At 38.7% G+C, this 72,089-nt stretch overlaps 2 protein-coding genes across 6 annotated transcripts; both read left to right on the top strand.

Moving 5' to 3' along the window:
- Positions 1 to 20,838: 20,838 nt before the first annotated feature.
- nppc (natriuretic peptide C) lies at positions 20,839 to 23,156 on the top strand. The gene is made up of 3 exons (XM_058400430.1): positions 20,839 to 21,037; positions 21,687 to 21,967; positions 22,730 to 23,156. Coding segments are annotated over exons 1-3 (375 nt in total). The 5' UTR covers positions 20,839 to 20,944; the 3' UTR covers positions 22,731 to 23,156.
- An 11,014-nt stretch (positions 23,157 to 34,170) lies between these two features.
- Positions 34,171 to 68,120, top strand: LOC131360752 (arf-GAP with coiled-coil, ANK repeat and PH domain-containing protein 2-like). 5 transcript variants are annotated; one of them, XM_058401446.1, is made up of 25 exons: positions 34,171 to 34,554; positions 39,421 to 39,478; positions 42,295 to 42,414; positions 43,363 to 43,416; positions 44,116 to 44,174; positions 44,281 to 44,464; positions 45,595 to 45,639; positions 45,756 to 45,851; positions 50,110 to 50,184; positions 53,227 to 53,238; positions 57,002 to 57,114; positions 57,990 to 58,041; positions 58,213 to 58,313; positions 58,400 to 58,505; positions 58,909 to 59,111; positions 59,354 to 59,423; positions 60,047 to 60,141; positions 60,268 to 60,467; positions 60,889 to 60,984; positions 61,195 to 61,272; positions 61,466 to 61,677; positions 62,289 to 62,398; positions 63,928 to 64,038; positions 64,141 to 64,205; positions 67,290 to 68,120. In XM_058401446.1, the coding sequence occupies exons 1-25, from the start codon at positions 34,502 to 34,504 to the stop codon at positions 67,367 to 67,369; spliced, it is 2,448 nt and encodes an 815-aa protein (XP_058257429.1). In that variant the 5' UTR covers positions 34,171 to 34,501; the 3' UTR covers positions 67,370 to 68,120. The 5 variants fall into 5 exon arrangements, with proteins under 5 accessions (XP_058257429.1, XP_058257430.1, XP_058257431.1 ...); XM_058401447.1 differs by lacking the exon at positions 53,227 to 53,238; XM_058401448.1 differs by lacking the exon at positions 60,889 to 60,984.
- Positions 68,121 to 72,089: the final 3,969 nt, after the last annotated feature.

Below are 72,089 nucleotides of genomic sequence, written 5' to 3'. Positions count from 1 at the left end.
CTGCAAATCACAGCAAAAAAAGCAGCTTTCTGTAAGGAGATGTTTATTTAACAATAATGGAAAAAGTCTATAGTGTCAGTGCTTTGTAACAGTCTGAGCTAAGATTTTTACATTTTCTATCTTCAGGACAAAGAGGTTTGCACATTAACAATCATTTTGCTTTTTCATGCACACTAAAAGAGTATTTTCGATCACTAAAAGTGCGTTTGTTTTCAGAACTCTAACAGCTGAGATTTGGTGCTGTAGTACGCATAAAGGAAAAAGCAGCATTTTGAAATGATATAATTTCCCCTGGTGATCAATATGTTTTATATCAGAAATTACTGACTGTTTTGTTGTCAAGCAATTTTAAAACAACCAGCTTTATAACAACAACAATACACAAAGAGGAGTTTAGTCTAAGCTGTCTCTTCCCTGTAGAGATGATCAAATCCTCAGATGACTTTATGAACAGATCCCACAAGATGAACACTGGTGATGAGCCAATTCCTTTGAAACATACAGATCATTCTGCGAAAAAAAGGGAAAAAACCACAACACAGGTTTTCCATAGCTTCCCTGACCAAACCTGTCCTGTGGCCTAATCTGCTTCTAAACATAAACCACAGGATGACACGAATGATTTAGCAATTAAAGCAGCAAGAACATACAAGGAAGGAGAAGCCTGAAGGCACCCTGACGAGGCAAACACTCAAAGGAACAAAACAGAAGCTGAGAAGTAAAAAAGAAAGCAGGAGTGGATGCCAGGAATCTGCGAAACAGTGAGGCTTTGTCCCTGAAGAGCAGCAGAGGTGTTTAGTGAAGCTGCATGAAAATGAGATCCATAACAGCGAGAAGATCTGGAGAGAATCTCCAACAGAGAACGCGGCCTTTAAACAGCTGCTGGTAATGGAGTGTACACACATATGAGCAGTTATACTGTTAGAGTCCTGTCTTTAAACTCATACTGATTTGTAAAGTGTCCCAGTGCACAAGAATAGCATCACTGTATGAGAATGTGTGTGTGAGACAGTGTGATATTTATTGTCTATATTAGAGATATAAAGAAGTCTTTGGACAAGGCTCATTTCTGCTCCCAGAATTCTAGTGCTGCTGGAGACTTTCTGACACAATCAGTAATAATATTGTAATAATATTAATATTAATAACTCAGTCGTGTGTGTGCAATTGCAAACTCTTTGTCCTACATGGATTGAAACCTTTTGATGGTGAATATTTCGTTTTAATTCCTATAATTCAGTCACTGAAAACGTAACACACCAAGTGCAGAAGTCATACAAATTAGTATTCTAATCACTTTACAAAAAAAGACTGAAGGTGTGTCCCAAATCACATTCTTGCTCTATTCGATGCCATTTTATAGTATAAATAGTGTGAATAGTGTGTTTTTTTTACTAAAAATCCGAACAAGAAGGAATACACTTAAAGCACCTGCATGATGCACTTATTCAACTGAAAAAATGTTGGACACTTCACACACTCAACGCTCACAGCTTTGCTTATGTAGTCGAATTGGAGCGATGCTTCTATGTCTACAACACTCTGGTGGACAAAACATCTTACAAAGGGTTGAAGTTGTTTGGATTAGCGTTACAATGACCATCCCTGGAGCCAGGCATGGATGTGGTGCTCACCACCTACAAGACGATGGGTGAAGGCCAGGTGCATTGGCAGCATGCATGTTATAGACAGTTATATATATATATATATATATATATATATATATATATATATACAGAGAAACTCTTTTATTTATCCCCTAAAAAAAACAGCAGATGATGCAATCATGTGAATCAGGAATGACTGATAGTGGACATCATCAAACATTAGTAATGATTCTCTCACCTTTTTGCTTGTTACGGTAAATTAATTTTTTTTTGTGCATTCGCACTTTTCAACTGAATCTCAACTAAGAAACTGTCAGGGACAAAATTTCTATATGGTTGAAAAGAAGACAAATTATTGAAAGATGTGTTATTAATATGTAATTACACTATTAGTACATCAGTAGGCTGGATAACTAAGTGTTAATAACATTTCTTTCTACATAACAAAAATTTGGGTTTCGTCACCTATTACCGTGAATTTAATTATGCTTTGAGAATATATATATATATATATATATATATATATATATATATATATATATATATATATTCCTGAATGTGTGTTCTGTATATAATGACTGCCAGACTGACACTGCTTTAGGTCAGAGTGGTAATATGAGCAGGAAAATAATCTGTGTGATGATTGATTTTTGGTCTAATTACAAGCTCATCATTTCAGAGTTAAACTGTAATCACTTTTAACAACTTGCTCATAAACATTCGACTGATTTGACCCGAGAGATTAGTTAAAAAGAAACGATTTAAAGATCTCTGCTCTGTAAACAGAAGCGCTTAAATAAATTACAGAAATGATTGACATTAGTATTAAAATACAGCTGCCAAAAACAGAATTCCAAGTTTGTGTGTGTGTGTGTGTGTGTGCACCTTTTACACAATGTCCTTGTTTGTGTTGGCTCTTTAACTACGCTTTAATAAGGACGTACAGTGCCCGAGGGCCAAAAAGATGTGCATCTTCTCCTCAAATGGCTTCTTATTCCTACAGTGTGTGAGGTATAAATACAATACGTACGATTAACGTTTCCTCTTCTTCACTCCTGATGGATTTTGACTTGGTATATGATAATTAGAAAGCACATTTTGATGGCGTTGTTTCCTAAGCAACAAATAAAAACAGCGTTTTCGGCCATGATGAGCTTCCCTATTGAGAAAGTGTAGTGGTAAAATGATATTGCAGAGCTATGAGTAGCAAATGAGGCCTAGGTTTGAAAAAACAATCTGAACCCCAGCCCTAGTAACCATGGTTCAACGCTAAGCGATCTTGACTGATGCGTTCAGAAGCCAGTGTGTTCTCAAGAGAGCCAAAGACGAGGTCGCTAAAAAGACGCACAGTGCAAGGCTAATTTTTCCTGTGAGCTAAGAGACCCTATTTTTAGTCCCGCTGTGGTTGAACTGCTTTGGGTTCGTCAGTGCCAACTGGTCCGGGGTTTGACCCTGATTCTGGTTTCAGTGGTCAAAAAAATCAACTGCAGCTTCCCCGGAGTGCAGCCAGCCACTAATGTGATGACAAATGATGGCAATAATTTGGAAAAGTTTGTAGAAGTCCGTCTCTACGTCCTGTAAAATGGACGGCTCGAGGGTTTATAGCCGCCCGCTCACCCGGTCACCCAAAGGTTCCTCTTCCGTTCTTGCAGTATTTACTGTGTTGGCAAAACATATGGGATGGCAACCCATTTTTTCCTCATCGCTCGCTTTCTAAAAATGTGGCAACGGGACCTTGAGATGTTAAAGCTATTGTCAAGAGTACTATGTGACTCATGGAACATATGAACCCCCAAAAAATGACAGAAAGGACCAGACACATGAAGTCATCCAAGATACAGGCCATTAATGAGGAAGACATGTTTTCTTTTTTTTTTTTTAAATGAAGTGAATTTGAAACGAACCTGAATGGGAATATTGAATAACCCAAAAATTAGGGGGTTTATTTTTTTGACATTTATAACTGAAAAATTCTGTTTACTGTACATCATCATGATGCTTAAACAACCACATAGAGTAAAATTTTCCTTATTTTATTCTTTTTTCAACTGGAATGGTTGAAGGAGATTACAAACTGCACATATACTTTTAATAGATTGGATAAAGCGAGAAACAATATACCTAAACTGTTAGAACACTGGATTCTGATTGGTCAGAAGGTGTTGATAAATTTTTAACAGCGGCTGACTGTTGTGTAGCTGCAAATCACAGGTTTATATTAATGCACATGTTGTAAATTATTGCTCTGTAGTTTTATTGCTCAGCTTATTCACGGGGACTTATTCACGTAAACAGATTTTAAAATATCATTCCTAATTTTTCTATACGGAGACTTTTATTTAACAATAGTGGAAGGACGTAAAGCTGTACATTTAGGTTTTCCAACATATTCAGTATAGAGGAGTTAATGCTTTGTGATGTACGCTTTGTAGTTTGTTTCATCAATGCTCCATAGCATTAAATGCAACTACAAACAGATAAAAAGTATCACATGACGTTCATCAAGAGGAATAAATTACTTTTGTTATAAGAGAATAATCAACTTGAGGCAGTAACAGTAACACCGCCCTTACATATTACACCATTAATGCCTAATAGGTCAGTGTAATGGATGAAATAATGATGGAATACGTGCACACACCCAGAGCATAATGGCTCTGAAACACACTTTTTATAGGCATCAAGAGACACAGATTTGACTCCTCTGTCTGATCAGGAACAACCAGTTGTGAGAAACAGAGAGAGGACGAGTGGTAAAGTTCTCCTCATGGAAAAGAAGATCTCATGGCAACAGCAACGGAGCTGTTTTACGACCACAGCATCCGTGTGAAACTTTAATAACTTTAATAACTGATCTGACGTGAAAAGCACACCTGCAAGAGTTCTGTTATTATTTCCAAAATGCAGTGAGTCAAGGCCCGTCGTTAATCACAATTCATTTATCCTGATTTCCATCAGGTTTCCTCAAGAACAGAACCAAGATCTCGAGGAAACCTGATGGAAATTTGTTCATCATCGCTGCAAAGTGCTTTTCCGTGAAAACGCCTCAACACTCTCATGCAGTGGAGAAGAGATGGCGGAGGTGAACCGCGGCCCATTAAACTGGCCAAACTGAAATTATGGTTAACCTCCAGATGCTTCGGTCCTTCCTCCTGTAAAAACTGAGGTTAAAGAGATTAAATACAGACACATATTTCACAGCCTGATATAAACTGTTCAAAAAATTAGAAATGTTCACACCACAGTGGTCATTTTCCATAAAGTTTATATTCATGCACTTCTTCTAATAAATTATTATTTCCTTTCACATGAATGGATTTTTAAAAGATCATTGGATATGTTAAAGCTTTCGGTTAAGAGACTTTTATGTAACATTTATAAAATGAGTCTCCAGGGCCATGCAATTCTGTTTTATTAACTTAGAGAGAGAAAACAGGCTGGTGAGTGGAACCATTAATGGATACGTTTAGCTATTTAATTTTGTCTAGCTCACAAATTTCTTCATGGTGATGATGACTTTGATCTCAATGTTGTGATAAAAAAAAAAACAGTTGTAAGGATCAAGATGTAAGGTTCAATATCTCTCTCCTATACATGCTATACAAACAGAGTTTCTATAAATTTTCCATTCAGTCAAATTTATTTGTATAGAGCTTTTAAGAAGCTTTACAGAAGTATAGAAACATATAATAACAATTATAAAGTTTAAGGTCAATTTGCTATATATCCCTAACATTTATCCCTATAAAATATGTATTTACATTGAAAATATTAAATGTCTACACACCCATTTCAAAACCTTTAATGAGATATACAAACAAAAATCAAGTGAAAAACAAATAGTCACATTTTTAGTTGAAAAAATAAAGGATAAATAAAAAAGTTACAACAACCTGGATGGATAAGTGCGCACATCTGTTAACTAATATTGTTAAAGTATGTTTTGCTTGTAACACAACACTCAGTCTGTTTAGGAAATATTCTACCAACTTTGCACATGTAGAGTTAGAAATTTTATTCCACTCTTCCTTGCACAGTCCTCTTCAAGTCATTCAACAAGTTTTGGATTCAGGTCTAGGCTCTGACTCTGCCATTTGTAAATGTTGATCTTCATTTTCTGTAGCCATTCCTGTGTTGACTTGGATTTGTGTTTTGAAGGTTAAAATTTCTAATAGAGGCCTGCAAGTTTTCTGCCAAAATAAATAGGTATTTTAACTGTCCATGATTCCTTCTGTCTTGACTAGAGCCCCAGTCTAACCGGAAGAGAATCAGCCCCATAGAATGAAGCTGCCATCACCATGCTTCACCTTAATTTTAGAATTACATTCTACTTGGGTCTCATCAGACCATAACTCATTTTGCTACATGGTAGGTGGCCTCCCAACTCTGTAGCCCAGATCTGTGAAGATTTTTTTCACTTGCAGGGAGTGACCAGCTCTTACCAGACTTTCCTTCAGCTTTTTTTAAATGTTCCTGTGGTCACTTGGCAGTCTCCCTGCAGTTTTCTTGTCCTTTCATCAATTTTGAAGGGGGGTTCCCCACTACTGTGGTTCCCCATTTTCCACTCCAGTCAGGTCTGGTTACTTGGGACTTTTTATAACCAGGTTGCACATGCATTTCTTTTTGCTTCCAAACAATTAAATCAATCAATCAATCAATCAATCAATCAATCAATCAATCAATAATGCTTAGGCAGATGTCGTAGGAAAATAATTAAACCTTAGGGTGATCACAGTAACTCCACTTCATCACACCACTCCATCACAGAAATAACAAGGTTCTCATAACTTATAGCACTTACAAATCTTCTTGATGGAAATTTGTTTGTAGAGACGTTGGGTTTGAAACTCAGCCCGTTAAACCCGGGACTGTGGTTAACCTCCGTCTGCTGTAAAACCTGGGGTTAAAGCAACAAACCAAAGACTCATTATGAAGATCTTACACATACATACACACACACACAAAACCTGCAGTGAACAAGTCTATACACACATTAAGGCTATCCAAATAACTCTGAATATCTCAATTTTCGGAAAACATTCTGAAGTTTGAACTTATGAAACATTCAGCAATATTTATTTGCTTCATTGCCGTTTCCAATGGTTCCTAATGGGATTTAATGGCCTGTAATGATAGTTTAAATGTAAGGTTTTGTTCCTAATTGTTTCTGATGGATAGATGGATGGTAATCATCTACCTTGTATTAAAGCCCTGTTGTGTTCTGGTGTTACTTAATAGTAACAAGAAAATCCCTAATGGAAACCTTCAAGAATTTCATGGAAGCCATTATGCTGTCCTACACTACAATGAGATTTTTTAATAAATTTTAAATCTGTTTAGATGAAAGAAAAATATTTGCTGTTATTCATGTTTTATATGAACATATCACATCATTGAAATAAAATATGTGTATGGCATTCATATAACATCAGTTTTAATGTGTTTAAAGCTGGCATTAAGAAGAAAAAAAAATTAAATGAATTAAAAAAACCTGTCCAGTTCGTATCTGTTTCTTATTGTGCTTACAGACAGAGTTTTGCGTGTACAGAACCACAGCGTGCGCACGAACCTATGCTGAACATCAAAACCATTACGGAGGAAAAAAACACACAGACGATTCGGGTTTGTGAATGTTTTATAAATGTCGAGGACTTCAGGCCAACGTGGATGCTCAGGTACGACGTGTTTGCAGTGCGGTTTTCTCAAACGTATACAAACTCAGAGAGCGTCTATGGTCTGCTGCAGCCTGTTTATTGCCACTTAAATCAAACTAAATGAAAACCTGCGACTCTCCGAGCCCCAGGGCATCACCCACATCACTGATGTCACTGAGAAGGTTACGCCAGCTCTCACACAGCCACGCTCCCCCACAAACACCAGTTCACAACGAGTTATGACAATGACCCGCTGAAGCTATGTTAGCTGTTCTGCTTGCTGTGTGAGGTGCGATCAACTGTGTGTATTACCCATAATGCACCAAGAGGGGTGAGCGCTGATCTAAAATTATTAGCTGATTAGCTAACAGGCTATTGCATTCTTTTTTCTAGTTTCAGTCATTAGTTATTAGAATTAGCTCCAATCTGAGGTCAAGTCAGACTGCCTGATTTGTTATTTAGCCTGTGTGTATCAGCCTGACACCTGTACAAGAAAAACAATCCTCTTTTTTAGACCTGTTTTACTGAATCATGGCTCATTTTTACAGGTTATAATGTCTTTCTCTTAAAACACCACTGTTATTTTGTTGTCTTTGTGATTCATTTCCTACTGAGGTGATCAACCAGGTAATTACTGTATTTAGCATGGAGAAGATATTTGTGAGGTCCTGACCTTCTCTATGCATGACTAGAAATTGTTTGTGGCTGCAAATTGTAATGACCAGGGACTCTTTGCGCAAAATATTATAGGGACCGAAGTGCGCAGGATACTAGATGGCAGAACTCAGGACTAAGAATCAGATCTTGGTAGTATCTGGATCAAGCAATGATCAGAAGTTGTAATGCAGATGCAATGATTGACAATGTTTTCCTTTCCTTTATCCTGTTTTGTGTTGATTATAAACACTCAATATAACAAATGATCGGGGCTCTTCCTCTTTCATGTTGCATGGAGAATGTTGGGACCTGTTGTGCAACAGCACAAATAAACTGTGTACGTTTTTTGCTCTTGCCCGGGTGCTATCTTTCGTCAAATTTCCAAAACATTAGCAAATAAACACATTAGATAGATAGATAGATAGATAGATAGATAGATAGATAGATAGATAGATAGATAGATAGATAGATAGAGAAAGAAAGACATAACCTTTTATTCCTCTTATACACTGCAGTTTGCAAATAACTGATTTTTTATTTTTTTAATTTTGTTAATGAATGAAATTCTATCCATTTATCCACTAACATTTACGTCTAAAATTGTGGAACATCTGCAAAACAAGCTCCTGTTCTCAATTATCACAGCTCTAAACAGACAACACATAAAAACATCGCCTGTCCTGTTGACAAGAAACTGCAAAGGGCGTCATCATATTTCCTTCTTGCCAGAAAAGGATCTATTTAAACTTATTGGATAAGCAAACAATGTCAGCATGGTAAAATGTGTGAAATATGCTTAATCCTCTGTTACCATTATGACACTAATACAAATAAAAATGTAATATTTAAATTGTTTATATTTAAATATAAATATTGAAACATTGTCATGGAGGAGCTTTAATGAGTTTAAGTGTTCAGCCAAATCAGAGCCATTGATAAAATGTGAGCTCCTCAGTTTTGCATGATGTACGACGATGTATCCTTTGTACATGTAAAACCCATAGTAACTGGCAATAAAGCTGATTCTGATTCTGTATGACGATCCGTTTATCCTCTTAATTATTTTATTCTGTCTGAACTAAACTGTGTATTTTGTTTTAAGCTGTGTTTCTCAAACTCAGGCTGTAATATTTGTTGTCCTGTGAGAGCTTTGTGAGAGTTTTGAACCTCCTTTATGTTGTTGTTCCATTAAACGTTATGATCTGTGTAAGTGGAGTTGTAAAAGTGTTACTATTTGAGTGATATCAGATCCGATACTGAAAAAAACGTCAAACGATACGTTTCAGCAGATACTGTGTGTGGTTCACTTTGTTCATTAACCGATTAAAATGACAGGTTCAAATTAATGTGCAAAATTAATTCAGTTTCTTTGTATAGCACTTTTAACAATAGACATTGTCTCAGAGCAGATTTACAGAAGTATAGAAACAAAGAAAAAATGATAAAGTTTAAAGTTAAATGACTATTAATCCCTAACATTTATGTCTAATGAGCAAAGCTTAGGTGACAGTGGCAAGGAAAAACTCCCTGAGATAATATGAGGAAGAAACCTTGAGAGGCACCTCATCCTCATTTTGGTGACACTGGACAGTAAATAGCAGCCAAGAGCTCTTGAGGAACTAACAGGTCAGTGGAGTTCATTATAGACTCAGGACTAGTTCCTTCCTGCCGAAAGCTGACTGACGCACCGGCAGTTCAAAGATAACACATCATTCACAGGGACAGGTACAGTGGACATCCATAACTGATTTACAAAATTGTGTTTCTGTAACATTTATGGAAGGACTCTTCAGTAACAGTCAGAGGGAAAGCTGTACCATTCCCGACATCTTACGGACAGAGGGGTTTACACTTTTTGTAGTTCCGCTATAAAGAAATAAAAATGACTGACTACATTATGACTACAGTATGCATAATGTAAGAAATAAAAAATAAAGGAATGTTCAAAAAAGCCATACTTTCCATTAAATTTAAAAAGATCCATTTAATTAAAAAGATTTGATGTCAAGTAAGTTTATAAAATTAAAGGCATTTACATAATTGAATGCGTCCTGGACATCAAGCAGCTTATGCAGAAGAATGAGGACAAAGCAAAGAGCATTGTCTGTTGGCGAAGTGAAAAATATGTATGAAAAAAAGCAAAGAAAAGATGTGAGAAAAATGACTGCATTCTCTCTCTAGTAATAATTCCCCTTAAGTGAACAAACTCATCACAGGAATTAAAGTTCCACTTCAAAGCGAGTGTGTGGTGCTGTGGATTGCAGACTCGTCATTAAATATGACATCATTCCATGTGAGTGACTTCATGTCCACCATTATTGCACACACACACACACACACACACACACATCAAAAACATTTTATTACAAATGCAGTCGATCAGCTGAGACATGTTTAGACGTGTCTAAAGTTTATGAGGCACTGGAGCTAATGTTGCTAACAAGTAATGAAAGCTTATAGCCACCAGTTTAGCATAGTGAAACATCCTTGCAGTCTGAATTAATGAAACGTGGCATTCCACAAGGATCCGTTTCAGGCCCACTATAATTCTCAATTTTATATCCAGATGCTCAGAAGTGTAGTTTGTAATTCTGAAACATGACGGCAGCTTTCATTTCTGTAGCGATGATACACACTTACGCTAGCTAACAAGTAAAGGAAGCTTCAAGTAAACTGAAAAAGTCAGTGTAATTTACTGTGTTACATAGCAGCAGCAAAAAATGGGAAAAATATTAAAACTTGATTAACTATGATAAATTTGATTACATATTCTCTTTTCTTTATTTATAGTGTGATTGATCAGGCTCACTTAATTCTCTTGAGCCCCGATGCATTTATGCTAACACTCATGGACAGCACAGCACAACTCATCATATATTTATATATCTCTTCTGTGTCCCACAAAGTTCCCCTGCCACTCATGGTACACATGTGTTGTGGAAACTAATGATCAAATAATCAGCTAAAACACATGCGCAGGTTACTTAACTTTCTGAACAAGTGCAGACCGGAGTACGAGTTTAGTTCCCATTCATGGGAATCACAGCACAATTCCAGTGCAACCGAACTCACACCACCTCCTACAGGTAGCCTCATGTTCAGTACGTTCATGCTTTTCATAGTCCATACAGCATGTGCTCTGTTTCAGAATAAACTGCCCACTTGAAAACCCCCTTGGGTTATCGGTCCACTCTCACCCTAGCATCAAATAGGCTTGGACTTTCTCCTTCTCTTACCTCCTTACCAGTCCAGCTGCATGGACATGATCCGTTTCATCCTGATTCATTTGTTTGCATCCTGGCTCTGTTTTGTAGAGGACTGGAGATGTTTTGTAATTACCTCTATTGTCATTTCTGATCTGATCATTCAGTCTCATATCTTTGTTTATATATAAATATACATTTAATTCTGACAATTTTGTCATTTTTATTCTATATTGTTATAGTTCTGTAAAGCTGCTTTGAGACAATGCCCAATACAAATAAAACTGAATTAAAGTGAATTATTTATTGAATTGAATTAAAAGAGCTGAATTGCATTATGTTTGTAAGAATATAATTAAAAGAGTTGAATTGCATTATGTTTGTAAGAATATAAATACACTATAATAAAATATATAGATATTTGTAATACATCTATATGTAATATGTAATAAATGATATATGATACTTGTATATTTTCATATATAATAATATTTTTTAAATATATTTTTGAACCTCCATTCTTATTTCTGTTTCTTTTTTATTGAGGTGTGTGAGTTAAATCTGGAAAATTTGTTTAAAACAGGCCTATAAGAAGTAAGTGTTTCCAACTGTGTGTAGCAGCCTTCATATTTGTAGCTCGTGGGCATGTCCTGTTCAGCATTTCTTTTCAAGTCTGCCCAGAGATAACTAATTAAACACAAATCAAATATGGCACTAATGTTTGATTTACATGTTATGTGCTGGCTCTCAGATTAGATTAGCAAAGCTAGTTAACTGTACCAGCCACACACACTTACCAAAATCATCAAAGATCTCTGCGACTTCCTTCCTTCCTACTTCCCAGGATAAAATGAAACCATGGTTATATGTTTTAGAAATGGAGAACTGAAGAAATGTGAGACAACACATGCCATAGGACTGGACTGAAGAATCGTTCAAGTCAGTTGTTTGGATTTGTCACTTGTTTATAAGGTCAGACAAATTTGCACAGAATTGATAACAGACACATGTAGAAAATGATGCTTTGTCACTTGCTGGGAGAAATGTACAACATGATGTGTTCATTATATAATATACAGCTCATATGTGAAAAAAAATATTTTATGATCCAGTTCATATCTAATGTATAATCACCATTTTGTGATTTTAGACCACACCCCCTACTCTAATGCAGAGGAATAATGTGATAAAGATAAGTGATGTCCTTGACAATAATTAATGTATCAGACAGATGCAACACGCTAAACTGGTGATGATAAGCTTCCATTATTTGCTATCAGACATCACAAACTGAACATGTCCTGCGTAATCATCTACAACTGAAGGAAATGTTTAATTTCCAAAAAATGTTTCAATATCTTTAATATCTTAATATGATTTAATATCTATTTTGTGGGATTGGCTGATTGCCGCCATGTGACAGAAACCACGCCGAGTGAATCCGCCGAGTGAATCCGCGACCTTTTTTGCGAAACCCGCAAACACGTTATTGTACTTCTTTTCACGAGATGACTCAATGCCTCAAATATGTTCCATTTGTGTTGAGTTTTACGGGGCCATGTGCCACCCAGACGTCAACAGCAGAGCCAACCAGAGTGACAGTGCTGTCGACCGCCACTGTAGCACAATCTTCATCCAACCGCTAGTTATGCTAATTTATCAACTCATCAATCGATCTGTCTATAAGATGCAATGTGAGGATGTAGTGGCGTATCTCTATGCCACTGTCCTCCTGAAAGACTTAGAAGAGGAATTTTAATACACTATTTTATGTTTAACACATTGAGAGCAGTAAAACGTGACATTATTTAGAAGTTTAGCTTTAAGCTGCAAGTTTTTGCTTTCAGCCCTGTGAGAGGTTCATGAGGAACATGTGTCATTACTGTTATTACAAACTCCTGAACGCAGACCGCTACCAAATTATATCCAGACTGCACTCCATACCATCCAGAGCAGAGTCCATATTCATCCTGGAATAGAGGATGACCTAAGAGTGTGTTTTAGTCCTGCTTCACGACACGGCTCTCAGACTGAAGTGACACCTCATTAAAGCACACAGTGAATGCTAATGTTAATAACACGGGTAACACATTCAACACTGAACACAGTGTAGTGTCAGGTCAGGATGTAAAGAGACTGTGTGTTGCTGTTAAATACTAAGTGATGAAGTTACTGTTACTACCCTAAAGTTGATTAGTTTCCTATAACAGCACAGCCACAATTTATTCCACAATTTGCTAGCAATTAAAAATATCCCATTTATAATAAAATTACACAGTCCTTTTTTTAGCAGTCTATAATTTTGTGTATCGTCACTGAAACAAGTTTATGTTCTCACTAATGTTATAGCAGTTATAAACAGCCATGGCCTCACCAGCTTCACTTACGTCTCTCTCCTAAGCCTTTATTACATACATTACAGTCCAGTGAAATTATATTCTTTACATATCTCAGCTTGTTAGGAAGCTGGGCAGAGCACAGATTAGAGTCAGCCATGATACAACATTCCTACTACTGACTAGTCCTACCACTAAGCTTTAACCACTTGAAATTCATAAGACAAAACTGACGAATTTGTTGCTATGTTTGCTGTATTTTTAGATCCCCCTTTTTTTTACCTTTAATTTAAAATAAAAGAATAAAGTATATGTAGATGCCTTGCACTTGATACGGATCTTCAGCTCACACTCCTAATAGCTCCCAACAACCAATCACTGCTCACCACTGCTCGTTTCAATTTATCTAGATGATATGTACAGTAATTAAAGTCAGTTATCCCAGCTATAACCATTTCCTTCATGTCTATTTCCTGCAAATGAGCTGCTACTATAGAAACAATGATGTGTTCGAACTAGTGTCTTCATATAAACCTGTGATTTGCAATTGCACTACTGTTAAAAAGCTGCTATTATATATTTATATATATATATTTTTTTTAAAATCATCAATATCTTCTGACCAATCATGATCAAGGTATCAGCAGCAGTGCCGGCACAGGAAAGTCTTCAGGACAGAGTTTATACTTTGCAGTTTCTCTGTAACACGACAAAAGTCTCCAGTCTTAAATTTTCAAAGGAGTTTATTCTTTGTGGTTCCTTTGTAACAAACATTGTTTTTTGTCTTATTAAATTCAAGAGTTAAAAAAAATGGAGGCTAGGGAAGGAACAAATGCTATAATGTAAGGAATGAACAAGCCTGACCCATGGTTAACAACATTAAATGAAACTATAGACAGATAAAGCACATGATGTATCATTTATAAATACATTTTAAAAAATGCTGTGGTATAAGAAAACTTGTGGGTGTAAAATGTCACTGAATGATGAATGTAACACCACTTCATCACACCACCCTTTTATTAAGCATTTCAGTGTGTGAGACATTTGCAAGTGGATTAATTGTCTTGACACCTCTTTGCGTTTTTTATGTGTAATTATACAAAAAATGTTCGTTTTAAACATAGCTAATTTTGTGATGACCTGATCTGAGAGACAGGGTGAGAGAGAGGGAGGTTTACTGAAAGAGTGAGAGAGAGAGATTGGTTATAATGTATATGAAGTTTTATTGTGACAAGGAATGTATATGTCTGTGAATATGGGCTGACCGTAAACAGATGGTTTGGTCTCTACAGGATAAAGATGATGTGTTCTTTACTGAAATAAAGGAAATATCGCAGTGGCCTCATTGCCCCCATGTGTTTCATGTTATATACAAACACACACACACAGAGAGAGAGAGAGAGAGAGAGAGAGAGAGAGAGAGATGGCATCAGTGTGCCGAACAGCTCCACATGGGAAAGCTTTCAGAGCAGCAGCGTGTAAAAGGCATTAAAATCCCAGGCCTAATAAACCAGTTATTTATAGGACTGTAACAGGCTTGTAGTTTGTCTTGAACTAACCCCAAAAAGAAGAACAGAGACACTCGATCCGTGGTGAAGCACTTAACACAGAGAGGAACTCTCCGGAACACACAACACCTCTCCGGCCGTCTCTCTGCGCCGCTCACCACCCCCAACATGCCATCCTGCAACTCTCTCCACCACATTAAAGACGGGAGGCACATTAAAAATTAGACACACAAAAATTTGAGTTTGTGGTTGAAGGCTTAAAAAAGAAAAATTCTCTCAAATATTCTTTATGATGTCATTGGAAAAAATTGACAGCATCCTTAAATCGTGACAGGAAGAGGAGAAAAAAACGTATGATACACTCGCAACATGGCAGACAAATGTTTCAGTAGCTTGTTAAATATTGAAATAAAAACAATATTTCAAGGGGAAAATGTGACAAACATCCCACGTCATACGGCTGTATAGATTTGGAAATGTCTTCTGTGTATACTTAAATAAAATTTGGTTCACTGGACAAACTTTGGTGCCGAATTAAATGTCATCCGGCTTTAATCAGTCTCATCTTTTCAAAACAGCATGTTCTTAGTGTTTGTTTGTGAAAAGCCGTCTGAGTATCACAGTTTGCTCCGTGAAGAACACTAAACACTTGTGTCTGTCATCATGTGGCTCGTACGCAGTTGCTAAACAGTTCTGTGCGTGTGTTATCCATTAATCCGTCTAGGGCAGCATCAGTAATGATTCTGTCATCGAGTATCAGTCCAAGTTACTAATGTATATAAAATCTATATGAATATACAGTATATATACTGTATATTCATATAGATTTTATGTATATCTATTTATTTATGGATATGTGTCTATGCTGCACTACTACTTTGCAGTTCTGGTTAGATGCTAACTGCATTTCATTGTCTTGTACCCATGTGCAATGACAATAAAGTGCAATTTAATCTACAAACCATTGAAGCCTTGTGTTATATTCTATACTGAAAGCAAACTTTGGTAGTGATTCTAGCTACAGTTGTGTGTAGAACCTTTCACAGGGCTTGAATTATTCCACATTGTGTAGCGTTACAACCCGGAAATTAAACAGACTTCAGTGGGATTTTTTGTCAGAAATCTACACAAAATATCCCATAATATAGAAATAAAGCGGATTATTTTAGCCAAATTCAAGCATTTCTGGTTCAACTCCCTTTTCTACATATACCTTCTGAAATAATGTAGCATAATGGTGGTAGCATGATGTTGAGAATTACCCAAGAGCGTCTTGGTCACGTTCTTGACCAAGCCTCTCTTTGATTGCTCTGTGACTGGTGGAGAGATTGGTGAACACAATGACATCAAACCACATATGTTTATTTCCATTGCAGTTCACCGATAGCAGGAACCGAAACTGAATCGCTGATAATTGAGCGACTGAAGAATTTGTTGAAGGACCTTTGTTGAATCCAACATCTGAGCCACCCTTTCCCTATTGTAATTTAGATTAGATAATATTTTACACAGTCAGAAATCAGATTACACAATGTTCCCATTTTCCTCTTATGAAAAATTTAAATGGCTAAACCCTACACAGCACTGCTGGAGAAGCGGCAATTCTTACGTATGTACAATCAGATGTGTGTTCCCCTTATATAACAGAACACACTACATGACCCGTATGATTATTCTCTTTAAAAATAAATCTGTCAAAAGCATTGTGGAGAATCTTATTCTAGCTGAAGGTAATGGGTTTTTCTGAAGGTCGCACATTTCAGCGCACTGCGTAATCATTTTATGAAGCGGTATCGTCATACATTATGGAAAAAAAAAAGCTATGCTCTTCAGAACCACCTCACATCTGCTTGTATAAATGATGAGTTTGACCTCTCAATCATTATGATACAGAAAATAGTCACTTTGTGTGTGTGCTGAAGCAGTCATGCTCATTTTGGATGCAAAATGCTGGAGAATAGATGAAGAAGCCGGTTGACAGCTCAGCACAGGCGGTGTATTCAGTATGAGCCAAAGCTCCGGCTGCCTGGTGATCATTACGTTTTTTACCTCACATTTATGCCCACACTGATCAACACCACATTTCAACCTGTCAGGTCTCATTCTGTGCAGGGGAATGTGCTCCATATTAACCCTGAACATCTCCTCCTGACTGTGTATTAACAAGAGCTTTTCACAAAACCTACTAATGAATAATTTGACCCCCTCACGTGCCAAGTGCTGTTTGCTGGCTTTTTTCAGTCGTTTTCTTTGTCTCTGTTATTTGTGCCATCTTCATCTTTGTGTTCGGATTCATCAGCACGTGAAGCTGGAGCTAATTTACCCCCACGTTCCTTCATTTCCATGTAGCCCTCAAGACCCCAGGCTCTAATCCACAGCTAATCCACAGCGATGCGTGTCAGAGTCCCTCCATCAGTGCAGTTCTGTTTGGATGAGAACCAAGGCTACGCTCAGCATCAGTGCTTTCCATCATCCAGATCTGCTGCTCAAGTGCTGGCTTCTAATACAGTTCACTACATTCCACAAAGATCAGCCAGAAGAAAACAAGTTAGCTTCCTAGCTCCGCTTGGGAAACAGAATGAAGAGAGTGAAAAAAAACTAACATAGAGACCTGGACTGAAAACCAATCATAGAAAGCTCGCATAACATTGCATTCTTAAATACGGGCAAATCATCGCCAGTTCATAATTATTCACCTACTTGAGCTTTTATATATTTTGTAGTGTTACAGGCTGGAACTGAAATGGAAATAATTAACATGTGACATAATGTGTTATGTGTGGTGAGACGCCAACACTGATCATCCTCAAAACATCAACCCTACTATGAAGCATGGTGGTGATAGCATAATAATGAGAGTTACCCTTAGCCTCTTGGTTGTTTCTCTGGCTAATCAGCTCCCTACCTGCTTACTGTTGGTGGATGGACTTCTTTTAAGCAGTGTGTTGGTTGTGTTGCAATTCTTTAATAACCATTTATTAATAAAGGATTTAATCTTGCTTATAACCAAACCTTGATTGATACTTTTTCAGATCTTTTTTTTTTTCCAGATTTGTGTCTTGGTCTTCATCATGCTATGTGTTTAGATACGTTCTCTATCAAACTTTGGACTTTTCAAGTAACAGGTGTTTATATATGACCAAATATTTATTATTATTCATTCTTATTATATTAATTTTATTAAACCAATTATTTTCTCATAATTATTACTTATTTTTGCTTATAACTTATATTAATTAGAACTTATTTTAGGTTTGTAAAATGCTTTGGATTTTTTTAAGGATCCAGATCTTTTCTTTTGTTTTTGAAAACTTGTTTATTCAATTAATTTCCAGTTTCCAGGGTGTGGTTTCTAAAAAAAACAAAAAAACAAAAGAAAATAACAAAATCACAGTTGTGCTTCACAGACCCCTCTGTAACTATGTTCTTTAAGAACATTTGGAGAACTATTTGCTCTAAGAGTGTTTCTTAAAGAAAAAAAAACATTCATTTATCCTCAGTAATATCTCTATCCTGGTCAGTGGTGGTGGATCCAGAGTCTATCCAAGGAAAACTCCCAAGAGGAGTTTGGAGAGATAGGTGCCTCTCAAAACTTTCTTTCTGATTAAAGTTTCTACCTTTAACTCTTGACTTCCTCCCTTAAGCCAGGCAGATAACTTTGAAGTGGCAGCAGCAAGCTTTCTAAAAATTTTACTCTCAGCTCCTCTTCTTCTTTTTTCAGCTACACACTGTAGGAGCGCCGATGTTGTCCTTTTATCTTTGGCTTTTGATTTGAGCAAAAGTAGAAGTGGACTTTGAGGCAGTGAATGATTGAGATTCTGAAGTTGACAACGTTCCTAAGACACTGGACACACTTTCATCAGGAGGCCTCTGTCTATTGTACCTGATCATCATCACCATCATCATCATCATCATCAGCAGCAGCAGCAGCAGCATATTTTTAAAATCTTTTATAAAATCTGTTTCAAACCTAACTTTCTTGCTTTTGATTTTGTTTGTCTTATTCTTATGGGTGAATGCATTTTTAGCAACAGTAAAAGGGGTATCTTATAAATATTTTTTAGTTTATTTTTCTTTGTTTGTGCATCACTGACAGTGATGTGGTTTTCCCCATGAGGTAATTTCATTAACCTTTGTTTTAACTCTTTTAACTTGATTGACTTCAGATCTGCAATTTTTACTTTATTTATTTATTTATTTATTTATTTATTTATTATTCATTCATTTATTCATTCCATGAGTAATAAGAGAGTTATAGCAGTATTTTCTCAGATTTATTTCTTTTTTTTTTCTAGTTGAATGTTGGTAATTAATTCATCTGAGTAATCTGTAAAAACACTTTACTTTTCGCAGGTATGTATTTTTTGTGCATGAAATTATGTCTCAGGTTCAAGATTAAAGCCAATAAACTACAAATTGCAAAGAGAGTCCAACCTTTAAGCAAAGTACAGTGTCATCAAACCTCGACATTTTGTGAGCTGTAAATATCCTCACTGGGCATTAGGTGGAAACACACCCTGTTCATCATGGTGCACCACATCACACACACACACACACACACTTACACACACACACACACACTTTTTTTGGCAGCACCCTAAATGTCATGATTTTTTGGAGATGGAAGGAAACCAGAGAACCCAGAGGAAATCCACAAATGCTGCTAGTCTTATAATCTACAAATTGAATAAAAATGCTACCATAGAAACGTAATGTGTCATCAAAAGGATTCAGCGATAATCAGTCAAAGAGGAACAATTACTGGTCAAAATGACTCATTTGGGAGCTGGAAAAGTCAAGGATTATTAGCAAGATAAATCAATTGATCCGACTCACTGACTAGTAGGCATGAGCCTGGAAAGTAGTGTTATAGTCCAGATGCCTTTTAGCTCTATTTAGTGATCTAATAAGCTTTATGTAAGAAACCTAAGGTGCTAGCATCGATCTCTCTCACTTCTCTCACCTGAGATGAACACCTGAGACATCATGTGTATGTATACTGCCCCCTAGTGGTTAGAATGTGTGCCACATAAACCCAAACACACACGCACGCGCACACACACACACACACACACACACATACACACAGTCTTACTATCCATATTTGCAATTTTTTGAGGAGAAAAAAAGTTTTCTTTTTGTTTTGGAGTTAGTTCTTTTTTTAAATTAAAAAAAAAAAATTTATTATATAATTTTAAATAAAAATGATTTAATTATTCTTTCGGGTTATTCCTAGCTTACAATCAACAAAATATTAAAAAATATTATTATTTAATGATTACCCCTTTTCAATCACATTTTGGTGAACAAAATAGGAAAGCCATAAAGTAGAGTTTAACTTGAATTAAAATTATGCAAATACAAAAATAAAAAGATATCCTGATCCTTTTTTAATATATAAGAAATGTATTTTATTTTTAAAAAAAAAATGTATTAAGTAATGGATGTGAAGGAAATCACAAAAAACAATGTTTCAGGATTAAACATTTTCCACCTAATGTCTAAAACTGTATATGAAATATTCTGCAGCAGTATTTTTTAACCACTAAATGCTACTAGAGACCTGAGTTGAAATGATTTTAGTAAATGTTTCAGGAGTTCAGAAATCCAGGATTGTTTTTTTTCTTTTTCCCAACTCACTTTATTGAAACACTAGATTCGTGTTACGTCTCAAGACTCAGCCTTTGATCAGTCAAAGAAAAGGAAACTAGTCAGCGGGAGTGATTGATATGATGGTGTTGAGGAAGGAATAGGAGAGGGAGGGAAAGATGTAGGGAAGGAAGCAGGGAGGGAGGAGAGGGAGAGCATTACGCAGGTTGCAATGACATCACCCTCATTAGACTATAAAACTGTGAGGAGAGCAGCACAGGGGTTTAGAGTAGAGCTGGAGCTCTTTGAGGAAAAGAGAGAAAGAGAGAGACCTTTTCTTGCGTTCCTTTTTTTTAAACCAGAGAGTCGCTCCTTCATTAAGTCAGGATGAATGTCGTGCAGCTGGTGGCTTGTGGACTAATCATGAGTCTTGTGTTGGTCAGAACAGAGGCGAGACCCACAACACCGAGCCAGCATAAGGTGAGACTTTGGGTTTGGGATCTGTTTTTGTTTTTAGGGAAAAGTTCAGGTTAGTGGAAAAAAGTGGAAAATAAAGAAGGGACACGGCGGGTGTTTCATTATCCTGACAATTTGCTCACATCCAAAGAGCGATAAATTATTCCAGAGCAAGGTTTTTTATGTTTCTTTTCCAAACTGAAACTCCTTCAATTTGTTTAGATGCACAACAAAAATCCTGCAGTTTTTTGCAGTATTGCATTCGAACTCCTTTGCAAAAAACCATTAGGTTTAATTCTGTAATAATTACTTCATGTAATATTCTGTGAAGCGACAAATTCAAAGAAGAACCTGTGATGCTGAGAGATGCTCTGGATCTGTGCCGGCAATGCTCAAAACATTTAATCCCAGTCAGCACTTTTTTTAATCCTTAGTGTAGAATTTATTCTTCTATTCAATTCTGAGTGCAGTGAACACTGTGGTGTTGCAGTCATTCAGTTTCTTCTTAAACTTTTACATATATATAACACTCTGTTAGAGAAGGCTGCAGTTTTCAGTTTTGATTTAAAATCATCTGTAGCCTCATCATTGCCTGCTGCAGCATTATTGGGACCTGTACCCTGTAATTAAAAACCCCTTGGTGCATGTGTGTGTGTGTGTTCATGTATTTCAGGCTCTGGAGGCTCTGCTTGGAGAAGAGTTGGCAGATTTTCTGGCTTCAGGTGAACGCAGGATGCGGCTTCTGAGGGAACTCCGCACGGACACTCGCGCCAAGGGCATGTGGGCACGCTTTGTAAATGACCAGAATGGTGCACGGAAGCACAAAGCTGGTACAAAGAAAGGAGGAAGCACCACCAGGAGCGGCTGCTTCGGACACAAGATGGACAGAATAGGCACCATCAGCGGCATGGGCTGCCAACCGTCGTATTACCCGTCCACAAATAACCTCTCCTGGTACGTTGGGATTCTGTCTACATTGTTTTTAGATCAGTCTCATGAAACATTCTGAGTTAAATCCTTATTTACAATAGTTTAGAATATGTTTAACTTTTAGGCACAATTTAACAGTTAAAGAAAAGTTTTTTTCTTTTATTTCTTTTTAATACAGAAAACATTTTCCATGTTTATTATTATATGTTTATATGAGTCTTTATATTAATCATTTCTTCATTAGGTCTTTGTTAAGTGTACACATTTATTAGAATTCCTATACCTTTATACAGTTGTGAATCTAAAAGTTCTAAATGTCCATGATGCCAAATAAACTGATATTTCTAGACAGCATTATACATATGTATGTATGTATGTATGTATGTATGTATGTATGTATGTATAATGCTGTCTAGAAATGTTTCACAGCTTTAAAGTCCAAAGTTTAAAGTTGACAGACTGACGTAAACGAAACGGGCTAAAAATTAAATGTTGAAAGCTCTGCTAAGACTTTTTCACTCATCTGTAATACGCATAGCAAGCAGGAAATACTCACAGGACTTACTCACATAAACCCAGAACTGAAACAGTAGAAGGTGGACAATTATTACATCATTGCATTTCTTTTAAAATGCTTGCTACATGTTTAAACACAGATTTGTATAAAGACTTACACAAGACACATCATGCAAGCAAAATGTGACTGACAGCATGCATGAGGCAATATTTACATGCCTTAACAATAATCATTCATGTCTTTCTTTCTTTCTTTTTTTTTTTTTTCAGAGTATCGGCAGGATGATGAGAGGTTTCGGACAATGTTGACTTTCTCCTTTTGAGGAAAAGCCTTAAAAAATGATTCGGGAAAACAACAAAAAGAGCCAGATTGTCGGTACGGAAATCTCCCAAGATCGAGCGCTATGGGAAACAAATGTAATCATCAAAAATGTAAAAAAAAGAAAAAAAGAAAAATATCCACGCATCATCAGTGACATCACAAGATGGTGGACGACTGTGTAAAAAAAATGCGCGAAGCTGTATATTGTCGCTGCTGCTGTACATTCATGTACTTCATTCCTGCATAAAATGTATTTATGTTTTAAAAAAAAACTATTTATATGTTTATAAAAAAGAGATATTTATAAATGAATTTTATTTATGTAACATTTTCAAATGAATGCAAACTGCAGGCCAATTCTGTTTGTAACTTTTGTTTTGTCTTGAATAGTTGTACATGATTTAAAAATGATTAAAAAATCATGCATAACTCATTCGCCTGAAAGATTTACATCATATTTATATATTTTTTTAATATTCTTTTATATTCTATTCTATTTTATTATATACTTTAGAGTCAGGGGGAAAAAAAAACATTGTACAGAAGCTACAATTTGTGTACAGATGTTTTCACCACATTATATTACTTCTTTTGTGAGGACTTTACATCTATATAGAGAGGATAAAATCTGAAGTCCCTAAATGATTGAATGACTTACTAAAAAGCTCATGTGTAAATGTTTTAAGGGAAAGTAGAATTGTCAAATTGGAGGAACGATTTGAAACAAAATGCAGAAATAAGTAACCCTGACCATAAACACTTAAAGATTAAAATACTTCTAAAGCTATTACTGATTAAATAGTAGTGACGTTAATGTTTCCACCCTTACGTTGATCATTTTATAACAGAATCTATTCTATAACAGAATGTCCTGAAAGGTTTTTAACTCTCTAGGCAGAGTAATTTGACAAAAATTGCATTTTTTAATAATTAAATAATGATTTTAACATTTAAAGTTTTTAATATTCTCACTTAGGTTATAGCAGCTATAAACAGCTGTTTCCTCTCCGGCCATTTTTTTTAAAAAATAAGACCAAAAACACAAAGCTTGTATCCATAGCCTAATCACACAAATGTATTAGACTTGACCCAAGCGTTTTAACATGGTGATGTTATTTGTGATTATTTTTAACCTCATTATGGCGATTAGCTAGGCTACCTAGCTAATTATAGTTAGATAAGTGCTGGGGAAGATGCATTTTTTTCTACATTTCACAGAATTTGTAGGCTTGTCCCATTTTGTTTTCTGAACACGTTGACTCTTAGTAGCAATAACGCATCATCCAGAACCTACAGTATATGAGAACAGGATCCGGTGCCATTTATAGTCAGAACGTTTTTGACAGACTCAAGCTAAATTCAGCTTGCCTAGCCTTGTTATACCTGGTAGCCCCATTATTCCATCTGCAGAACGAATTAAAAATGCTATCCAGGATGTAGAGTCTCTCCAGCTGGGCCAAAGGCGACCATAAAGAGAAGAAAACACCAGCATGACCTCAGAGGGTTCACCACAAGAGGCTAACCACTGAAAAACCTCAGGAGCAGGAAGAGCAGATTACTGGCATTCTAGAAAGTACATTAGAGTTCTGGTGCAAAGTTCTAGGGTGCTTTCACACTCGCTCTCAGTTAGTTTACGTTATACCACAGCGTTGTTGAATTCTGGATTCTGATTGGTCAGAAGGTGTTGATTCATCTTCCATAACAAACCCCAGCATCTCTTATAGTAACATCTTGTTTCACAGGGACTTGTATGGTGGATCGCTCCACATAAATGGTTTGAAAAACCAAGTGTACTGGTTGATATGGTGAAACGTTCGGTAAGGAAACACTTATTTAACATTTATTCATATAGTGCTTAATAGCAGTTTAGGTTTTCCAAAAATCTTTAGGAGAGAAGAGTTTGCTTTGTGGTTTCGCTGTAACATGACAAGCTGCTTTTTTTCTGTCTTATTAACTGCAAGAGAGAGGTGAAAAGTGCAGCCTGGTGAGAGAGAGATTGTTTCTAGCTGCTATACTGTACGTGAGAACAAAAACAGAATTGCTTCAGTGATGTTATACAACTAAAAACTGATAGAAATATAAAGTGCCATTCTTTAATAAATTGTTGCCAAATTGCTGTGGTATAATAATCATAAAACATTCAGGGAAATGCTGTTTAGAAAGTGGTAAGAGTTAAAAGCCAGGTGAATTAGTTGAAAATCAAACTGCAGTGATGTGAGCAAGCAGGTGATGTTAAGTACAATCACAAACATGCAGAGGTATGCTTATCAGCTATACTGGCAGATTTCAAAGACATTTTAAACGGGAAAAGTAATGTAAAAGAGGAAAAAATGTAAAACATCATGTAGGTAGCACCATAATCCAGACTGTATAAACATCTATTAATGTAATTTCCGGTGTCTGAAAAAAACCCACACAATTCTAACCATGTTCAACATCCATATTCTCAGATTTGTCTTAGTTCTGCCTTTAACCTCATGATCATGGTTTCATTTCATTTTATCCAGACTTGTATAAAAAATAATGCTGCATTTGATTAAGAGTGTGACTCAATTGTTTGACCTTCACTAAGAAAGAACAAAGAAAGCGCCCCTTTACTTAGGAATTCCTACTGGAGAGGTCTCCTCAACCCTGTGATGGCATGTCAACATGGCTGCACACTCCGTCAGTAGTAAATAAAATATCTGTTACTGGTACTGAAATGTTAATAATTGTATTTACCTTAGATCAATAAACACAGTTCATAGAGGCAGGCAAAATTTTTTTTTCCATTTTGTTGAAAATGACGTAATTCTGAGCTAAGTTGGATGCAGCATTCGTTCTGTGCTCAGCAGTGACTCTTTTTTCAGTGTTCATCCTGTCCATGTGATGGATGATGTTTAAAGTGTTTTGGATAATGAATTAGTTAACTGCTGATGTTAGCGTCTAATGCTTTAACTCTACGGACCAGTCGATAGCTGAGCATTTTAAAGATAATCTGTCTTTATTATGTAGCTTCTACAATCAATGATGTCAAATTAATTTTCATTTATACTAGAACAAAGAGGTCTAATTCAGGGACTTTGGAAGTAGTATATGAATTTCATTCATGTAAACTGCACACTTCATTTCCTGTCATTGCTTAGGGAAAGATCGCATACGGTTAACATGTGACATGAGGATATTTTTCAATTGTGGTTCTGTAATTTCTGAACATGCAAAAAAAGAAAAAGATTTTATAATAAATGCAGCACTGGAAAAGTTATATGTGTCTAAAAACATGTACATTTCATGTGGGGTTCGTGTGGCTTTTCATGTGCAAGGGATTTGTGATTGCATGTTTTAAATATCTTTATTAAATTGATAATTTGGCAATTTTGCAAAACTGGTAGATAAAAAACTTACCTTATTTGTTAGCAGCATTAACCTTGTAGTTCTACTACAATTCCAGGCATTATAGTGTAGATGTAAAGTGTTAAAAGGTTGCACTATTACTCCCAGAAGTCTTTTTTAGTGCTGTAAAAAAAAAAAAAGATGCACAAACCAACAGGAAATGCTTTGTGTTGATTAACGATTAACGCAAAGCAGACTGCAATTCTGCAGCCATACCCTATGCAAGCTAATTAGCGTAGGTTGCTAATGTGGTTTATTGTTTATTACATTTGGCTTGCTAACAATTATATAAAAAATGAGTCTAGTAGCGTAAATGCATGAACATGTACATGAGCTTTTCATGGCGTATTTGTGAACTGAGGAAACATAACAGAGGTATATAACATGCTCAGTAACATCCCTGATTAATACCATAGACCAATTCAGATCAGATGTGTCACGTAAAGATTCAATTCCATTTTTATCTTAATTTTTTGTCTAGCTGTGGAATTGGCCCTATACCACAAATGATTAAAGAATAAACAGTTCTCTTTCAAAAACAACAACAAAAAAAATCAGAAGATATGTAAATTCATCTAAATCTAACTGGTAATCGAATATGGTCATCATACATACAGACAAATGTTTCACTAACACTGGTTAGATATCAAGTTTATTGAAGATATTATCACTAAGGAAGAAGCCTGCCCTATCTGCGACTTCTTTCGTCCACCCTGGGGCTTCTATCATTCAGGTTGGAGCTACTGCCACACAGCCTGGAGCATCGTTCATCCAACTTGGGATGTTTTTTGCCATGGTATATAAAGGAGTTATAATTTTCCAACCATCTGATTTTGACGATACTGCGGCAAACCTCAAAGAAAATCTGAATAACAACGGACAGTTCCTCAAAATCTATTTTAAATTAATTTGATTAAATTGCATTTTTTAAACATAAATACTATTAACTGACAGGGCATGAGCTGCACATACACATACACACAGTTTACATTATAATATAAAGTGTCATTCTACTTCACCCAAAACATCACATCATCCTACTGAGGCTCAGGTTCACACACACACACACACACAGTAGATCTGTGCTGTAATGCTGTCACCTGGTGGTGAAAGTGGTTACAGTTTTTTAAAGAAAAGATGACTATTCTGGTTCATCACGTTTTTGTCAGAAGATTGGTCTTCTTCTGACCAGTTTATGGCACTATCTAGCCCTGCTGTTATTTGCCCAGCTTGAGCTTCTTCCACCCATGCTGGGGCTTCTTTTGCCTAGTTTGTGGCTTCTGCAGCTTCTTCCACACATGCTGGGGCTTCCTCTGTGTAATCCCGTGCTTCTTTTGCACAGCCTAGTGCTTCTTCCTTGCCAGGCGTTTTCTTCCACGCATCCTGGAGCTTCTTCCTTTTATGTCTTTATGCTTCTTACACTGGTGTTTCTTATACCTAACTTGGGGTTTCTTCTTCTCTCAGGCCTGGAGCTTCTTCCACATGACATGGAGGTTCTTCCACCTGACATGGAGCTTCTTCCACCAAATCTGCAGCTTCTTCAACGCATGCTGGGGCTTCTTCTTCTGTTACCATGCATAGGGATTCATCTGCATAATCCGGTGATATATTCCATATCTCGGCATGCTCTGTCCTGGCTGAATGTGTGTTTGGAACCTCATCTTATTACCGTGATATCCTTTGTTTTGTCCTAGAAATTCTTTCTGTTCTGTTTTGAGAACATGTGCCGAACACGGACACTCAGTGACAGTTCCGCCTTCCATATCTTAGATAGGCCTTTTCGTAGTAAACTCACAAAACTGCCAGTGAGCACATCAACCATCATGTCTGTCTCGGCTGACATCTTTTGTTAACCTAGAGATAATAATGAAGATTATACCTTTCTTCTGTATAAATACTCTCTGTTCATTTCATTAAATTTTGTAGAGTTTGCTATTCAATCTGTGAGTTCTGCGACTCAATTTTATTTGTATAGCACTTTTAACAATGAACATTGTCTCAAAGCAGCTTTACAGAACATAAGAATCAAAAAACATAGTGAAAAAAAATCCTAGATTTTAGACAAAATCATCCCCAGTGAGCAAGCTTCTCTTAGTGAACCTGAAAATTCTAACACCCGGTGCTTCTTTTGCTCAGCATATTGGGGTTTTCTTTTACACATCCTGGAACTCTGCCCAGCCTGGAGCTTCCACCTGACATACAGCTTCTTCCACCTAACCTGTAGCTTCTTCCACCTGACATGCAGCTTCTTCCACCTAACCTGTAGCTTCTTCCACCTAACCTGTAGCTTCTTCCACCTGGCATGGAGCTTCTTCCACCAAATCTGCAGCTTCTTCCACACAGCCTGGAGCTTCTTCCACCAAATCTGCAGCTTCTTCTACCTAACGTAGTTTCTTCCACTTGACATGGAGCTTCTTCCACCAAATCTGGAGTTTCTTCCACCTGACATGGAGCTTCTTCCACCAAATCTGTAGCTTCTTTCACCTGAAATGGAGCTTCTTCCACCAAATCTGCAGCTTCTTCCACACAGCCTGGGGCTTCTTCCACCAAATCTATAGCTTCTTTCACCTGAAATGGAGCTTCTTCCACCAAATCTGTAGCTTCTTTCACCTGAATGGAGCTTCTTCCACAAAAATCTGTAGCTTCTTCCACACAGCCTGGAGCTTCTTCCACCAAATCTGCAGCTTCTTCCACCTAACATGTAGCTTCTTCCACCTAACATGTAGCTTCTTCCACCTAACATGTAGCTTCTTCCACCAAATCTGCAGGTTCTTCCACACAGCCTGGAGCTTCTTCCACCAAATCTGCAGCTTCTTCCACCTAACATGTAGCTTCTTCCACACAGCCTGGAGCTTCTTCCACCAAATCTGCAGCTTCTTCCACACAGCCTGGAGCTTCTTCCACCTAATCTGCAACTTCTTCTACCTAACATGTAGCTTCTTCCACCAAATCTGGAGTTTCTTCCACCTGACATGGAGCTTCTTCCACCAAATCTGCAGCTTCTTCCACACAGCCTGGAGCTTCTTCCACCAAATCTGTAGCTTCTTCCACCTGACATGGAGCTTCTTCCACCAAATCTGCAGCTTCTTCCACACAGCCTGGAGCTTCTTCCACCAAATCTGCAACTTCTTCTACCTAACATGTAGCTTCTTCCACCAAATCTGCAGCTTCTTCCACACAGCCTGGAGCTTCTTCCACCAAATCTGTAGCTTCTTCCACCTGACATGGAGCTTCTTCCACCAAATCTGCAGCTTCCTCCACACAGCCTGGGGCTTCTTCCACCAAATCTGCAGCTTCTTCCACCTAACATGTAGCTTCTTCCACACAGCCTGGAGCTTCTTCCACACAGCCTGGAGCTTCTTCCACCTAATCTGGAGTTTCTTCCACCTGACATGGAGCTTCTTCCACCAAATCTGCAGCTTCCTCCACACAGCCTGGGGGTTCTTCCACCAAATCTGAGGCTTCTTCCACCTAACATGTAGCTTCTTCCACACAGCCTGGAGCTTCTTCCACCAAATCTGCAGCTTCTTCCACCTAACATGTAGCTTCTTCCACACAGCCTGGAGCTTCTTCCACCAAATCTGCAGCTTCTTCTACCTAACATGTAGCTTCTTCCACCTAACATGTAGCTTCTTCCACCAAATCTGCAGCTTCTTCCACACAGCCTGGAGCTTCTTCCACACAGCCTGGAGCTTCTTCCACCTAATCTGGAGTTTCTTCCACCTGACATGGAGCTTCTTCCACCAAATCTGCAGCTTCCTCCACACAGCCTGGGGGTTCTTCCACCAAATCTGAGGCTTCTTCCACCTAACATGTAGCTTCTTCCACACAGCCTGGAGCTTCTTCCACCAAATCTGCAGCTTCTTCCACACAGCCTGGAGCTTCTTCCACCAAATCTGCAACTTCTTCCACCTAACATGTAGCTTCTTCCACACAGCCTGGAGCTTCTTCCACCAAATCTGCAGCTTCTTCCACACAGCCTGGAGCTTCTTCCACCTAATCTGCAACTTCTTCTACCTAACATGTAGCTTCTTCCACCAAATCTGGAGTTTCTTCCACCTGACATGGAGCTTCTTCCACCAAATCTGCAGCTTCTTCCACACAGCCTGGAGCTTCTTCCACCAAATCTGTAGCTTCTTCCACCTGACATGGAGCTTCTTCCACCAAATCTGCAGCTTCTTCCACACAGCCTGGAGCTTCTTCCACCAAATCTGCAACTTCTTCTACCTAACATGTAGCTTCTTCCACCAAATCTGCAGCTTCTTCCACACAGCCTGGAGCTTCTTCCACCAAATCTGTAGCTTCTTCCACCTGACATGGAGCTTCTTCCACCAAATCTGCAGCTTCCTCCACACAGCCTGGGGCTTCTTCCACCAAATCTGCAGCTTCTTCCACCTAACATGTAGCTTCTTCCACACAGCCTGGAGCTTCTTCCACACAGCCTGGAGCTTCTTCCACCTAATCTGGAGTTTCTTCCACCTGACATGGAGCTTCTTCCACCAAATCTGCAGCTTCCTCCACACAGCCTGGGGGTTCTTCCACCAAATCTGAGGCTTCTTCCACCTAACATGTAGCTTCTTCCACACAGCCTGGAGCTTCTTCCACCAAATCTGCAGCTTCTTCCACCTAACATGTAGCTTCTTCCACACAGCCTGGAGCTTCTTCCACCAAATCTGCAGCTTCTTCTACCTAACATGTAGCTTCTTCCACCTAACATGTAGCTTCTTCCACCAAATCTGCAGCTTCTTCCACACAGCCTGGAGCTTCTTCCACACAGCCTGGAGCTTCTTCCACCTAATCTGGAGTTTCTTCCACCTGACATGGAGCTTCTTCCACCAAATCTGCAGCTTCCTCCACACAGCCTGGGGGTTCTTCCACCAAATCTGAGGCTTCTTCCACCTAACATGTAGCTTCTTCCACACAGCCTGGAGCTTCTTCCACCAAATCTGCAGCTTCTTCCACACAGCCTGGAGCTTCTTCCACCAAATCTGCAACTTCTTCCACCTAACATGTAGCTTCTTCCACACAGCCTGGAGCTTCTTCCACCAAATCTGCAGCTTCTTCCACCTAACATGTAGCTTCTTCCACCAAATCTGCAGCTTCTTCCACACAGCCTGGAGCTTCTTCCACCAAATCTGCAGCTTCTTCTACCTAACATGTAGCTTCTTCCACCTAATCTGGAGTTTCTTCCACCTGACATGGAGCTTCTTCCACCAAATCTGCAGCTTCCTCCACACAGCCTGGGGCTTCTTCCACCAAATCTGCAGCTTCTTCCACCTAACATGTAGCTTCTTCCACACAGCCTGGAGCTTCTTCCACCAAATCTGCAGCTTCTTCCACCTAACATGTAGCTTCTTCCACACAGCCTGGAGCTTCTTCCACCAAATCTGCAGCTTCTTCTACCTAACATGTAGCTTCTTCCACCTAACATGTAGCTTCTTCCACCAAATCTGCAGCTTCTTCCACACAGCCTGGAGCTTCTTCCACCTAATCTGGAGTTTCTTCCACCTGACATGGAGCTTCTTCCACCAAATCTGCAGCTTCCTCCACACAGCCTGGGGGTTCTTCCACCAAATCTGAGGCTTCTTCCACCTAACATGTAGCTTCTTCCACACAGCCTGGAGCTTCTTCCACCAAATCTGCAGCTTCTTCCACCTAACATGTAGCTTCTTCCACACAGCCTGGAGCTTCTTCCACCAAATCTGCAGCTTCTTCTACCTAACATGTAGCTTCTTCCACCTAACATGTAGCTTCTTCCACCAAATCTGCAGCTTCTTCCACACAGCCTGGAGCTTCTTCCACACAGCCTGGAGCTTCTTCCACCTAATCTGGAGTTTCTTCCACCTGACATGGAGCTTCTTCCACCAAATCTGCAGCTTCCTCCACACAGCCTGGGGGTTCTTCCACCAAATCTGAGGCTTCTTCCACCTAACATGTAGCTTCTTCCACACAGCCTGGAGCTTCTTCCACCAAATCTGCAGCTTCTTCCACACAGCCTGGAGCTTCTTCCACCAAATCTGCAACTTCTTCCACCTAACATGTAGCTTCTTCCACACAGCCTGGAGCTTCTTTCACACAGCCTGGAGCTTCTTCCACCAAATCTGCAACTTCTTCCACACAGCCTGGAGCTTCTTCCACCAAATCTGGAGTTTCTTCCACCTGACATGGAGCTTCTTCCACCAAATCTGCAGCTTCTTCCACACAGCCTGGTGCTTCTTCCACCAAATCTGTAGCTTCTTCCACCTGACATGGAGCTTCTTCCACCAAATCTGCAGCTTCTTCCACACAGCCTGGAGCTTCTTCCACCAAATCTGCAACTTCTTCTACCTAACATGTAGCTTCTTCCACCAAATCTGGAGTTTCTTCCACCTGACATGGAGCTTCTTCCACCAAATCTGCAGCTTCTTCCACACAGCCTGGAGCTTCTTCCACCAAATCTGCAGCTTCTTCCACACAGCCTGGAGCTTCTTCCACCAAATCTGTAGCTTCTTCCACCTGACATGGAGCTTCTTCCACCAAATCTGCAGCTTCCTCCACACAGCCTGGAGCTTCTTCCACCAAATCTGTAGCTTCTTCCACCTGACATGGAGCTTCTTCCACCAAATCTGCAGCTTCCTCCACACAGCCTGGGGCTTCTTCCACCAAATCTGCAGCTTCTTCCACCTAACATGTGGCTTCTTCCACACAGCCTGGAGCTTCTTCCACCAAATCTGCAGCTTCTTCCACCTAACATGTAGCTTCTTCCACACAGCCTGGAGCTTCTTCCACCAAATCTGCAGCTTCTTCTACCTAACATGTAGCTTCTTCCACCTAACATGTAGCTTCTTCCACCAAATCTGCAGCTTCTTCCACACAGCCTGGAGCTTCTTCCACACAGCCTGGAGCTTCTTCCACCTAATCTGGAGTTTCTTCCACCTGACATGGAGCTTCTTCCACCAAATCTGCAGCTTCCTCCACACAGCCTGGAGCTTCTTCCACCAAATCTGCAACTTCTTCCACCTAACATGTAGCTTCTTCCACACAGCCTGGAGCTTCTTCCACCAAATCTGCAGCTTCTTCCACACAGCCTGGTGCTTCTTCCACCAAATCTGTAGCTTCTTCCACCTGACATGGAGCTTCTTCCACCAAATCTGCAGCTTCTTCCACACAGCCTGGAGCTTCTTCCACACAGCCTGGAGCTTCTTCCACCTAATCTGGAGTTTCTTCCACCTGACATGGAGCTTCTTCCACCAAATCTGCAGCTTCCTCCACACAGCCTGGGGGTTCTTCCACCAAATCTGAGGCTTCTTCCACCTAACATGTAGCTTCTTCCACACAGCCTGGAGCTTCTTCCACCAAATCTGCAGCTTCTTCCACACAGCCTGGAGCTTCTTCCACCAAATCTGCAACTCCTTCTACCTAACATGTAGCTTCTTCCACCAAATCTGGAGTTTCTTCCACCTGACATGGAGCTTCTTCCACCAAATCTGCAGCTTCTTCCACACAGCCTGGAGCTTCTTCCACCAAATCTGTAGCTTCTTCCACCTGACATGGAGCTTCTTCCACCAAATCTGCAGCTTCTTCTTCTTTTGGTCAGCCCCTAGCTTCTTCCACCCAAATGTTTAATGGAATCCTTTATACCAACTCCCATCAGATTTTTTTCCTATTCTATTATTTGTTTACTATTTTATTAATCTGTATCAATATAATATTTATCATCAATTATACCAAATATTACAGAGAACTCAATGACTCACTAGGCTACGAAATCTCCCGGATGAAACCCCTATCTGTGATTTGTCCAGAATACCTGCGCGTTGCTCGAACGGAAATGTAGTTTATTAACAATAAACAGCCTACAGAACCAAGTGACGTCATAAGCCCAACCCCCTCCTCTTCGCGCACCCTGCCCACTCAACTCCCGCCTTCTGTGCTACGATTGGCTGGTGCTTAACACGCACCATCCAATCATCAACGAGTTCGTGCGGCTAAACCACTTAACCAGAGGCGGGATTTGCCGGAATGCGGGTGGGAAAACATAATATACAATCCACCTTCTTGGCAGTAGTGACCTGATCCAATTTGAGTTCCTGTGGGCAGCGGAGTGAAGAAACTTGTTTTAAAATCCAGCGCTGTTTTTAAGTTGTGGCAAAGCTTCTTCATAGTTATATATGTTCCTTGGATTTATTTTCAATTTAATCAGCCAGCCAGCAGCAGGGAGGCTAGCTGGGGTCTTGTTTGTTGCTGAGGTGGTTAAGCTGGTCTGTAAGGTTTGGACTGGCTAGCTGAGCTAAGCTTCGCTTTATAGAAAACAGAAATAAAGAAATACACTTTTATTTTTGTGTGAACTAAAACTTCAACAGGCGAACATGAGGATCACGGTGGATTTTGAGGAATGTCTCAGAGACTCTCCGAGATTCAGGTAGGAATATGTTCGGCTTTGTATTTATAAATATATGTGTTTTTTTTGGCTATTTTTGTCCGGGAATGTAAAGTCCTGACTGAGTAAACTAGATGAACGACGAGTTAAAGTCCGCCGCGATACTGTCACGCGCTCCGATTAATCGTCGATATTTGTTCAGAATATTCTGTAATCGTTATTTTGGGTTTTTTTCCCCCCGGCAGTCTGATTACGTCATCAGATCGACTATTTTATATAAAAAAAAAAATTCTTGGAAACCGAATAATTTTACATCTGTCTCGATTGTTTTTATTTATTTAATTTTTTTGACAGTGCCTTTTATTCTGTTCTCTTTGCCTGCTTCTTTCTTCCAAGTACTGAAATGATCTACGTGTCTGTCTGTTTGTTTGTCTTATTTGTTTGTTTGTTTGTTCGTTTGTGTTTTCCAGAACATTTGATTAGTCAGATGATGAGGTGGGGTTGTTGATGAACTGAAGTTTTCCATAAAGGAGACATTTTCTTTAATATTTTTGTGGAAGGAGTCTCCATTGTCAGTGTTGTGTAATAGCAGAAAGTAAAGCTGTAACATATTGTATATTCACATTAGAGAGTATCAAAGCAAAAGGTTAGTGGTTATTTTCTGCCTAGGTTTTAGTAAGGAGTGCCATTTAAACTGAGATTTTCTAAATTATATGCAAATTAGGAATGATGCCGTGAAGAAGTGACGAATCCGAAGCTCGAATGATTCCTCAGTCCTATAATGGTGTGTGTGTGTGAGTCAGATGTTTCTTCAGTTCCTGGATCACATTTTTAGTTTACCTACAGTTTGTTTCCATGTACTGTTCAGTGCAAAGTAAAAGGAAAGAAAACCATGTGAATGATCTTACCCTGTCATTTCCAACCTCTACCTCTCATGAAATGTGTAAAGAGCCATTCTGAAGAACGAGAAAGCTTCGATGTAGCAGAGATTGTTGGGTGAGAGTGTGTTGCTTGCACAGTTAAGAGTTGTGTAGACTTTGCATACTCCTCTGAGATGCAAAGTATTGAAGCCAAGCAGCTGCTATACTGCCGTTTTGTGCTGATTTGATATGTTGATGTATGATTTGATATGTTTGTTGTTTGATATGTTGATATAACATTTGATGTTATGTGTTAAACAAGTTTGACCTACTTTTCAACACGGCAGTGTACAGTTTGGGATGTGGCCACTACCGTTTTTTTCTCCCTATTTTTACTTGCTGATGAGTGTGGTGGTGTGGGGTTTGGGATGTAGCCACTGCGTCTTTCCTGTATTTCACACAGAGGAAGTGTTGGTCCGCCCTCGGCTCAGGCTTTCCAGGCTTTGTGAAGTAAAGAATGACCTCCTCCCTCGTTCCCCTCTCCCTCGTTCCCCTCTCCCTCGTTCCCCTCTCCCTCGTTCCCCTCTCCCTCGTTCCCCTCTCCCTCGTTCCCCTCTCCCTCGTCCTCTTTCTAGTATCTCAGAGCACAGCTGCACAATAAGGAGCAGATGTTTAGAAAGTTGTTTGCAGGAAACACTGGAAAGTTTTTTTTCCCCCTGAGTTTTATCAGTAAACACCATGACTCCAGCAGCATTTTTGTCCTTTTTCTTCTTCCCCAACATTATTTCATACAGCAATGGATAAATGTGGAAATGTTTAAACCCTTCTTATGTATTACATGCCTTTACTTCATGACCGTTACTTTAAAACAAAACAAAACACTGAATGAAACCATCTTGCACTAGAGCAGCATGGTCTTAAACCACATTACACCACAGTGTTGCAGGATTCTGATCATTCAGGTTTATATCTATTTGATTATTAGAGTAATAGCTTATTCTTAGGGACTTTGAGTACCTTGAACACTCTTCAAACAGATAAATCAGACAAGTGAAGTGTGTGGGTGTATATAAACACACACACACACACGCTGCTCATTTAAGGGAACACTTAATCATCGCAGTATAACCTCAGGTCAGTATAACCTCTGACAGTTCTTTCTCGACTGATTTGTCTCTAGTGTTGGGTTTGGGTCCTTGTCACTACTTGATTTAAGTGTCCTCTTAAATTTTTCGTGCAGCCCACACACAGATCAAGCATAACAGTATTAAAACCACTGACAGATGAAGTGACCGTGATCTCATAACAATGGCACCCCTGAAGGAGATATACTATGCAGCAAGTGAACAGTCAGCAAGTGTAAGGCCAGGTTGTGATGGCCAGATGACCGGGTCAGAGCATCTCCAAGACAGCACGTCCTTCTGTGGTGTTCCCAGTATGCAGTGGTCAGTACATACCAAAAGTGGTCAAAGAAGGACAACCAGTGATCCACAGCAGGGTCATGGGGGCCCGAGACTCATAGTCTGTCTGGTCCGATCCGTCAGAGAAGCTGCTGTAGCACAAATAGCCGAAAACATACTAGCTATGATAGGTGGAAGAGCAGTTTCAGTGCCTCATGGGTGTCTTGTTTCAGGGCTTTACTTTCAGCTGGTCCTGCTTCTTAACAAACAAGAGAAAATACTATACACTTTTTTAATAAAATGCAACATCATTTGTCAACCAATGTAATATATTTTGTTATCTAATATTATGTGCATTTCAAATATATGAATGGGATGACCCCGCCCACCCACGCATATACATACACACACACACACACACACACACACACACTTGTTGGACCAGCCTGTATGAAATCCTGAAGTGGTTTCTCTGAGAGTGACAGCTCAATGGACTTTTGTTTTCACTTTATATTCTTTTTTATATTCATATTATATTATAAAAGTCATGTCCCTTTAGAAACAGGTTGTTATTTAACAAACAGAAAAAATGTAATTATTGATATGGTGAAATTTTCTTTTAGGATTTTTTTTATTACAATTTATGAAACGTTACCTGCCACAAACCCTGCCCACTTCTGTTCTGTGGTGCATGATGGGAAATGGTTAGTACAGAAAGTCCTCCTCTCCACACATTATGTTTTCTGATTCACAGCTTCCATTTAAAAAAAAAGCTAAAAGTGACCTCATGAGAGCCAATGCAGATTAAAGTCATGGCCGGCTTTAGAGATAAAACAATGATATCACTAACAATAAATTTCTCTCTGAGATAAACATGCCCATAAATGTGAGTGTGGACAAACAGAACTCTGCATTACAATACCATTTCTGTTCTCATTTCCAGAGGATTTCGAAATGGGGTGAAAGTGCTGAGTGTGGAGGAATCTGTGAAGAAATGCAGGCTGTGTGTGTGTGTGTGTGTGTGTGTGTGTGTGTGTGTGAGAGGGGCTGCATGATTATGACAAAAATCATAATTGTTGATTATTCCCTTGAAATTGTAATTGTGATTATTAATTACGATTATCACAATTTATATTAAATAGTGTTTTGAACAGCTTTATACCAATGTTTGAAGCAACTGCATGCCATATTTTATAACATAAATATTTTTTAACTTGGTGAATTTTCTATCCTACTTCTTTGAGGGTGGACTCTTCAGAGAGTATCTTTTCCAATAGACAGAACAGCCGAATGATGGAGTCTGTTCTGGTCCATTATTCACCTAAGTCATGTCTGTATTTTAACTTAAATACTGCATTAGTTGAATAATAGAAAGTCATGATGTTCAGACTGTAATGTCTTAGTGCTTTAACAGTTTATATTTTATTTAGATCTATCTTTAGGCTTATTTAATTTAAGGCTTTTGTACGTCTTGGGTATGGAATAATATTCAAAAGGGTCCTATATGTCAGGGGTTTTCAGAACCAAAGACAGTGGGCCTCCTTTTTGACACAACATACATTTGTTAGCCGACTTTTAACAACTGTGTTAACGTTAAAAATGAAAAGTTAGGCTATTATCTGAATAATAACATTGTTGCGTTTTCTGACCATTTTTTTTATTGCTGTCACGCTCAAGGACTGTAAGGTATTTGTCATGTGGTGTGAAAGTGGCGCTGTGCAGACCGATAGATGTAGAACATTAAAGTATCGCAAGAGCGGTTCTAGAGCGTATTCGAGTGCACACACTCGCGGTACTCTGTCTCTCTCCATCTGTCTCTCTCTCTCTCTCTCTCTCTCTCTCTCTCTCTCCGTCTGTCTCTCTCTCTCTCCATCTCTCTCTTTCTGTCTCCATCTGTCTCTCTCTCTCTCTCTCTCTCTCTCTCACACACACACACACACACCTCTGTTCAGTATACACTACAGCCTTGCTGAATTCTGGATTATGATTTGTCAGAAGGTTGAATCATTTTCTATGACAGCAGCTCACAGGAATGCAGCTGCCAATTGTTAGTGTTTCTTTTTAGTAACAACATGCCCAGTATGTAAATTTTATTATGGTATTAAGTTTTCTGTAGGCAGATGTTTATTTAACATGTATAGTATGAATTGCCATTGTCAGAGCTTTGTATGACTCAGAGGTAACAACTTTGTTGTTAAGTGGTAAGTGTTGCTTCACACTTCTTTGAGGTTTGTCTGTTATCTTAGCTCCGTTCAGACGCCATCGTCACGTTCCGCTTCAAATCCTCATTAACGCGTACACTCTTCAGCCCCCTGCTTTCATGCGCGTGACCTCGTTTTAATGAGACGGCTCATTAAGATAAGGTCACAGACATCAAATTCATTAAAAGCTATTTTTTATTTGTTTGATAATCTATTTATCATTTTAACACCCTTCACATTTTTTTTAAATGTATGTCCTGCGCTTAGTGCTGTAATTTCGGTATTCCTTTAAGACATTTGAGGTTCATTCGCTGAAGCAGACACGAGGTGTGAGTTTAATTGGAGAAAAAAAAACCTCAAACGTAAATGAGGGGTTATTTGGTCAGGTCAAGTTATTGGTGCACAAAACTTTATTTCTTTTCTTTTTTTCCCCTCTCGCCAATGCAGGGCCACCATTGAGGAAGTGGAGGGAGATGTGTGTGAGCTGGAGTCCAAATTAGATAAGGTAAGTTCAGGATTATGGTACATGTGTTTTTCTCTGTTAAACTGTTTCCTCAGTGTCCCTCACAGGGCCGTCCCTTGCCATGGATTTAGCTACTACATCAATGACGCATAAACTTGACACTGAACATGCTGGGTGCTGTGTGTTCCTACATTAACACCACATTTATTATGCAGACTAGATATGAAAAACACTGCTGTTCAGCTTCACTGGATGAAAAGGTCGGGTGGGTGGTGCTATGTGTGCAGACTTGGTAGGCAGTGCCTCGTGTACAAAAAGCATCCTGTAGCATCTTAATTAGCCTAATATGAGAAAAAATATAATGAGTATGGTCATTAAAAATGAGCGTTGAGTGTTTTGAATTGTGCACACAAGGGTATTAGTTAGCATGGAGCAGTGAGGCGAGCACAGAGTAATGGCCAAATCCTTTCTCTTCCTCTTTAATTCCACTGTACATCATGCAATCACGTATGTCCACGTTTTATCCCTGCCTCATAAGCAGGTACTGCTGTAAGCTTGGTGCTTAGGCCTGCCAGTCAATGCATTCAGCTATATATAATTTTAAAATGTTGATCATGTCTGTTGTCTGTTGCTTATTTACATCTTCATTCAACATTTTTGTTACATTTATAATCAAACCTTTGCTTTCTGAGTACATTACACTGCTAAGTTGTTCTAATGATGTTGACCCATTCCTCATCTAATGCATTTATGATGAGGTAAAGGAACATCGATGGATTCTAAAGAGAAGCGGTGCAAGCATTTCAGCAAGAGCCCAAGCAAAGCAGAAATGAAAGTTGGCGAGTGTGCGCTATGTTGTTCAGCGCAGCTTATTGTTTGAAAGGTTTAAGTGACTCACATTCTCACTTCCCCTTCATGCCAAGGAAGGATATTCTCACAGCTCTCAAAGAACAGGAGGAGGAGGAGGAGGAGGAGGAGGAGGAGGGACACGCTTCTGAAATTAGCTTCTCTGCAAACCCCAAACACACACACTGATCCGCTTGAACGCTCCTAAACAGTGACGACTAGCGCTGGGCGATATGATAAAAACGTCATAAAATTCCACGACATTTTTTACAATTCACAAATCTGTATCATAGATCTCAGTAACCTTCACAAAATTAGCTTGATAGTTTTATTTAATGACTACTAATAATTGAAGAACACAGTAAATTTGTCCAATTTTGTACCAGTGGGCATGTGGATGTGTTCAGAATGAACCAATCATATTCAATCGCATGTTCAAAAGGAATTATTATACATCTCTCATCAGTTAAACAATTTTGATTAATCATGAGTAATGATCAGCTGTTTGTTTAGGATTTTCTTTATATCATAGTTTCTTTCAATTGCTGAAGCCACGGCCTGCAAAGAGCTTGCAAAGCATGCATGGTATCTCACTTGTTGAAAGATATCAAACAAGGTTAAGCCAAAAAACCTACCAGGGAGGCTGCCAAGGGACCTATAACAACATTAAAGGGGTTAGAGAAATATCTGACAAGTACTGATTACTCACTGCATGTGCTAACAATCTCACATATTCTTCACATGTCTGGGCTGTGGTGTAGGGCGGCTAGACAGAAGCCCTTTCTCAGAAAGAAAAACAAAAAAAGAGACAAGAAAAGAAAATCATGAATAACTACAAACACCAGTCAATTTTAGTGAATAATTCATAGACAGACAGGCAGACTTTATTGATCCCATGAAGGAAATTTTTGAAAAGGGTTTTCGCATATCCTAGCTTATTATCAAGCTGGGGTCAGAGTGCAGGGTCAAGCCATGGTATGGTGCCCCTGGAGCAGGTGGGGTCAAGGGCCCAACACTGATAGCTTGGCAGTTTGGAGGCTTGAACCGCAACCTTCTGATCAGTGACCCAGCGTCTTGACCACTCAGCCACCACGTCCATAATTATCTGCTAATAAGCTGAAAAGGGCATTTGACCTTTCTGCATCACAGTGACCCACAGCATATAACCTAATTAACAAAGGAATGGCGTAACTAAAAGAAGTTCAGTGTTTTGTGAATGCCCTAGACAAAACCTGGACCTGACTCCAACTTAAAAAACCGTGGGATGACTTGAAGCAGGTTGTTCACAGGACATGCATCTAAAGAATCTAGAAATTTTCTCCAAATAAGAGTTAAATATTGCCAAGTCTAGATGTGCCATGCTGATAGACTCTTAATGATCTGCCGGATTCATGCTTAGTTTTCCTCAAAGAGCAAATAAACAGAAAAGCAGTTCACTTTTGTTTAAACTGTTTTAGCTGGGTTTTTTGTTTGGTGTGTGTGATTTACACACTGATTGAATGATGGTTGTTTATTTGTAGTTTTTCCAAATGTATTTTTTGGGGAGAAAATATGACCGTAAATAATCCATGTCATTTCCATTCATTATTCTTCCCAGTCAATGCTGAAGACTTGTTAAGGATGTGTGTGAAACACATCAGTGCAAATGGATGAAGCCCCGCTTCTCGCATGTGAACACCATTTTGTGTTTTTCGTCGGTTGTAGTGCTGCTGTATTTGATTGCACAAAAATTCAGAATAGTCTAATTCAGCTGTGTTTTCACATCTGTTACTTTGAGTCTGAATCAGTGGTTTGTTTGCTATTTAGTTTGGTTTCACAATGCAGAGCCAAAACGTTGACAACTTGAAATGAAAAATAGAAATATTCTTCCAAAACCATTGCATTTGTTGGTAAGAAGTATGGAATATTTTTAAGTATAACTTCGTAATAATGAGTAAAAATGGAATATTTTTTTTATGGAACATTTGAAATTATTTTTAAATACTTTATTTATTTTTTTCTTTTTAATAAAGTTGGTGAAGCTGTGCATTGGGATGATCGACGCTGGAAAAGCGTACGTCACGGCCAACAAGCAGTTTGTGAACGGCATCCGTGAATTAGCACAGCAGTCAGCTGAAGATGAGGTCATTGAGGTGAGGCGCATTAATTCTGATTCTGATTGGTCAAAAGCTGTTGGTACCGAGACATATTGTTATAGCTACACTCACCAGCTTTTTTTTCTGTATCTGGAAGTTAACAAATGCACGTCATGATTTTTACAGGGCGTTGTTGATTGCAACTCCTTTCAGAAATATAAATCAAAATAATTAATACACTATATTGCCAAACGTTTTGGGAAACCCCTCCAAATCATTCAATTCAGGTGTTGGCCTCTTCCAGTGAAAGTTCCAGTGAAAGGAACTCTTAATGCTTCAGCGTACCAAGATATTTTAGATAATTTCATGCTCCCAACTTTGTGGGAACAGTTTGGGGATGACCCCTTCCTGTTCCAACATGACTGTGCACAAAGCAAAGTCCAAGACATGGATGAGTGAGTTTGGTGTGGAGGAACTTGATTGGCCTGCACACCGATAGAGCACCTTTGGAATGAATTAGAGTTGACCTCAAACCTGATAGAACACCTTTGGGATGAATTAGAGCGGAGACTGCGAGCCAGACCTTCTCGTCCAATATCAGTGTCTGAACTCACAAATGCGCTTCTAGAGGAATGGTCAAAAATTCCCATAAACACACTCCTAAACCTTGTGGAAAGCCTTCCCAGAAGAGTTGAAGCTGTTATAGCTGCAAAGGATGGGGCAACTCAGTATTATCTTCATGTGCATGTAAAGGCAGACGTCCCAAAACCTTTGGCACTATAGCGTATAAAATATATACTTTTTCCATATCAGCTTTTTAAATCCATTTATTTGGAACAATTGTCAAACAAGTGAATGAGCTGTTACTATAAAAACGATAACTTATCAATAGAGTGCAATTAATCAACACCTTTTGACCAGTCACAATCTAGAATTCAACAGCAGTGTGCTGTATGTGTTATTAAGAACGGAGGACAGTTCTGATGTTTTGTTTTGTTTCCACAGTCGAGTCTGACGAAGTTTGCTGAGAGTTTGCAGGAGATGACCAACTATCACACTGTAAGAGAACCAGAGCCAAGACGTGTGTGTGTGTGTGTGTGTGTGTGTGTGCTGGAGTGCCTGCCTGTGTGTGTCTGCATGTGTGTTATATTTTTTCTTGGCCTAGAAGTGAACGATAAGCAAAATAATCAGGAATGTGAAACTCAGGAAAGAGAAGCTGTGTAGATGGTGGAATGTCGGGTTAGAAAGGGTGGGGGTGTGTGTGTGTGTGTGTGTGTGTGTGTGTGTGATGAGTCAGAGTTTAAATGTGCATTAAAATCAGCTGACTCTGGTTAGAGCTCTCATTGCATGAAACCAAGCACATGATCTGAAGAGCACATTGCATTGTGGTTACACACACCCATCAAACACACTCACTTATTTTTTTAAAGGACCTTTATATTTATATATAGCTTTATATTTTCTATGCTTTTCTCTTATAAACGGGGTGATTGAAAAGGGGAGGAGATATTTTTTAAATGTAAAATGTGTTTAAAAGTATTTTAAATGTGTAATATTTGCTATTCATTTATTCAATCATTTTTTTTTTTGTCCAGAGATAACCCCAAACTTATACTACACTGTTGAATACCGAACAATACACTTAACTTGCCTGAAAAACACAAAACTGTCTCCATTTCCTGGACTTGGCTTGACATCATACAGATATATTTGTTCCGAATGAGGAATGAGGACTGACTCATCACTCTCTGTTAACAGATTTTATTTGACCAGGCACAGCGCTCGATCAAGTCACAGCTTCAGATGTTTGTGAAAGAGTAAGTACTGAAACTGTTCCTATCTGTATACTACACTAACAATATTAATACCACCGATGACTGATGTATGCTCTTTTTTTTTTTCCGTATGTATGTGTATTTTCAGGGACCTGCGCAGGTTTAAGGAGTCAAAGAAGCAGTTTGATAAAGTGAGCGAGGAGAAGGAGGCAGCACTGATAAAGAACGCTCAGGCTCCTAGGAATAAACAACATGAGGTGGAGGAAGCTAACGCTATCCTCAGCGCTACACGCAAATGCTTCCGTCATATTGTCCTGGATTACGTCCTCCAGGTAAACACACATCTGCAGCGTGCCAGGATATAGGATGAGTTAGTTTCACTAGATTGATTGGGGTTAGGGTTGATAGTGTTACTTAGGCTTTGCTGTCAGCCAGATGTTAAGTGTTGGACATGTTATTAGAGTAATGGACTACTCACTGTCTTGCATCTCTGGTATAAACCTTGTTTACATTTGGCAGTACAGCATGACATGAAAGAGCTAACATTTGTATTGCAACAGTCGGATTTACATTAGTTTATTTCTGTTAAAAGTTATTTTCTTACCTATATAGTAGTTTATGTATGATGAAGCATAAAGTCTGATGCTATATAGCAGACTATATCTATTAAATCCTTTTCAGGAGCTCGTGTAGACACTGTGTGTAAAATAATGCCAGTGCCATTGTAGTGGACGCGACGGAAGCAGACGTGCCTTGGTTAAAATGCTGAAATGCTTGTGCAAGTAGCCTATTAGAATTAACTTTAGTGGTTCAAAACACCTTTTGAGAAATTTTAGCAACTACAACATAGTACGCTGCTACTCAATATTACACATTATTTTACAAAAAATTAACAAACGACCTGTGAGTCTGGAATGATTGACAGTATTTTAAAGTCTAAAATATTAACTGCCCCTAGAAGCCCTGCCCCTTTCTACCCTTCTCACATTAATGATGTTTCAGCTCAGTTGGAAAGGTGCACTTGAGCTCAACATCTTGAGTTCATTCCTGTAAAATAAAATCTATCAGTGTAGTGTGTCTTTAACTTGGCAAACATTACATAAATATCAAGTAAAGGTGAAGAGTCTGGAGTGTGCTGTTTAGTATACACTCCAGCAATAAGCCTTAAGATAAAGATTTCTGTAAAACATTTATGGAAGGAGTCTCCAGAGTGAGGACTTTGTAACAGTCAGAGGTAAAAAATGTAAATGTACATTTTTGTGCTTTATTTTAAGAGAACTGCTATCTGCTATAACAAGTGAAAACAGTTTCACCGATGTTCCACAACATGATATCTGTCTTTATCTATATCTCTGTCTGTATGTTTATGTATTTCTGTAGTGTAACAAGAATGAAAAACTTAGGAATGTGCAGACAACTTTTGGTGGTGCCAGTAACTCTGCTTTCTTTTCTCTCTGTATAGATTAATCTTCTACAGTCCAAGAGACAATCAGAAATCCTTAAATCGGCAAGTATATTTACCTTTACTGACAATTACATTATTACTAAATGTAAATTCTCGGGCACAACTTGTTTCATTGTTTCTTACACCTTCTCTTCTATTTTTTGTAATCTGTTATTCAGATGTTGTCCTTCATGTATGCCCACCTGACCTTCTTCCACCAAGGTTATGACCTGTTCAGTGAACTTCACCCGTTAATGAAGCACCTCGGGGGACAGGTACGGCCAAGCTTCTGCTCCTTCTTCTCAAATCTTTTATCAAATTCCATTTCACTGAAACACATTTTAGTTGTAGCTTCACATATTAGAGAAATAGTAACATGATGGCATTGTTAAAAGAGATGAGTGCACTAGAAGTTCACTAGGGTGTAAAGTCACTGAAAAGTGCACTATGCTAGTAAGTTGTTTCTAAATACACTGCTCAGAAAAATTAAGGTAACAATTAATCATCAGAGTATAACAGTTAATGGATATCAATCTGTTTAGTCAGGAGGCATAAGTGAAGCATCAGTTTTACCTGCTTTGGTGCAAATGTAAGTGACAACAGGGTCACTGGAGACGCAACAGCAACACAACCCCCCAAAAAAGGTTTTGTCCGTTTCTCTCTTTGTCCGTCCTGACTGATTTTCTCTAGTTTTGTATTGGGTTTTTTTTTTTTTTTTCGGGTTCTTGCTACTATTTGTAGCGTGAGGCAGTACCTACAAACCAATCAGATTGCACAGGTAGTCCAGCTCCTCCAGGATGGCACATCCATACGTGCCTTCAGAAGGAGGTTTGGTGTGTCTCCTAGCACAGTTTCAAGAGCATGGGGGAGGCTATCAAATGAGCAGGGCTGGACAGGGCCATAGAAGAGCCACAACTCGGTGGCAGGACCAGTATCTGCTTCTTTATGTGAGAAGGAACAGGAGGAGCACTGCTAGAGCCCTACACAATGACCTCCAGCAAGCTATTGGTGTGCATGTTTCTGACAAAATTGTTACATGAAGGTGCTCGTCTACTAGGATATCCTCTATTGGGAACTGTAAGCACAGCACAGCCCAGCACCATGCAGCTCGAATGACCTTTGCCAGAGATCTCCATAATTGGCAGGTTCAACATTGGCGGTTCGTTCTTTTCACTGATGAAAGTAGGTTCACACTTAGCCAGTGTCAGACTTGAAAGAGTCTGGAGATGCCATGGGGAGGGTTTTGCTGCGGGGCGTTGGGGGGGGGGGGGTATCCACGTGCTAGCCAGCGGTACCTTTTCTGTTGTTAGGTATGAGGATGAAATACTCAGAACCGTTATCAGACCACCAGACATGATGGTGCAGTGGGCCCTAGATTCCTCCTTGTGCATGACGATACCAGGCCTCTTGTGGTCAGAATGTCTAGGCAGTTTCTGGATGAAACTGAAATGAGAACTGGGAGGAGATCCCAGAACACCATACGCCATCTCATTGGGAGCATGCCCAGATGTTGTCAGGAGTAATCTTCTTTTTTTTTTTTCCCCTATTTGACCAGAGAAACCTGCTCCAAAAGGTTGGGGATCCCCTGCAAACTTCAGCTTTTTATGTATTGGAGAAGAGGCTTCTTCCTTTTACAGCAGCCTTTCAGACTATGACAGTTGTAGCAGTCTGTTAATAGTGGCTGTACACATTTGGTAGCTGCTGCCACAAACACCAGTTCTTTTGTTGTTGTCTAGGATTCCCCTGATCCATTCAGACCAAAGCTCATTCATCTCTGCGAGTTAGTTCCTTTTAATATCTGCATACAATTGTTTGTACAGATGTTTGTTGTACCTGTGGTTGTTTGGAAACTGCTCTTAAGGAGGAAGATGATTTGTGGAGGTCCATAGTTATGTTTTTCTGAGGTCATGGTAGACTTGACTGGATTTTACATGGTATCAAGGGGAAAATCACACTGGCTCTTAGGTTTGTGAGAATTGTTGAGAGTATTGGGGAATCACCTATAGATTCCAACTTAATGGCTTTTAAGTCAGCTTGTAAGGGAAAATCTGGTGTATACAACTTTAAGATACAAACTCTTTGTAACTCATAATGTATGTTTATTTTATATTTATTTTGTATCCTTTGTTATCTTCTATTTACAGCACCTTATACACTACTCACAAAAAGTTAAGGATATTTGGCTTTTGGGTGAAATTTATGGAAAATGTAAAAAGTTCACGCTACAGTGATATTATATCATGAAATTAGGGCATTTAAGTAGAAGCATACAATGGTGATTTCCTCATCACAAACAATTTATTGAAACAAAAGCCAACAAGAGTGGTGGGTATACCACAACAAAAATGTCAATGTCATGTGCCCTTGACCATCAATTACAGCTTGACAACGACGTCTCATGCTGTTCATGAGTCGATTTATTGACTGCTGAGGCATGGCATTTCACTCTTCTTGAAGGCCGGCCCTCACGTCATTGAGGTTCTGGGGTGCAGGGTTACGAGCCTCTACACGGCGACTCAGCTGATCCCATAGGTTTTCTATGGGATTCAGGTCTGGAGAAAGTGCAGGCCACTCCATTTGAGGTACCCCAGCCTCCAGCAGCCGTTCCCTAATAATGCGACCTCTATGAGCTGGAGCATTGTCGTCCATGAAGATTAGGCCTGTGTTGTTCATGCAGGGGCACAATGACTGGATTAATGATGTTATTCAGGTAGTATTGGCTTGTCACTGTACCATTCACAAGATGCAGGGCAGTTCTGTATGCAGGTCGTCTAGCACGCAGACCACGCTGATGTAAACGGTTTCGAATGGTCTGTCGTGACACTTGGGTGCCTCTCACCTCCCTTAAATGTGCCTGGAGTTGACTGGCATTCATCATCCGGTTCCGCAGGGCACTGTTCACAATGAAGCAGTCATCAACGTGGGATGTGGCCAAAGGACGTCCACTTCTATGCCTTTCTGTGACTCTTCCAGTCTCTCTGTATCTCTGTCGCAACCTGCTGATGACCCTCTGTGACACTAAGCTCAGTGGCCACTTCCCTCTGAGAACATCCTGTTTGAAGCCTCGCAATGGCGAGGTACTGTTGATCAATTGTTCGGTGTTGTCTTGGTCTCATGATGTCAAAATGTGAACAGCATGATGAAGAGGACTGTTTAAATACCAATTCTAAATGAACCAGAAAATTTATTGGTCGATTCATGGATCAAACACCAGTTGTGAATTTTGCCGTTAAGCACCTTGTTAGAGAACAGCAAGTTATGCAAAAAGTACTGAAACACTGAACAGTTGGACATGTGCATTCAAAAGTGTAGAGAAGGTCAAATTAAGTTCACCTGTAAAGGTTATAGTGCATTTTAGGTGCATCCTGAAATTTCACCCGAAAGCCGAATATCCTTAACTTTTTGTGAGTAGTGTATGTGTTAAATGTGTCTGACTTCAAGCCCACCATCAGTAAGCCATAGTTGCAGGGGCATGATGGGACGATGACATTTTTCACTCAATCTTACAAGCCCGCTGGCTATAAATTTAGGCGTTTTCACAGCCACAGGTGCTCTCCCAATTTATTAATTAACTAGCACTCCTAATTATGACAATTAGCCAGTAAGAAGTTTCTAAATGTCATTACATCAGTTTCTCGCATGTTTTAGATTTGTTAAAGAGACAGTTAACATGTTTTAAAATTTTGACCCACTGGAATTTTAATTTAGTGAAATAAAGCTGAAATAAATCTTTAAAAATGTTTGTGTACATTTGAGATCTTTTACGTCTTTGCACGTGTGGATGACGGGGGAAATTTGTCCACCAGTGATTTTAGTTTTATTTTTGGTGAACTCTACGATGATTGTGCGCAGGAACCTGAATCTGGAAAGAGGAAGTGGAGGCTGAAGGAATGACTGGTTATTCCCAGTCTGGGTATTCCCAGACTGACTGCGTGTGAGTTAGAGAGAGGGTAGTGCTGGCTTAAGCTGTGGGTCCGAGTGTGAAGGAGTAAACATCAGACCTGGAGAGTTGAGCTGATCAGGAGTGTGTTTAATAGGAGTTGAGCTGTGTGTGTGTGTGTGTGTGTGTGTGTGTGTGTGTGTGTGTGTGTGTGTGTGTGTGTGTGTGTGTGTGTGTGTGTGTGTGAGAGAGAGAGAAAGTACAATCATGAAGCTGAAAAACGTACAGGGACTGTGTAGACTGCCATGGAGAAGCTGTCCACAGGTGAGTGTTTGTGTGTGTGTATATATGTATATAATGGAGGTAGTGTGTATATAGTGGAGGTCATGCCTTGGCAAAGTTTATTATGGAATATGTTTTAACCTGGTTTATGTCTTTATATTAAGCTGTTTTATATAAAGCAGTAAAAAAGAAAAGTGAAAATTGGACCGAACACAATTTTATCCTGACTTTAAAGGGTCTTCCAAAGAAAGATGTCCTATATGATGACTGGTTATTCTCTCTCTCTCTCTCTCTCTCTCTCTCTCTCTCTCACACACACACACACACACACAATTTTAACGTTGTGATTTTTTTTTGTGTGTGTGTTTTAGTTGGAACAGTTGATGATGGATGCTGCAAAGGATAAGAGGGACATGGAAACAAAACACTCCACTATTCAGCAAAAGGTAAAAATAAACATTCACTTCTTCTCTTATTTCTCACTCTCTCTTTCTCATACACTCTCTCTCTCTCTCTCTCTCTCTCTCTCTCTCTCTCTCTCTCTCTCTGTCTCTGACTCTCTCTACAGTACAACAATCAAAGTCAGGTGTGATTTTATTATTTGCTGCTGCTGTTGCTTTTTTTTTCCTCTCTTGTGAAGTGTAGTGAAAAAAAATGCTGCTTGTCATGTTATAGAGAAACCGCAAAGCATGAACCCCTCTCTCTTTAAAATATTTCTTACTGTAACTTGGGTGCAGTTTTTATTTGGAGCATTCTACATTTCATTTCTGGTATTTGGGAGATTCCCGTATCCTTATCCTTATAGAACATTAATCAACCTTCTGACCAATCAGAATCCATATTTCAACATCAGTAATGTATAAAGTTAAATTAAAAGTTATAAGGGATAGATGGATGGATAGATGAAGGTGTAAGCTGATCTGTAAGGAGTGGGTGATGCAGTCCTTCTCATATTTTATTTAGCTGCATCAGAAACAGTGCAGTTCCTATATACAGCAATTCAAGCACCGTCATTGTCTCCACTGACATCTGAGGAAATTCCCTCCTTCTCCAGAATTTGCTTTTCCCTTTCGCTTGTGTTGTTGCTGCTATGACACTGATGAAAAATGAGATGTGTGTGGGTTTGTAGCCTGTTGTGAGGACCAAATGGCACCTAAATCACAAGTGTGAGTGGTAAAAAATCCCTCCCTCTTTTTTCCATCTGCCATTAGATCCTATTTCATACATTTTTTCACAATTTAGCAACACTATACTAATGCACTAAGCACTGCTCTCATTAGTCACTTTGATAAGGTGGTGGACAGACATTGTGTAGCTTTGCAATATTTATGAAAGCAAAATAAAGCAGTTGGAGTCACTAGCACACAATTTATAGTAAAAACATACATGTTGCATGCTTTAAGCTTTTTGCAGCTATAGAGTGACTTAGAGAGGCTGACCTGCTGTATAGTGACTGGGAGCAGCTGACCTGCTGTATAGTGACTGGGAGCAGCTGACCTGCTGTATAGTGACTGGGAGCAGCTGACCTGCTGTATAGTGACTGGGAGCAGCTGACCTGCTGTGTAGTATCGCAGGGGCTGACCTGCTGTGTAGTGACTGGGAGAGGCTGACCTGCTGTGTAGTGACTAGGAGAGGCTGACCTGCTGTAAGGTGACTGGGAGCAGCTGACCTGCTGTATAGTGACTGGGAGAGGCTGACCTGCTGTGTAGTGACTAGGAGAGGCTGACCTGCTGTAAGGTGACTGGGAGCAGCTGACCTGCTGTATAGTGACTGGGAGAGGCTGACCTGCTGTGTAGTGACTAGGAGAGGCTGACCTGCTGTAAGGTGACTGGGAGCAGCTGACCTGCTGTATAGTGACTGGGAGAGGCTGACCTGCTGTGTAGTGACTAGGAGAGGCTGACCTGCTGTAAGGTGACTGGGAGCGGCTGACCTGCTGTAAGGTGACTGGGAGCAGCTGACCTGCTGTATAGTGACTGGGAGAGGCTGACCTGCTGTGTAGTGACTAGGAGAGGCTGACCTGCTGTAAGGTGACTGGGAGCAGCTGACCTGCTGTATAGTGACTGGGAGAGGCTGACCTGCTGTGTAGTGACTAGGAGAGGCTGACCTGCTGTAAGGTGACTGGGAGCAGCTGACCTGCTGTATAGTGACTGGGAGAGGCTGACCTGCTGTGTAGTGACTAGGAGAGGCTGACCTGCTGTAAGGTGACTGGGAGCAGCTGACCTGCTGTATAGTGACTAGGAGAGGCTGACCTGCTGTAAGGTGACTGGGAGCAGCTGACCTGCTGTATAGTGACTAGGAGAGGCTGACCTGCTGTGTAGTGACTGGGAGAGGCTGACCTGCTGTGTAGTGACTGGGAGAGGCTGACCTGCTGTATAGTGACTGGGAGAGGCTGACCAGCTGTGTAGTGACTAGGAGAGGCTGACCTGCTGTAAGGTGACTGGGAGCGGCTGACCTGCTGTATAGTGACTAGGAGAGGCTGACCTGCTGTGTAGTGACTGGGAGAGGCTGACATGCTCTTTAGTGACTGGGAGAAGCTGACCTGCTGTATAGTGAGGCTGACCTCTGGGAGAGGCTCACCTGCTGAGTAGTGACTCGAAGGGGCTGACCTGCTGTGTAGTGACTGGGAGAGGCTGACCTGCTGTGTAGTGACTGGGAGAGGCTGACCTGCTGTATAGTGACTGGGAGAGGCTGACCTGCTGTATAGTGACTGGGAGAGGCTGACCTGCTGTATAGTGACTGGGAGAGGCTGACCTGCTGTGTAGTGACTGGGAGAGGCTGACCTGCTGTATAGTGACTGGGAGAGGTTGACATGCTCTTTAGTGACTGGGAGAAGCTGACCTGCTTTATAGTGAGGCTGACCTCTGGGAGAGGCTCACCTGCTGAGTAGTGACTCGAAGGGGCTGACCTGCTGTGTAGTGACTCGGAGAGGCTGACCTGCTGTGTAGTGACTCTGAGAGGCTGACGACCTGTATATAGTGACTCTGAGAGGCTGACGACCTGTATATAGTGACTCTGAGAGGCTGACCTGCTGTATAGCGACTCTGAGAGGCTGACCTGCTGTGTAGTATTGAGGTGGCTGACCTGCTTTATAGTGACTGGCAGAGGCTGACCTGCTGTATTGTGTCAAGGGGGGCTGACCTGCTGTATGCTGACTCAGAGAGGCTGACCTGCTGTGAAGTGTCAGGTGGGCTGACCTGCTACATAGTGACTGGCAGAGGCTGACTTGCTGTATAGTGTCTGGGAGAGGCTGACCTTCTGTGTGGTGTCAGGGGGCTGACCTGCTGAGGGATTAGGAGAAAGTGTGAGAAAGAGGGTGGGAAAAGAGGGATGTGGGAGGAGAGAAAGAGTGAATAGAGGGATGGGGATAGAGGGAGGACTAAAGAGAGAGAGGGAATTGCGAGGTAGAGATGGAGGGGGTGAAATAGAAATCTGTGTGTGTCAGCATCTCTAACGCTTATCTTCTCTTTTCTCTCTGCCCTTTATCCAAGGCGACTCAGCAGGTGAGTCTGTCCTTTTCCTCATTTTGTTTTTTCTTCGTTCCATGTTAAAACCTCCTGATTCTCTATGCCTCTCCGCATTGACATTTACAAGGTCAACACAAACACGCACCTGAGGTGTTTTTAACACACACACACACACACACACACACACACACACACACAGCATTAATGTTTAATGCTGCAGAGCTCTTCCTGGTTATTCTAGCCTGCTTGCTAAAGCTAGTCCAGATGCTCTCATACACACTCGCAGACAGAAGGATGGTCACTGCATTGCTCAGAGGTTGTACACAGCGCCACTGCTGATACACACATAGACACAAACATATCCTTGCTTCTATCGGACATGAAGATATTCAGCCGCTTTTACTACGTGTGGTATCTGGTGAGTGTAAAAATGTCTGAGGAGCTTGTTGTGTTTTTGTTTTAAGCAGTGTGTGATTAAACAGACATGAATACCACTTTAACACTCTAATGGCAGTAACGACGGGCCATTACTTATTCTGCTTTCAGACTTGTGTGGTTGTGTGTCATGTAAGGAATAACACAACTGTGAAGTTATAAAAAATAAAAGTGGATTAAGTTCAAATAAACACATAGTCTGGAGTTATTTTGCTTGTACCCCAGTGATTTGCCAGTGTATATTTATTCCCACAACTTGGTGACAGTTCACACATTATAATGGTTTATAGTTTTAATGTTGTGGAACGACCAAGAGACTGTTCTGTTCTCAGAAACATTTTAGCAAAGATAAACAGTTGTTCCATCATGAGCCTTTCTTTCCATACTTGGAGACACCTTCCATATATGTTAAATAAAAAGCTGCTAATAAATGTATTAAATTATGTGGATCATACCTGTCCCTCTATACAAGCTGTTAGTATATAAATAAATACTGTATTGGAAAAAGCTACACAAAAAATCCATACTTTCTGATCCTACATTTCATGTTTGTTGTGTAAGTGAAGATGCCAAGTGAACACCCATTTTTGTGTTATTTATAACTTCACACACTTCTAATAAACGCTTCAGTAGATACAACATAAACCTTCTTCTCGAGGTTATAAGTGTGTATGTTCTCTGCAGTTTCATTTTAGCTGTCGTGTATTAGTGCTCCAGTCCTGCAAAAGTTTCCATGAGTAGTGGAATGCAGATGCTAAGAAGAAAAGGTTCAACGTTTTCGTACAGAAAAAGGCCAAAGTTTATGTGGGACTTCTTTTAGTAAATCATGGGTCAAGGCTTTTGGGTGAAATTTGTGATGTTTGACTCGAATTGGCTTGGGCATGCCTCATTTGTAATGCTGGTGAAGTTTCCAGTGAAAGTTCCCACAATTATATAATTATTTTTTGTATAATTATCAATACCTAGAAACACGCAGAAACAGCAATTTGTTCTAAATCTTTTTAAATTGTTTTTTAAAGAAGGTGATCATTTTAAAATAATTTTTTAGACAAATTTGTAAAAATATGACAATTTTATTCATATATTTTTGTAGACATTACATATAATTATCATTAGTCTCAGTTTTTCCACAGGTTTGCTAATACCGGGAGTGTGTTTTTTTTTTTTTGTTTTTTTTTTGTATTAGATATTGATATTTTCGTAAATATTTAAGGTATCATCAAGTTTTTGTTTTACATTGAACCTCCATCAGCACAAAATCTTAGAGTTGGCATATCACGGCTGTGTTTTTCCTAGCAGGAAAGAAGTCTAAATTTAAATACAGTTCGGTTCATTTTGCTTCAAATGGCAGCCGTGTATGTAATTAGATGCTGGAGTTGCATACCTACTAATTAAGAGTGAAGGCTAATGTAAATGTTAGGCGTGACTTTGTTGTAGACGTCCTCTTTTGCTAGAAGATGGAAAAAAAACACAGTCTTTAGCACTGACGTCAGATGGTTTAACACATTGATGTTGTTAATTTAGTTCAGAGTCATTACTGTGTATTTCCTCTTCATCTCTCTGCGTCACGTCTGGCTCAGGCTTCCACATTGGCTGACTCATGAGGCATAGAATGTCAGATTTAAAATCATTTCCACTCTGTTTGTAGCACCGAAGCATCCTATGACTGTGTAGAGTGTGTCTGGGACTTTTTCCAGATCTCACACTGGTGGGTCTCATAGCTAATTTAAAATAAACACGATTGGAGTGTGCACATTGTTTTATGGCGGATCAGCTCCATATTTATCCATTCGAGATACAAGTCAACTGTACACTGCTTCCTTATCGAGATGCTAATCAGAAATGTGCTCCATCTCAGACACAGGCCTAGTGGTGATGAAATGATTGCAATAATGTGCTTATTAAGATGTTGAGCTTAACTATTTAGTCATATAAAATGATCAATAAAAAACACTGTAAATCTATGAAAAGTACTACAGGTTTAAACAGCACATTGAGTACACACAGTAGCTTGTCAAGTGGACACTGGTGACTTCTTTCATAAATGTTAATCAAATTAAAGGTCTTCATATCCATATTACACCCATCAACCATAAGATTATGACTACCTGCATAATATTGTTTGTGTCCATCTTGACCTGTCGAGGCATGGACTCCACTAGATCCCTGAAGGTGTGCTGTGGTATCTGGTACCAAGATTTTAACAGCAGATCCTTTAAGTCCTATAAGGATGCTTAAAGGACTTATAGGACTTAAAGGATACTTTTGATAGATACTGACCACTGCAGACCAGGAATTTCGCACAAGAGCTGCAGTTTTGGAGATGCTCTGATCCAGTCGTCTAGCCATCACAATTCTGGCCCTTGTCAAACTCGCTCAAATCCTTACGCTTGCCCATTTTTCCTGCTTCTAACACATCAACTTTGAGGACAAAATGTTCACTTGCTGCCTAATATATCCCACCCACTAACAGGTGCCATGATGAGGAGATAATCAGAGTTATTCACTTCACCTGTCAGTGCTCATAATGTTATGCTTGATCCGTGAATATCAATAACCTTTATTAATCCATGTATGTGGAGCTTCCACTGTGAATGAGTTATTACTGCAGAAATACTAACTTATTAGAACGAGCTTATAGGTCTGCTTATAGAAGAAGCTTATACGCTTATGTCAGTGAGTTTTTGTCTCTGTAGATATAGTGTTTAAAAATATATCATGCTAAAACTGGAGATATAGGCTACCATTCTGTCACCTCCAAAATACTCTCCTGTTTCTGGACTTCTGTTACTGGGATCGACTGCTTTGCCTTTACTCAGTAATAAACACACTTTTTTTTTTGGATTATAGGTTTCATAACATGTCCTGAGCATGGACTCATACTTTTGGACTGGACTCTAATGGATGTATGTCCTCCGAAAGTTATTTGAGTAGACCTCAGCTCTTATCCTTACCGCGTTCCTCTGTAACATAATCACTGACACAAGATCCGATTCCTTTATTTCTTCTTCCTCCTCTACAGGAGTTCAGTGACGGTATGCTAAGAGTTCTGTTACTCATCCTCATCTACCAGACAGCATCTACAACACCACACCACAAACACAAAGGTTTCGGTGACCTACTGCTTATCTAAGATTGTGCATATGTCAGTTTTTGCTTGACATGAGTACACAGTCTTGCCTGATTTGGATTTTATGTAAATAATTTTCAGTTTGTTTGCGTCTCCTTAAACGTGTCATTTAACAACATAATATTGGTTTTCACATTTCCACAAATGATGGACAGTTTAATGGAGTTTATTTTGTGCAGCTTGTGTACATAGTGTCAGGTTTATTAAGTGTCGTTCCCTTATGTGTTTTCTTAGGACTATTCGAATGACGACACCAAGCTGGAGTACAATGTGGATGCCGAGAATGGGATCATTATGGAGGGTTATCTGTTCAAGAGGGCTAGTAATGCATTCAAAACATGGAACAGGTTGGTGTAGAGCTAATAAAAAAAAAAAAATCAGTGTATGTGGTTTTTTACAAGGTTTACATTTCTGCAATGATGGAGCCATACTGCAATAAAATTAGCAAAGGAGGAGCTTTTAGTGGGATATTTAGTCTGATCTTGTAATCAACTGGCAACAGTGCAGCTTGTCATTATTTATAGAAAACTAAATGTTGATTATGATGTGCGTTTATAAATATTAAGTGATGACTAATCCCACTATTATAATGGCTTCCTGAATGGATCAGCCTGCAGGATCTCACTTTTTCCTTTAAGATTTTATTTTCTTTCTCCTCTTGAAAATGCTTTTACAGTTAAGCACTTTGTGAAGTTTAATACCTATTTAATATCTGGGGGAGGATCAGAGTATCACTAGCAGCAGTCAAGTCAATGTAAGATGACTTCTGTATAGAAATTCACGGACATGTATATCGACAGAAATAACATTTGTCAGGTGTCAGGTGCTTGGCTTAAAATCATTTAATAGTTCATCCTGAAAGGTGGAGAGAGAAAAAATGTAGCCAAATCAGGTTGAAATGAAATAAGACGTTATCTGAGGATCCCACGAATATGTGATCTTGTCCAGACGTAGCTAATGATGAGCAATAATTTGTTGTGTTTTTGGGGTAGAAATGACTTTATTGTAGATTAATTCTTAGCTACGTTAGCCTTGTCGCTCCAACACAAAAGAAAAAGGTTCATTGACAACTAATATATAATAATAATAATAGATAGATACATCTTTTTCTTTCTTGCTCCTAAACGTTTAATTAAATTCTACAATATTGATTGAATTTTTCAATTAAAGCCCTTCATTTACTTATTCACATTTTTGTTTCTGTGCTTGTTTTTCTTTCCAGGCGCTGGTTCTCAATTCAGAACAATCAGTTAGTCTACCAGAAGAAGTTTAAGGTTAGTCACACAACTTCTCCCATCCCATCTGACTTTAAATGAGTGTTCTGTTTTATTGTCAAGCACAATCTTGGACAATAACCAGTAAATTAACCAGTTAGGTTATTTCTTCCTAAATCTTAAAACATAGTTGTCAGTTGTTTGAGTGTAAGTTGTATGTTTTTGCCCCAGGATAACCCCACGGTGGTGGTGGAAGATCTTAGATTGTGTACAGTTAAACACTGCGAGGACATTGAGCGCCGTTTCTGCTTTGAGGTGGTTTCACCAACAAAGTGAGTCTGGCTCAAAAATGATCACATTATATAAAATGTTATAACTGACCTAATGTAAAGTCGTATGTGTGCATGTGTGTTTACAGGAGCTGTATGATGCAGGCCGATTCTGAAAAGTTGAAACAGGCGTGGATCAGGGCCATGCAGAACAGCATCGCTACAGCCTTCAGAGACAGATCAGATGATTCAGAGGTGACTTTATTACAGATGACTTCAATTTGCATAAATAGATCATTTTAGTTCTTATTAAAGAGTTGATCTGAAATTTGGACACTATAAAAGTAATGGTTTTAAATTGAATCTGGATAGCAACAGGATGCTAATAAAGAAATGTTGCAGTGATGTGGGTGAATCTGAATCTGAATGAACGTTCAGGAAGACCATGTCTTAGGGAAAACGTGCAAGCTCACAAAAAAAAAGCAAAAAAAACCCCACCCAATCATTTTTTTGTCATACAATATATTCAGCCTGGGTGATCTAAAGATACGATAAAGTTCTGTGTCACTTTTTGTTTTTATTTTTAAGCAAAAGTGACAAACTCTAGTTCGAAGCACCATGTGATTTCATGTAATTACAATTGCAATGTGTTTGACAGAAGTTGGACAGGAAGTCATCACCGTCCACAGGAAGCTTGGAGTCAGACCCGAGAGAGAAGAGTCTAAAAGGAGAAGGCGCCTTACAGAAGGTCATGGCCATCGCAGGAAACGGTGTATGCTGCGATTGCAGCCAACCGGATCCCAAATGGGCCAGCATTAATCTGGGAATCACGCTGTGTATCCAGTGTTCCGGCATCCACAGGTATACATACTCCAGCACTCACATACACATATGATCAGGATACATACCTGTTGAAGACAAAAGTGGATAAAAGTTAACTAAAACAGCTTCTTAAAGAAAAATGTGCAGTATCAGTGATCATACTTTTTTGTGTCAGCAGAATTAGCGATTAAATCATTAACAAATGAACCCTGTACTATCAGTGTCTCAATGCTGTCAAATATTTAACTGTTAAAAATGCATTTGTTTTTCTCTCTCATTAGGAGTTTAGGAGTTCATTTCTCCAAAGTGAGATCTCTGACACTGGACACGTGGGAGCCAGAACTGTTGAAGGTGAGAAGAGAGAGAGAGATGAGGGGATCACAAGCAGTGCTGACAGATGGGTGCTGAAAACAGTCACATTAAATCAGTCCAGTATCGCTCAAACTCCCACTGTGTCCACGTCACAGCTTATCTCTCTGTCCCACATGCACATGCTATCATGGCCAAATAGGGGGGTGGAAACATTTTCGATTTTAAAGCAAAATTACCACAAAACATTGTTTAAACAGCACAGTAAATCTCCATTCCTTTCACAAAGACATTTTATGCAATACTAAAATTTTATCTATTTAGTAAAGATGGTGATTACAGTCATGATCCTAAAGGTTGTTTGAAACACACATCAGGTCACAGCTGTTATTTATTATGTATTTCTATGCATATAAACCTGATGTACATGTTTAATAATAATAATAATAATAATAACCAGTCCGATGATGATGATGATGATTATTATTATTATTAAAATTCTTTTAGTCTTGATAGCCACATTCAACATGCTGTCATAATCAGTTTGGCCTTATTTTCTGCAGCATGGTCATTATTATTTTTTTAGTTAGAAACACTACAAAGTACAGTATTAATTCTAGAAATTGCCGTGTGTATATAACCTTGCATAATTCAATGTTCTTCAGTTAATGTGTGAGCTTGGAAACGGTGTCATAAATCGGATATATGAAGCTCGAAGGGAGGAGCTTGGAGCACGGAAACCACAACCAGGAGCCTCCAGGTATACACTGTGATAATGGATGATAAGTCCATTCATATGAGGATATGTGTTAAAGATAGTTTAGGCACATCTATGTCAGAGAGAATATCTTGAATTCTTCGTCTTTCTGTGTAATCTGTCCTTCAGACAGGATGTGGAGTCATACATCAGAGCCAAGTATGTCGATCGGCGGTTCATCAGAATGCCGTCAGATGAAGAACTGAAGCTGAAGATCATGGCGTTGACTGTAGCACCGAAACGACTCAGTGACCCCTCCGAATCACAAGCACGACCAGCAGCTCAACAAGCACACACACAGAAAACACGACCAGCATCCAGGGCTTTGGGTTAGTGTGAAATTATTATTTTTGTTTGTTTGTTTGTTTTAGTTAGCAATGCAGCTTATGGTATTTTTATTTATTTATTTATTTATTTAATAGTTGAAAATTTTCCGTATGGCGGGTATGATTTAAATGTACACTGCAAACTTAATGAGTAATTACACCTTAGAGCTATAACTACTGCACACTACTTATTCTAAACCTAAACCAACACTAAAGTTTAACTTTATGCAAAAAACTAACCATTAAGAACAAGTGAAAAATTAGAATGGTATTCGCCATGACTCTGCTTCCTTTTGCTTTCGATTCCTGCAGCTATAGTTTAACTGCCTCTGTTTGACTTTCTTCACAATCTTTTCTGCTTTTTGACTAACCTCCCCGTCCTCTGATCGTTTGACCTTTGCTCTGTGACCTGGTCTTTGCATAGCTGCGAGTGTCCTTGACGTTTCCAGCGAATCTCTCTTCTGTCCTGCTGAATTAGATTCTCTCTTCTCCTACTTTGATGCGTCTGGCCAGCGCAGTAGTAAGTATAGAACAACCGCCAATACGGGCTTAGCTTCATCGTCCAGCACCGATCTGTCCTCTTTCTCACAGTCTGAGCTCTCTTTTGCTTTTTTAAACCCTTCTGTGGCTGTGGTGTTACTTTTATCGGGGTTCATTGCTCATAAACTTGGTGAAATAGTCAGGTTTGCGCCTCGAGTCAGTAAAATGACTGTGTGCATGTGTTCCTCAGTTAAAGGTGCAGAGAGTGGCATTGTAAACAAAGCTGAAGGAAGCCCTGGGGTTGTAAACACAAGCCAGAATCATACAGGTTGGACGCTCCTATTTATAGTTATTTTGGATTCTGATTCGACAAAATGTCTTAAAACAAAATCTATAGTAACAGCTCGGTTTATTATTTCATATAATGCAGATTATTCAAATCAGGAGAACGAGATCTGTCTGTGTTTTAAAGGGTTTATGTTTAAGTTGTGTGTGAAATTTCCCTGTTGTGTGTTGTATAGAAGTACAGGAGTCACAGTCTTCCACATGTAGCAGTAAGGAGAAGCTGGTTTTCTCTGAACCAAAGCAGTTCTGTCCCAGTTTGCAGCTGTATTGGGCCTCATTCACACGTAGCCTCCCTGACATGGCTGAGGCTCTGGCACATGGGGCAAAGGTCAACTTTATCAACACAGATGAAGAGAAGAGATCACCGCTGATCATGGCTGTACACGGAGTGAGTTATATAAACACCTATCAAACACTCTACAGGATATTCTGAGGAACCCAATCAGTAAAATACTTTTGGAGGGAGAGAGGAAAACTAAAACTAAACCCACAGCTAAATGCCAAAGCTGAGAGTAGTATAGTACATTTTTAACCACAGTCGGAGTGCCATTGTTTGGATTTTTAGTGAAAATATTGAAAAACAAACAGTCGTGTAAAAGCAGTGAGTGTATTTGGGGTGCCAGTACATTGGTCTTTTACTAAATAGTATTTTACACAACCAAACAGAATTGTGAGGCACCAATACATTGTCTTCTGTGAAATGCAATGTATGAAATATTCAGGTAATGGGAATTTAAAATGCCATTTTACTTATACTAAGTACTGAGCATGCAGGGTAGATATAGTGACTTGGATTTGTGCTGTTAACAATATTATTCCTGTAAGGTAATAAAAAAATAAAATTAAATGCTGAAATAAAATTCTCATCAGCTCGGATGCCCTCGAGTACCCAGGATGCTTGGGTACTCTGTTACAGCTCACATAGGGGTGGACAAAGTGATGAAACATTAGTTCGTAGATTGTTTCATGTTAATGCTGAGGTGTGTGTTTGTGTCTTAGGGCTCTCTTGTTACGTGTGAGTTTCTGCTCCAGAATTCGGCCAGTGTGAATCAGTGTGACAGTCAGGGTAGAGGACCACTACACCATGCCACCATCCTCGGACATACCGGGTCAGTTTACACACACACACATACACAGGCAAGCACACATGCACACACAAATTGGAGAGAAATAATAACAACAAAAAATACTCAGTGAGCACTTTATATGGCGCGTGATAGTAATAGTGGTTAAGGCCTCATTTTGCTCTTAAAACACACTAAATTCTTTGTAGCTTGGTTTCCATAAGATGTAGGAAACATTCCATGTTGATATGATTGCATCACACAATTCCTGCAGGGTTTTAAGGTGCACTTTTATGCATCACCTCCAGTTCTACCACATCCCAAATGTTATATTGGATTCCGGTCTGGAGACTGGGAAGGCCACTTCCAGTTTGAAACAACTTTTGCTTTCTGACATGGTACATTATACCACTCGAAGTAGCCATTAGAAGATGGGAAATTATGGTCATGAAGGGATGCACATGGTCAGCAACAATACTCGAATAGGCTGTGGGTCCATTAATCCCAATCAATCATTGCTGAATTGGCATTTAAGTGATGATTGATATTAATGGACCCTAAGTGTGTCAAGAAAACATCCTCCACATCTTTACACCACCTCCACCAGCCTGGGCTGTAGACACACGGCAGATACAGTCTAAGGATTTTTTTCCTCAGTCTTCAGCTGTCCAGTTCAGTTGAGTCTGTGCTCATCATTAGATATCTGTTTTTGGCTGACAGAAATGAAACCCAGTGTGATCTTCTGATGTTGTAACCCATGTACATTCTGAGATATATTTTTCTGCTCACCAAAATTGTACAGACTTGCTGTAGCTTTTCTGTCAGCTCCAACCAGTCTGACCATTCTCCATTAATTGCTTTCAACAATGTTTCTGTCTGCAGAACCGTTGCTCACTGGATGTTTTTGCACCGTATTGCATAATTCTGAATAAACTTTAGAGACTCTTTTCTGTGAAAATCCGAGATCAACGGTTATAGAATTGCTCAAACCAGGCCGTCTCATACTAACACTCCTCAATCCTCACATTTTTATCCCCATTCTGATGGGTGATGTGAACTTAACTTAGCTCCCAGGCCGTATCTGCATGATTCTTTTGGCATTGCCACATGATTCATTGTGATTCATGTGGAGGTGATTCATTGACGCATGACTGGAGGTTTAGATAATTGCATGAAAGGTTCTCCTAATAAAGTACTCAGTGAGTATATCATCATTAGCTCTGGAATGTTTTATTCAGCTGAAACTGTATGTAGCAATTTAAAATAGTAAAAAGAGGATGATGATGATTTGATATTAGGCTGATGTTGTTGTTATTATTATATACATGCATATATTTTATTACTTGTGTGATTCTATTTTTGTTATAATCATTTATTTTTTATTATCTTAATATCTGTATAATAGTTTATTTTGATTGTTTCATACTTTGATTAAACAGCAATGTTAATATAATTTAATGTAATGTTTAATTTAATGTTTAAAAAATGATTTTGCTCTGTACTGTGTTCCTGTGTGAACACACCTGTATGGTGAATTGTTATGTAAAGTGTTTTTCTCTCTTCTTCTGCCTCAGACAAGTGTGTTTATTCCTGAAGCGTGGAGCCAATCAGAATGCAGCAGACATTGAAGACAAAACGCCGCTGTCCATTGCAGTGGAAGCGGCTAATGCAGACATCGTAACGCTGTAAGAGACTTGGATTTAGTTTACTCAGATGTTCTATTTGGTTATCACTGATGTTCAAAGATAATCATAGATTACTGACGCTGTTTGTTGTCTTGTCCTCAGGCTGCGATTGGCCAAGATGAATGAAGAGATGAGAGAGTCCGAGGGTCCATACACAGGTCTCACAGGTCAATATTCCTCTAACAGTCCCACTGAGATCCAGTACAGGAAGTGTATCGAAGAATTTATTTACTTACAGCTCGGAGACCCCTAACAGTCTCGTATTTCTTTATAACCATGCTGCCGTGCGATTTTTGGTTCTTGATTTGATTTTCTAAAACAGCAGCTCTGACAGTAGTGTAGCCGGTTTAGCACAGGTATATATTAATGCACCTGTAATTGTTTCTACAGTAACAGTGCATTAAACTTAACTCGACTTTGCTTGCACAAATAAAAGAAGCGATAACGTGAGTGGCACTGTTTACACGCTCACCTGGAGAATTCAGCCGATGATACTGAGCGAAAACTCCCGGTTTCCAAGAAGAAGTGTAAAATGTCAAGCACAATGATTTTAAACACACAGATGAACTCTTTCTCTCAAAATCTTCTGCAGTTGTCATGATCGTTGTCATGAGCTGCGTATAAAATGGAAAACTTTTCAACTGACCCTTACATGAACTGTAAAATCTGTTTATAGTTAATTTTAATGATTTTTAACTTCTTGCACACATACTCAAGATGTCTATCCAACGTATCCTGCAGTGGTTTAGAATGCTGCTCAGAAATGATCCGTACAATGCAATATCAATGTAAACAGCTGGACAGTATAGCACTATGTGACTGCAGATGAGAAAACAAACTAGCAGCAAACTAGATTCAAATCAAGTACTTATGCACTTTTATAGACTAACTAGGGTTCAAAAAATACATCATGTTCTTTAATAAATTAAAGACGATAGTCGCCTCTAAACAACCGTAGCGTTGCTTCACCTCACACGGTGTAGAAAATCCAGTGTAGTCCCAGATGATGAATATGGAGGTAAAAACATTCCCGTTATTCTAGTTAGAGCTGCAGTTATTTATAGATTTCTATTTAGATTTTTATGTTTTATATATGTTAAATCTTCATGAAGGTGTCTGAATGATCTCAACACCGTTAAACTGTAAATCTGCAATTTTATCATTTTGTAAATTCTGCTCTTCATCCAGAGCAGCACAAAACACACCCCTACAGTGTCTTATTACATCTGAAATTCTAAACCTACTTTATTTATTTATTTAGCTTTTTTAAGTGATTATTGCATACTTTCTTGATGAAATATCAGTGTGTATATATAAATATAAATAATATATCTATTTATTTATTAGAGATTATTTAAGACAGTTGATTGTACATGATGTATATGTATTATATAGAAATAGAAATTTGTGATGAACACAACTTGTTAGTTTTATGTGCCAAATGAATTATAATAGTGCAGATTAAACACCACAGAGGTGTGTGTGTGTGTGTGTGTGTACATATATACCCCTGTTAATATTAAAACGGCAGGTTTTTGTGATGTAACAAGATACAACAGAAAAATAAAGTCAGAAACGTTTTCAGGGAAGATAAAGAAGTTGCAATAACCTGGTTGCATAAGGCTGCACACCCCTAAAGTAATATTTTGTTAAAGCAAAAGGTTTTTAGGTTTTATTGCACTGCTTTTTTTTGTCTTTTTGGGTAAGAGGCACATATTGACTTGGCAATATACACAGATCAGACATAACATTATGACCACCTGCTTACTATTGTGTTGATCCCCATTTTGCTGCCAAAACAACCCTGACCCATCAAGGCATGAACTCTGCTAAATCTCTGAATGTGTGCTGTGGTATCTGGCACCAAGATGCATGGGCCCCACTTCTCAACTTACAGGTCTTAAAGAACTTATAGGACCTAATGGATACTTTTGATAGATACTGACCACTGCAGACCGGGAACACCCCACAAGAGCTGCGGTTTTAGAGATGCTCTGATCCAGTTGTCTAGCCATCACAATTTGGCCCTTTATCAAACTCGCTCAAATCCTCACGCTTGCCCATTTTTCCTGCTTCTAACATCAAGTTTGAGGACAAAATGTTCACTTGCTGCCTAATATATCCCACCCACTAACAGGTGCCATGATGAGGAGATAAACAGTGTTATTCACTTCACCTCTGTGTTCATAATGTTATGGCTGATTGGTGTATTTTCCCACACTTGCAAAATGCAAAACGTTTCAAGAGCCTTCAAATTGTAAGGCCGGCTCATGTGAACAGACGTCTTCAGGTCAACCCGCTGATTTTTGGATTCCGGTCTGGGCTCTGTCTAGGTCAATCAGAAACATTAATCTTCATATGGTTAAGCCATTCATTAGTTGATTTGGATGTATTCTTTAGTTCATTGTCATTCTGTAAAGTGAAATGCCTTTTAATTTTCAGTTTACTAGCAGACATCTGAAGATATTGCACTAGAATCGTCTTGTATTCATGGCTATTTATGATTCCTTCCACCTTGATAAAAGCCCCAGTTTTTTTTGCTGAAGAGAAGCAGCCTGTAAGCGTGATGCTGCCACCACCATGCTACAGCAGTTCTTTTGGTTTTGTACCAGCAACACCTTTTGCCATTAAATATTAGACCTTTTGGAATTGGTAACACATTTTGCACATGGTTTTGGGGTGATTAGTATTAGTTTAGTTTCATTTGATGATTTGATGTGGAAAAAAGTTCTGACATGATTTTTCTTGTTTTGTTTCTTTTTTTTCCCACATCAAAAATCTGCCAAACCTCTAGACCTGTTTTATATCTATTTCAGGGTTTAATTCATATTAGTGCAGGTATCTGCTTGTATATTCATTGCGTTTACTTATTTATGCATTTTTTTAATCAGACATTTATTCTGTTATGCTGATGCTAACAAATGCTGTGTTTTGGACATCTCTGTACTAATTGTTCTTCTTTGATGCACTTTATTTTGTGAGTGACACGAACAAATCCTTTAATATCGAGATTATAAGATCCAATAAACATGTCTCTTTCTCTATATACTTCCTCTTCCTCCTGTTTTCCTTCCTTTCCTCTTTTTTTCCCCTCTCTGCTGATTGACTGATGAGCTTTAAGAGCCCAGGTATGATTTCTTGTCCCTTTTCTATCTTTCACATTGATTTTCCCAGCTTTTGCTTTTGCAAAGTGTGTCTTTCCCATTTCCATTTATTTATCTATATATTTATTTATTTATTTTGTTCCTCAGGTGATGAAACATACCAGGACATTTTCCAGGATTTCTCCCAAATGGCATCGGATGATCCAGATAAACTGCATCGTTTTTGATAAGATTTTTTTTAATCATGCAGCATGATGAAGGGTTTTTTTTCCCCCATTTTGTTTATTACATCTGAAACATTTTAAAATATTTTATATTTCCCAGAATGCAGAAACGACTATACCAAAGATAGATTGTTACATCAATGTAAAGTGGTATAACTGATGTGATAATGATATCACTTCTGAGTCACGAAGATGTAAATATTTAAGTCTCTACATTATTACTGCATGATCTGATGGTTTTATTTTACTCTGTATTTAAAATCTTGTCATTCTTGACATTTAAAAAATGTCATGCTCTTTTTGTCACAGTGAGGTTGGTGTCTTTTTTTTTTTTTTGGGAGAATCACTCGACGTGTGGGTTTTAGTTAATTCTATATGAATTATAGAATGTCGGAATGTAATGTGTTTTATTCATGTTAATGTTATAGCCATATATTGAATTATATTTCTTTTTTTCCCTTCTTTATTTGCATCATTCTGTTTTGAGTGTTGAGGTTATTTTTATTTTTTATTTTTATATATATATTTTTCCCCAGTTAATTTCCAGGTCACTTCATCACTTGGCCTTTCTTTATTTAAAATAATTTATTTATTGTTTTTCTCACCATAACAATACGTTCTGAGAGTTTTTTGTTTGTTTGTTTTTATTGATTAGATTTTTTTTCTCCCCAGTGATTGGCATGGAGCTCTAATTTTTGTAGCACTTTTATGATCTGTAAGGTCTCTCTCTCTTATTTATATTTATATATATATACATACATATATATATATATATATATATATATATATATATATATATATATATATATATATAATATTTTATACATACAGGTATACATATATATGAATGAATGATATATTTCTGATAGGAATTTATGAATATTTTTTTGTGTATTTTTATTATGTCTATCAGAACCTGGTGCTTTCTGCTTAGTTAAACTTGAGTCAAATTTAATTTCAAACAAAAAAAATGTAAATGAACTAAAGTTTGATATAAGTTTGATCAGGTTTTTTTATCCAAGGCGAAACACAGCAGTCTGAGTGTTAACCATTTGACATTTACGTTAAAGGAAGTTTATTAGCAGCATCCTGATTATATTTACGTTAATTGTGGGCTACAGTGCAAAGATTTAGAACTTAAAGTTCACATAGTGACGCAGGTGTAAAATGTGGATTTTGTGTAAATAAGATGCAAACTCTGCTTTCCTTAATTCAGGTTTGCTTTCTTCCATGTTTTAATTTTCTTTCATTTTGCTTTTAATATTTTAGTTTTTTTATACTCGCTTAAATGTCTTTTTTTTTTTGTTTCCTTCTTTCTTTATTCCTTTCTGTTTTTACCTCATTTATTATTCCTCATCACTAAGTGGTGAAGGCATTATTTTCTGATTGTCTGTGTGCCAAGCCAAGATCCTCTTTAGATCAGTATCTTCATAAAGACTGGTTGAGGTTTTCTAGGATGTGTATGGAGTTTCACAAGAAGTTCTAAACTTGGCAGTATAGACATCCCTGCTCTACTTATTTCTCTTCACCTTTCTCACTTTTCCTTTTATTTTTATTTTTTTAATTTTTTCGTTATCTGTCTGTCCGTCCTTTTCAGTCTTCTTTCTTTTTTTGGTTCTTTTCTATTTCCACCCCCCCCCTTTGTCATTAAATTAAAGTGTATTGTATAATGCTCAGTGTAAACATGTGCATGCTTTCAATTTGCATCATACTGCATGTCCTGTATGAGCTTAAATATGAAATGGTGGTACTTTTAAATGAACTGCTCTGTGGTTTTATTTTGATTAAATTCCTGCAGATGCTGAGATTCAGTTGTGGAAGAAGCTGTATTATTTCTGTATGATTTTTATATAAAGCATTTTATTATCCTGGCTGTAATGATGCACTGCTTTTTTTCTTCTTCTTCTTCTTATTATTATTAGTAGTAGTAGTAATAGTAGTACTAATAGCAGCAGTGGTAATGGCAGCACTAGTAGTAGCATTATTATAGTAGTTGTAGTAAGTAGTAATATTATAGCAGCAGTAGTAGTTGTTGTAGTAGTAGTATTATAGTAGTAATAGTAACAGCCGCAGCAGTAGTAGTTGTAGTAGTAGTAGTATTATAGTAGTAATAATAGCAGCAGTAGTAGTAGTAGTATTATAATAGTAATAGCAGTAGTAGTAGTAGTAGTAGTATTATAGTAGTAGTATTATAGTAGTAATAGTAACAGCCGCAGCAGTAGTAGTTGTAGTAGTAGTAGTATTATAGTAGTAATAATAGCAGCAGTAGTAGTAGTAGTATTATAATAGTAATAGCAGTAGTAGTAGTAGTATTATAGTAGTAGTATTATAGTAGTAATAGCAGCAGCAGCAGTAGTAGTAGTATTATAGTAGTAATAGTAATAGCAGCAGTAGTAGTTGTAGTAGTAGTAGTAGTATTATAGTAGTAATAATAGCAGCAGTAGTAGTAGTAGTATTATAATAGTAATAGCAGCAGTAGTAGTAGTAGTAGTATTATAGTAGTAGTATTATAGTAGTAATAGCAGCAGTAGTAGTTGTAGTAGTAGTATTATAGTAGTAATAGCAGTAGTAGTAGTATTATAGTAGTAATAGTAATAGCAGCAGTAGTAGTTGTAGTAGTAGTATTATAGTAGTAATAGTAATAGCAGTAGTAGTAATAGCAGCAGTAGTAGTTGTTGTAGTAGTAGTAATAGCAGCAGTAGTAGTTGTTGTAGTAGTAATAGCAGCAGTAGTAGTTGTAGTAGTAGTATTATAGTAGTAATAGTAATAGCAGTAGTAGTAATAGCAGCAGTAGTAGTTGTTGTAGTAGTAGTAATAGCAGCAGTAGTAGTTGTTGTAGTAGTAGTATTATAGTAGTAATAGTAATAGCAGCAGTAGTAGTAGTATTATAGTAGTAATAGTAATAGCAGTAGTAGTAATAGCAGCAGTAGTAATAGCAGCAGTAGTAGTTGTTGTAGTAGTAGTATTATAGTAGTAATAGCAGCAGTAGTAGTAGTAGTATTATAGTAGTAATAGCAGTAGTAGTAGTAGTATTATAGTAGTAATAGCAGTAGTAGTAGTAGTATTATAGTAGTAATAGTAATAGCAGCAGTAGTAGTAGTAGTGGTATCATGTTTTACACACACAGATGATGTGAATGGATAGAAGTGTATTAAAGCCAGAGATGGTGACAAGTCATAGAATTTATATTAGCATAAGAAACTCACCATACACGTTGTTATACACGTTTGTTTATGTAATTCATCAATCATAGTATAGCAGCTCAGTGCCTGAGGTCCTTCAAATATGGGTCAGTGCTTCAGTTAAGGTTCACAACAAATATCAGAATGGGGGAAAATCTCAGTGACTTTGACTATGGCATGGTTGTTAATTTGAATATATTAAATATTGCTTTTCTGGGATTTTTAGTGTCTAGAGTTTACACAGAAAAGTGCAACATCCATTAAGCAGCAGTTTGATGGTGGGAAAAACCTTGTTAATGACAGACATAAGAGGAGAATGGCCACACTGATTCAAGCTGACAGGAAAGATGCAATAACTTACTAACTCTTTACAACCATGGTGAACAGAAAGGCATTGGGCTGAACATGGCGGAGCTACAACAGCAGTCTATCAGATCAGGTTCCACTGTCACACAAGAACAAGGCCTTGTGGCTATAGTGGGCACAGGCTCAACACACCTGGAGGTGAAGACTGGAAAAAGACCAGGTGATGCTTTTACCTATAGCTGTTCCTCATACAGTGGATCATAAACTTAATCATTCTGTAAGTGGGTAATTTTTTTTAATCTTTTCTATTCTTATTACTTTTTGAGCTCATTTTCTCTTGCACTCTATATCATTTGCTGTTTGTTTTTCTTGCTTTATTTTTTCTTTTCCTATTTCATCCCTTCCTGTTTATCTAAAATCCATCCGTCCATCCGTCCATCCATCCTCCTACTAAATCCATCCATCAATCCATCCTCCTACTAAATCCATCCATCCATTCATCCATCCATCCTCCTACTAAATCCATCCATCCATTCATCCATCCATCCTCCTGCTAAATCCATCCATCCATCCATCCATTCATCCATCCATCCTCCTGCTAAATCCATCCATCCATCCTCCTACTAAACCCATCCATCCATCCTCCTAAATCCATCCATCCATCCTCTTAAATCCATCCATCCTACTAAACCCATCCAACCATCCATCCTCCTACTAAACCCATCCAACCATCCATCCTCCTACTAAACCCATTCACCCTTCCACCCTCTAACCCACCTTTCTATCCCTCCTCTCATCTAATAAACCCACTCATCTATCAATCTTTTGATTAAAGTTTATTAAATGCCGAGAGAAAGAGACACAGTTTGCACCTTCTGTTATTTCCATGCTGTAAAACCCAAGTTATATTCTTTACATTGAGCTTGAGTTCAGGGGTTCTCAAATGTTATATAGCCAGGGTAGTCTTTAACAGTTTATAAAACTTTTCACAGACAGTATGAACAAAATCATATGTAACCTATAGAGTGTATATTATTTTACACATTTTACACAACAAATCTATGAAATGTTTAAGGACATTTTGAAAAAAGTTTTTGTTTTCTGAATTTCCCTCATGTATGAAGATTTTTAATCTCGCTGTAGATTAGGATGTAGCTCTCGATTCAGAATCGTTGGTTTCGGGTGTTAATGCTGTAGTGGCCACTAGATGGCAGAATGTCATATTAATTCATTTC

This window comes from Hemibagrus wyckioides, linkage group LG10 (genome assembly GCF_019097595.1).
Source record: "Hemibagrus wyckioides isolate EC202008001 linkage group LG10, SWU_Hwy_1.0, whole genome shotgun sequence".
Taxonomy (NCBI): domain Eukaryota; kingdom Metazoa; phylum Chordata; class Actinopteri; order Siluriformes; family Bagridae; genus Hemibagrus; species Hemibagrus wyckioides.
This window is presented reverse-complemented; position numbering and strand designations above follow the sequence as displayed.

Coding starts and splice junctions, on each gene's coding strand:
- nppc (XM_058400430.1), top strand. CDS start 20,945: ATGAATGTCGTGCAGCTGGTGGCTTGTGGACTAATCATGAGTCTTGTG. Junction 21,038..21,686: donor CAACACCGAGCCAGCATAAG/GTGAGACTTTGG, acceptor CATGTATTTCAG/GCTCTGGAGGCTCTGCTTGG.
- LOC131360752 (XM_058401446.1), top strand. CDS start 34,502: ATGAGGATCACGGTGGATTTTGAGGAATGTCTCAGAGACTCTCCGAGA. Junction 60,142..60,267: donor CCACAACCAGGAGCCTCCAG/GTATACACTGTG, acceptor TCTGTCCTTCAG/ACAGGATGTGGAGTCATACA. Junction 61,678..62,288: donor TGATCATGGCTGTACACGGA/GTGAGTTATATA, acceptor TTTGTGTCTTAG/GGCTCTCTTGTTACGTGTGA.